Raw genomic sequence first — 60,948 nt, 5'->3', positions numbered from 1 at the left:
TAGGTTTCTTGCCAGGGGGAAGATCAACCATATCCCACGTATGTGTTTTCTCCAAAGCCTGCAACTCCTTAGACATAGCCTGCCGCCACAACGGATCCGCATACGCCTCGCGAAAGGTCCTGGGCTCATGATGGGACAAGGTGGCAGAGAAGCAGTGATAATCAAGTAAGTGAGTAGGAAGGTGACTAACCCGAGTGGAGCGACGAGGGCCAGGATCAGGGGCTGAGATCGAAGTCGTGTCAGGCTCTAGTGGTGGTGATGTATCGGAGTCGAGAGCAAGAGTAGGCTCGGGGATCAGCTGCGGTTCAGGAGGCGCAACCGAGACAGCGTTAGGAGCGGGAGATGGAGACGGAGCCGTGTCACTGGAAGGGAATAGGGGTGGAGAGGACAAGGTAAAGAACGGAGACGAACGATCAAAGGGGACTCGGAAGTGAGACAAGGAAGAGAATTTGGTATCCTCCCAAAATGTGACATGACGAGAAATACGTAGCCTATTGGAAATAGGATCCCAACAACGATAACCCTTATGTTCTAACCCATAGCCCAGGAAGCAACACAGACGAGCGCGAGGTTCTAACTTAGTGCGCTCATGAGGAGGGAGGAGGACAAAACTGACACAACCGAAAGGGCGGAGAAGACTATAATCAGGGGTACGATTAAATAGTCTTTCAAAAGGACTGACATTACCTAGGACAGAGGAAGGGACACGATTTATAGTGTGGACAGCGGTGAGTGCGGCTTCTCCCCAAAAGCGATCTGGACAAGAGGCTGATAAGAGAAGGGTGCGGACTGTATCAAGGATATGACGGTGTTTGCGTTCGGCGCGACCATTTTTTGGAGAGGTGTATGGGCAGGAGCGTTGGACAACAGTACCTTGATCAGATAAGAAACTAAGAAATGATGTATCAGTATACTCAAGAGCATTATCTGTGCGGAGAGTTTTTATAGTAGAGGAAAATTGGGTATGTATCATTTTAGCAAAGGTCATATAAATAGATGGAAGTTCAGAGCGATGCCGCAGAAAGTAAATCCATGTAAAACGAGAATAGTCATCAATAAAAATCACAAAATAACGAGAACCATTCATAGACACAGTGGGCGAAGGTCCCCAAATATCCGAGTGAACTAAAGAGAATGGAGTATCCGCAATGGAAGTACTATGAGGAAACGACAGAGCAGGTTGTTTTCCCAACGAACAATCTACGCAATTAAAAGACTCAAACTTAACAGAACCCAAACTACCCTGACTAATCAAGGACCTGACTTTATTGGAAGACGCATGACTGAGACGACGATGCCACTGAAGGCAGGATGGTGTAGAGGTGGTGGCAGCTGAGATAGAGGGACGAGGGACCTGGAGTGACGTAAGTTCAAATAAGCGGCCCGTCTTCCGGCCCTTCCCAAGAGTCCGCCCGGTTTGCGCGTCCTGAACCTGCACACCAGTAGAAGAAAATAACACGGTGAGACCTTGATCAACTAATTGACCAACGGAAATCAGATTTAAGGTTAATTGAGGGATACAATATGTGTCAGGGAGGGATAAGGATGAGGTGGATGTATGTCCGGTATGGGTGATGCGCATATGGGTACCATCGGCAGTAAGGATAGGGGGTAAGGATGGTGCGGTGGATGTGGAGGTCATAAGGCGTATATCAGAGGTCATATGATTACTGCAAGCAGAATCAAAATACCAAGGAGAGTTACCTGATGTGGTAGACATGGCGGTATTGGAAGATAGAACCTGTTTAAGAAGAGCTTCCAGGTCCTGAATCGTAGGAGGCGCAGGCGCAGGCGCAGCAGAGGCTGTGACAGAGGAGGTACCAGACTGAGGTCCACGAGAATTCCGAGGCTTGTAGTTACTACTTCCAGAGCGAGGTGGTCTAGTGGGGCAATACTGTATAGTATGGCCTAAAACATGACAGTAGTGACACTCCACCTTTGGGCAATGACCGAAGTCATGATCAGAGGACTGACATCTTTTGCAACGATGAGAACGACTCTGAGTAAGAGTTCGGGCAGTGACCGCAAGAGCAGAGTCAAGCTGAGGAGCCTTAGCTAGGTGGAGACGAGTTTCCTCAAACAGAATCTCCTGAATAGCTGCATCCAAGGTAGGAAGTGGATGCCGATGTAACAAAGAGGCACGAACTGCCTCATACTCTGGACGCAAAGCCATTAAGACCTGAATGAGGCGAAGATGATCAGGACTGATCTCTGCTTGATCCAACCGATGCCAAAGGGGTTGCACTTGGGCAAGGAAGTCGTTGATAGATTGTCCTGGTTCCTGTTTTAGATCGTGGAGAGTGCTCCATAACTGATAATAATGTGCCAAACCAGTAGCACGGAAGCGGACTGCCAAGAAATCCCACGCTGCCTTGGCAGTGTCAAATTGGGCAAGCTGAACATGGATCGCCGGAGTGGAAGTATTGCGCAACCAAGTGAGAATTTGATGGTTTTTACTATCCCAATCTTCCAATTTTTCAATATAAGATTCAACAACTGTGGCGGTAGGCGTAACTTCTCCTATAGAGACTGGAGCAATGGGGGCAACTATATCTCCCGTAACAATTCGCCACAATTTCCGACCTATCAAAAAACTTTTCATCGATTGTGCCCACAAACTGTAATTATCTCCAGACAAAACAACATTGATCGGAATATGTACATCCATCTTTTCCATAGAAACTCAAGAGAAAACAGAATCTCAAACCTCAAGCCGAAAGCCGAAACGAAAGAAACCGAATCAAAACCCGAAACACAAAAAGTCAACCGGATACAAAAAACTGCTCAAACCGAGGAAGTGAAGATACCATCGCGGAGGAAATCAAATTCCGAACACGACGGTGCAAAGATCGCCGCCAACGGCCGCCGCACGCGCCCCCACGCGCCGGCGAGGCGTCCGGCCGGAAAAACACGTCGGGCGCGTGTGACTCTCACGCGCCGCCGTTCGCCGAACTGTTCCGGCGTCCGGCCGGTCTCGTGACGGCGAAGACGATGGTGGTGGCGGTGACGGTCGGAAGTGATCGGAAATATGCTATCTGGAATTCGTGGGTTGTTTCGATTTAGTCGGGAAAAAGGATGGCTCTGATACCATGTTACGATTTATGGAATAAACTCTATTTTCATTAAACACAATTAGAATACAATATTATATTTATACAAGAGATATATTAGGTAGAATATATATATCAATATATAAAATATATATATACTATATATATATCAACAATATCTATTGTGAAAGGTGAACCAGACAACGTTGTTAAGTTAGATATTCTATAATATAAATACAAAAATAAAATAATAATGAGTTTTTGTGAAGGGGTGACAAAAGTAGGATGGAAAGGCCAATGAAATATTAATTGGCCGAGCAAGGCACGTGAGGGACGGGACGCAGTTGTCGTCAACTTGGGATTGGATCTACAAACTCACAACTGTGTTTGATATTTTAATTAATAAATTTGTTTATTTTTTCATATATAAAAATATTAGTGGGTGGGTGGAGTTCAATCATAAATTTACCTTTATGAATTTATTTCTATAATTAAAAGAATATTTGAAGTAAATAGTGGAGTAAGAAAATATAACTCAACAACCAAAAATAAAAAATGTATTTTAATGCAATATTGTATAAATAAAAAAAAATTTATTTTATATATAAAATATCAAAATTTGTTATACTATTTCATATGTCATTCAAATATATTCTCATTTTGTATTTTCTAAAATTATTCAGATTTCTGTTTTTTTTAGTAAAAAATACTACTTTTTCAACATTTTTTTACGCAAAAAAGTAAAAATTTCTATTTTTTAGCTATGTTTCTTAAAATTTATGTTGGGTTAAACGAGGACACAATTAGACGAGTGGGGAAGTATTGTTTTTGAAGTGGTTGTTGATTGACAACATTGGAGATGCCCTTCACCCTTGTTTTTCTATTTTGATATATGGGCATGACATGGAATATCATCAAATCAAAGCATGCATGAGCATGAGCATGAGGCCACATTTCTTGATTCCTTTCTACACAAAAAAGTGTCGTTTCATTTATTTATATGTTCTTTTCAATCTCCAAGAATGTCTGTCCACTTTCTTCTCTCTCTGAATATTCGGATTCGGATTCCTCCATCACTCTTAAGACTAGATCAATCTCTAAATTATAGATTTTTTTTTTTGGGAGCTTTGGATAATAAACAAATGATAACAAGTTAATTTTCTGTTCCTCCGTTTTTAAAAAGATTATATTTATTTGTTGTATTAGTATTATAAGATACTAATAATAAAAATATTTTTTTTTTGTCATTTTCTCTTTATTTGTATTACGATACAATAATTAATATTTAAAAATCAATACTCATAAATTAAATATGACCCCTAATTTGATATTTTATAAAAAAAAATATATGTTTAATAATATTAAATAAAAGAAAAAATCAAGATGATTAGAACAAAAGCAGCATCGACGAACACAATGCAAAGCCGTTTTGGTTTAGATAAACAAGGGGAAAATCTTGTCTTGATTCAATTTACTAGTTTAAGTTGATTGAGATCAGAAGAATAATTAATAAGTTGTTTATTTTAATTACATTAGTAATACAATTAAATTATACTTCTTCAATCTCGTTTCAATTTGTTTTTGTCCACTTCAATTGACATTTTTATTTTATTTTATTTTTAAAGTTTACTAAATATAAATTAATTTAATAATATTTAGTATTTATTTATATTATTTAAAATTTTATTACTTATAAAATAATACTCCCTCTGTCCCGCGCGAGAGATGAGTCATTTGGTTAGTAACACTATCTTTTAAGTAGTTATTAATAATAAATTATGACATTAGTTTATTATTTTTTTATCATATAATATGAATATCATTTATGTAATACAAGAAAATATATTTATTTATAATTAATTTAAAATTAATTTTATAAAAAATGAAAAGTATTAAATAAAGATATCTGATGAGAGAAATGAAAATAGAAAAGGAGTTTGAGTGGATGTAAAAAATTAAAAATATAATTAAATTGATTTATATTTGTTAAATATGTTTAAGAGAAATAAATTTACTATAAAAATAAAAAAAATTATCTTTTATTGAAAGGTGAGACGGAAAAAGTATCCTGTCACATAAACTATATAATAATATTTTAATATAAATATTTTAAATTTATTTTAATTATATACTTTCTTTGTCCCACGTAATATATCTGCTACTTTGTAGATAAAGAATAAAATTAAAAGATTTAAAATAAGATTAAAATGTATAATTATTTTAAAAAAAAAAAAGTAATATGGGACGGACAAAAACCAAACCGCAACGAAGACTGATGAAGTACTATACAATTTTTTTTAATAAATGTATTTTCCATGGGGCACCCCTGCAAATCAGTAATAAGTTTCAATTCCTAAGATAAAGTCGATTCCTTTCTACGAAAAGCTGAATACATTTTTCTCTCAAATCAACCAGCCAGCCCCCCCCACAAAACTCCAAAATTTCTCGAATCCCACCCGCACCCCCACCCCCACCCCCACCCACATAAAGTAAACTGTATTGTTTGCTGCCTCTCCTCTTCCTCCCTGTACTCCATCGTAACAGAGAACTTGACGATCGTAGGACGGCAGAAGTAATGGCGAGACACGAGGATTTGCCGGTGCCCATTTTCAACTCTCTCGAGCCCGTTTATGGAACCGGGTCGCAGCTTGAGGAAGCGGAGCTTCGGTTCGGCAAATTGAAGTCAAAATTCATTGAATCATTTGGCCAATCCCCGGATATTTACGCCCGATCTCCAGGTAAAAACATAGCTAGCTCTTCGTATCGTTGGCTTGACTTGAGGATGATTAGAGTGTCATAGCGGCTATGACTGTGTTTTGACTAAGATCCCTTTGGTATGGCGTTTGTGCTCGCCGCTTAGGTTGCCTGCTGTATGAGCTCTTCAAAACACTGAATTGAAGTTTCGGGTTTTTCTTTTCTGTTGTGTGTGTGCTCCGCAGGGAGGGTGAATTTGATCGGAGAGCATATAGACTATGAAGGTTATTCTGTGTTGCCGATGGCGATCAGGCAAGACACGATTGTGGCCATACGAAAAGTCGAAAGGGAGAAGGGTCTTCGGATTTCGAATGTGAATGCTGAGAAGTATCCTATGTGTACTTATCCTGCTGATCCTGATCAGGTAGCATGTTCCTGATTCTATCAATTGAACGACGGATCAATATGTGCAATCACATGCCTATATACATTGATTTCTCGGGCACTTGTATTTTTTCAGGAAATTGATTTGAAGAATCACAGATGGGGTCACTATTTCATTTGTGGGTACGATACTGTTGATTTTCTTGGAATTTTCTTACAGCAGATTCTTAAGAGTCTGATCTTGCTGGTTAGTTTTTTGGAGAGTGTTGGGCAGTCTTAGGAGTTCATTTTGGAGCTATTCTGTTGAGCTTTCAGGTACAAAGGTTTCTATGAGTATGCCAAATCGAAGGGATTAGATGTTGGCGACACTGTTGGACTTGAGGTGATGGTGGATGGCATTGTTCCAACTGGTATTTTGCCCGAGCTATGAGTGCTGACCAGGCTATTGATTAAATCAATGCTTGTACTTGATGTTTGAGTCATGTTTCTTTCTTCTCGTATGTATAGGATCGGGTCTATCGAGCTCTGCTGCATTTGTTTGCTCTTCGACTATTGCTATAATGGCAGTATTGGGCTCGAGCTTTGCCAAGGTATTTCAGTGTTTTGTATATCTTGTATTAATCGTTGTATATACAAAAAATGCACGGTTGTTTCTTTGTGCTTGTAACATTCCTTTTGTTTTTCACAATTCACTTCTAGAAAGAACTTGCTCAACTCACTTGTGAATGTGAGAGGCATATCGGAACTCAATCTGGGGGAATGGATCAGGTAATTTACATGCTTCGAAAGTATTCATGTATGTATTTTGTTCTGTTTCTTACAAGGTTGCTAACACTGCAAAATAATGGAGCCTTAGCACTCTATATGTGTGGATTCTTGCATTTGGAAATGTGATTACTGCTGCTTGGCACAGGCAATATCTGTGATGGCTCAATCCGGCTTTGCAGCACTGATTGATTTCAATCCCATTCGCGCTACGGAGGTGCAGCTTCCTGCTGGTGGAACATTCGTCATTGCTCATTCACTGGCTGAATCTCAGAAAGCGGTTACAGCAGCAACTAATTATAACAACAGGGTTGTTGAATGCCGTTTAGCTTCAGTGAGTCTGTTATAGCATTTTAGAAAATCTTCAGAGAGCATTTACTTTAGTACTGCTTTACTATAATCCAGTGATTTATTTCCAGTGTAACTTTGGTTTTGATGTTGCTTATAGGTTTCAATGTAATAGCTGCCTTATATTTCTTTTCCACTTTGAGTCAGCTAATATTTAGTGATTGGGTTGGGCAGATTGTATTAGGCATAAAGCTTGGGATGAATGCTGAGGAGGCAATAACCAAGGTGAAGACACTTTCGGACGTCGAAGAGTTGTGCATTTCTTTTGCTAGCACACGTGGCTCATCTGATCCAGTTCTCGCGGTCAAGGTATGTGATTTTGAAAGAGGCAATATTTCTACAAAGAGTATTACCCTGCAAGTGCTTGTTCTTGACAGCAGTTGGCCATCATATTTTTAGTGACATTCAATTGCCTAAGCATGTCAACTAGGGTTTGTTCTGCTGTCTACCTTTCCCTTATTTTTTAACCTTCAATCTTTTATTTTTATTTCTATAAAAACATCACATCCGACGAGTATTTTCACATAAAAAACATTAGAACTAAGAATACAAAAAGAAAACACAAAACAACACCCTAATCTTCTGGTTTGTGTAAATGATGCTGAACTTTGTTAGGAATCAGATTGTAATTGCTGTACACATACATCCACAGGAATTCTTAAAAGAAGAACCCTACAGCGCTGAGGATATTGAGCAAATCATCAATGAAAAGCTGGAAGTTGTTTTTGCCAATTCTCCTTCTTCACTGGATGTCTTGAGAGCTGCCGAGTATTTTAAGTTACACAAGGTATGTTTGTAATTCTATTCTCTGTGCTTTACAATGTCAATGTGGTTGTTGACTTTGGAAATTTCCATTTGGTTCTATATATATTCCAACCAGTTATGTATGCTATTTTTATCCTCAGACCCCGTATTCATAGACTTTAGCCTTACTATGTGTTGTTGTGTATGTTCTAGTTCAATTAAACTCCCTAATGGCTGCCCTCAACCATCTTTTATATTTACTGGACAAACTGTTCCAGAAGGGAAGGGGGTGGAAAATTCATACTTGGGTGTATCTTTTATTTATTTATTTATTTCTTGTGATTATCCTATGTTCCCATAATTTTACCTTAGTATCTTCTTGAATGACTTCCAGAGAGCTGCTCATGTGTACTCGGAAGCAAAACGAGTCTATGCTTTTAAAGATGCTGTATCGTCCGAATCAAGGCAAGTGGAGGAGTTTCAATCACTCCATTTACTTTTTTCTCACTGTTCTGATATCTCTATGGTTTGCTGTTCTTCCTCTTTTGCCAGGATTTTGATATTTGCTGAAGCAAACTTTCTGTTTTTTTCTTTTTTTTTGGGTGTTCATCTGTTCCTTCCTCAGATCAACATTCTCATAAATTCTAATAGTATCTTCTCACTTTATGCAGTGAAGAAGAGAAGCTGAAAAAGATAGGGGACCTGATGAACGACAGCCACTACAGCTGCAGTGTCTTGTACGAGTGCAGGTACACTTTTGATGATTTCACAGGGTAGAAGTGTTAAAATAACTTTTACATATACCTGGGCTTATTAATCTGACCCTAGTGCGATCTGCCATTATAATCAGCTGTCCTGAATTGGAAGAGCTTGTGAAGGTCTGCCATGACAATGGTGCTCTGGGAGCAAGGCTTACAGGAGCTGGATGGGGTGGCTGTGCTGTTGCTCTGGTCAAGGAGAGTATCGTTCCACAGTTTATCCTTAACTTGAAGGTTAGTGTTGCCGGCGTTCCAGTTTCAATTGGAGATATATATGTATGTCATATGAACATCAGCATGAACATGCATGGTGGCCATTGAATTGGTGGTTTCAGGAGCAATATTTCCAGTCACGAATCGACAAGGGGGTTATCCGGAAGGATGATCTTGGCCTATACGTCTTCGCTTCGAAGCCATCGAGTGGAGCTGCCATCATCCAGCAGCAAGGTTGAAATAGAGAAAGTAAAGCTAAGCTTTCTTTCTTGTTAGGCAATTCGATCGGATATGATGATATTTCAGGAGGTGCTGAGAATAAATTGTTGGTTTTTTTGTTTCATGGGTTTGGCTTGTCTTGGCTTGTCTGTCTGTGCATGGGATTTCGATCCTTTTTTTTTTTTTTGTTTTGTTTTTTTTCAATTAACATGACATTTTGGCCATATCAGTGATCAAGAAAGCTACCTACAGGCTACATACTTACATACATACACGTGGTGGCGCAATAGATAGTAGTATTTATTCTTTAACACGAATTGAACTAAAGCAGTCCGATCTCTACATTTAATAATTTAAATCAAAGCAAATTTCTGATAATGGCTCTAGCAACCTCGGCGAGTTCCCTCACTGCTTTATTCATCCTTCTCATTGCAATTGGCGATGGGTTTCTCGCCCCTGCTCCGACGGCGGCAGCGATAGCATCTTCACAGACATCGGCCTCCACGGCGGCGTCCGCCATCCCATTTTCTGCGAACTTGGGGTCTCCTTTCGTGAGTGCCTCCACTGCCTCTGGCACGTCGGCCACCATGACGGCGTTGTATGCCCGGGCGCAGTCCTGCAGCGCCCGCACCAGCCTGGGGTCGGCTCCCCTCTCGATTGTCGTCGGATAAGTTTTGAGGGTGGAGATGGCTGCTCTGGTCTTGTCCCTCACAGCCCGGACCATTATGAGGGCCAGGCCGGCAACGTCGGCGGTGGTGCCGTGCCCTCCCTGCAGCAGCGTGGTCATGCAGAGTTGGAAGTGTGGGGTGTTCTTGCAGGTGGATTCGATGAGGTGGGAATATTGAGAACTGCTGATGGCGGCGGCGGTGGTGGTGGTGGTGGTGCTAAGAAGAAGCAGCAGCAGCACAAAAACAAGAGAGATCAGCTGGAATTGAGTCCTCATCGCCATAATAATAAATTATTTAGTTGTTACATGTCTCTGCATAGGGGAAGGGACAAGGGAGGGGGATGGAGTATTTAAACGGCACACACACACACACACACAAAGAAAGCAGAGATAAATAGACAAGAAGATAAAAAAGAAATAAATTACTACAATAATAAGAGAAGATGACATGACATGTGGACATATTTATATACATTTCTTGATCTAATCGGAACCGTTGCTTTTCCAGCTTTTGCCTTTTTTGCACTAGGAGATTAGGATTAAGTCTATTGATTGAATCCACTTTTATATATATATATATAAAGTGGGATTAGATGTGATAATGGATATTGATCACTCGTAAATGGGATACAAGTATATTATTTATAACACAAAAATATGCGATACAATCATCTGCATGTGCAAGTGAATTAAAAGAGCAAAAGAAGAAAATAATGCCATTTGTCCTATTACGGGTTAGTTTGTGCAAAACTTGTTTTTATGTTAATTTTCCATATAAAATTGATCACATCTCTATCGAAAATATACAATTTCCGTAATTCCGTTATGATTTTAACGGATTCTATCGACATATGACATCAAGGCAACCGCATTTGATTGACTAGCTATACCAAGTTGAACACCAAATGTGTCTGTAGGTATTATTTATACAAAGCGGCGTTTTGTGATACACGACGCTGCTTCATCTAGACACACTTATTTACGTATATACAGCCGTGTATAAGGAACACAATCATATTTTGTAAAATCTCCGTGTTTACAAAGCTGTATGATTCTGATGCACAATTATTTTATGTATTCTTTGCAACAATACGATCATGTTTGTTGTATACACACGATTGCTCCCGTTGTTCGGTTGACTACTGTTCATTTTCTCCTGGCCGTTGTGGCTGTCCATCAATAGTCCATATTACAGTTGGATGTGAAGAATGTATTTTTGAATGAGAATTTGTTGTTGCATATACATTTTTGCTCCCATTGCTCGGTTGACCACTGTCCACTTTTTTTGCCATTGTGGTTGTTTGTCATTGGTCCCTATTACGTTTGAATGTAAATAATTATTTTGCATGGGAATCTGTCCAAGGAAATCTACATGAGTCACTGTTACGGAAATTTCCAGGAAATCAAGATGAGATAACAAGGACAAAAGAACACAAGAATTTGGTAACCCAGTTCGATCACAATGATCTACGTCTGGGGGCCCTGCCAAGCCAAGAATTTTACTATAAAGTACGCAGGCACATGTTAAAGTGAGAATACATGGATATTTATAGCCTAAGACTTTGACAATAATATCAAAATTATATCTCTAAAATCTAAAATATAATATCCAAATCATATCCTAGATTTTAGGATATAATCAGGCTTCATATCCCAACAGTCACCCATCTAGTTTATATTTTTTCAGAAAAATAGGTAGGTTGCACCATGCCCTTTATGGTCTGAAACATACGCTCCAAGCTTGGTTCAATTCACCGAATTCATCGTTGTACTTCTTCAATATAGGTTTTTTTCTTTTCATTACGACTCTCCCATTTTGAATTGAGATTTGAATAGTAAAAATTTTGAATTGTAATAGTTGTATGATGTGATATAAATAGGTATTGATATGATGTTTTGAATGTAAAATTAATTTTTAATATAATATAAAAATAAAAAATAGTTGTTTGATTTGATATTTTGGAGGAAGGGGGATGAAATTGGATGAATTGTTGGATTTGGGACAAATTCTTTAAACAAACACACTAATGTATTTGGTATATATAATTTACAGATCAACTCTGTTATTTTTTGAACTTTGAGAAGAAACAGACAGTTGTATCTTGCACTTGCTGATTCCACTTCTGAGTTACTTTGGATTTATTGACTTCTTTCCGATCTTGAGGCTCCTCATTCATTTTTCACTTCTCTCTATCATGACAGTGCGAGTGCTATCCAAATCTCACATAATTATGTTTTCCATGAGTGCACCAAGGATATAGAAATTGATTGTTATTTTGTCCGATAGTATGTTTGTACAGACACTTTTCAATGTTCGCTTGTACCCTATTTTTTTCGAAGATCATATTGTGGACATCTTTACCAAATCCCTCTTGTCAGATCATTTTTCTAGAATTTTGAACAAATTCAAATTAATTTTTACTTTACCATCTTGAGTTTGAGGAGTGTTAGTAATAATCCATTGTATTAGTCCGTCTAGTTAGTAGCTGATGGGGGCTGTGTACACTCTTTATATAGACATGTTGTAATCCAATTCTTATATATACAATTCATATTTAGTAGATATACTGAAAGCATGAAATCAAAATTGAGTATTTATATTATTCCAATATAAATTTCGTATAATCCAAAACAATACAATGATTTGAAAATTGAACTTTCACAATACAATGATCTGTCAGGCCATTTTTGTTGAGACTTTGTTACTGATACCCAGCACAAACAAGATTCATGTAGACATATGCTTGAGAGTAGTGAGACCATTGCATTTCATCACCTTTCGATCCAGGTTGATTATATGCAACGAACAATGTTTAGTTTGCAAATATTTTTGCAGTGATTGATGGAGGGGCATGCATGTTCCATTAATACATTAGTAAAGCATAATACTATAATTTGCAATACATACCTTATGCAATTGATTATTTCAAGTCTAAACTTATTGAATAGGAATGGGATTTCAAATCTACTAATAAGTGAACTAATTTAAACCAAATTAAATAAAACATTTTCCCAACAACAGCAAATAAAATAAAAACTCCGATCCGGTCTTACTCTAGCTAGTCTAGAGACGATTTATTATGAATTCGAACATGTTTATTGCCCCACTACATACACATATATATAGATCCATGCATGTTATATAACTAATTCATAAACTGATCAATCGAATTGATCACATGGATCCCTAGAGTGAGTAGCAGTAGTAGTATGTATGTATTAATCATGAGAAGATTAATTAATAATTAGTCTAGAGGACGCTGGTGATGATGGACCTGGCGATCTGGGCGACGGCACGCACCACCTGGCTCACCACGCTCAGCACCGACTGCTTATTGCCTGAGGCCGAGACGAGCGAGTGCTGACAGGCCGCAGCAGCTGCGGCCGCGTCGGCCATCCCCTCACCGGCCAATTGCGGGTTCCCAGTCTGCAGGCCCTGCTGGGCCTTGGGCACATCTTCGTCCAGGATGCTCCTGTAGGCTGCCGAGCACTGCTGCACCGACGGCTGCTGCCGGAGGCTGTAGAGGGCCTGCTCCGCCTTGGCTCTGACGGCGTCCACCAGAATCTGGGCCAGCTGCCTGGCGTCGGAGGCGTTGGCGCTCCTGCCGTCGGCCTCCAGAGTGGAGACGCAGAGCGAGTAGCTGTCGGAGCTCTTGCACGTAGACTCGATCAGCCCGGCATTATGATTGTTATTCTGGGATTGGGATTGGGATTGGGATGATAGTATTGCATTCGCATGGGCAGATGATGATGAAGAGTGGATTGGGTTCCAAGTCAGAATCAGAGAGCTAATTAGCAATATAATCAAGTTCTTCATGCACTTGGTCATGTTGGTCGTTCTAATTAGAGATGGATGGATGGATGGATACTTAATTAATTGGGGATGCATATGATGATGCACTGCGCGCTGCTCTATAATATATATATACACACTAGTTATTGTTTGTTTGCCTCCCTCCTCATAGATACTCCATAATTAATTAATTATGCATCGATCTAGCTTTATTAAATTTTAAGCAGCTAGCTAGCTAGTTAGCTGCATAGTATTTTTAAAATGAATCAAACATATATAAATAAATATTAAATGAATGACTTAATTAATGCAGGATAGGATCGAGGAGGCAGCACCACTACATAAACTACTACTCATTATGATCAAGGCAGGCAGGCAGGCAGGGAGCGAGCGTGGTCCTTCTACCATACTATTACTATAGCCTGAATGAAGTGACTCGCGCCCATGCCCACTTTAGCCCGCCCTGCCTGCTTAGAGGCTATATCCTGAGTTTCAACACCTAGACTCTGATGCTATATTACTATATTCATGTATAAAATGATCATCTCCAAGGTTAAAAATACCGTCACTAATTTATATATTTGCAAACGGGAATCCTACAAATTTACTAATTTTAAATAAAGTATATATATATAACATAAAAATACATAAAAACACTCATATATCTATATATGCACGTAATATTTTAATATTAATAAAGCACATTAGGCCCTTTAATCTTATTCTGAGCAGAAAAGCCCGACGATTATGTCTCATCTCAAAGAAACAGTCTAGTCTAGCACATCCCACCTCCCATGAACGATTAAATGCTCCAATGGCCGACTAACTGAAATAATATTTCGTTGGGCTTTTATGCGTGGAATAAAACATTAAAGGGCCTAATGTGTTTTATTAGTATTAAAGTATATGGGTTGGTGGCCATTACTATTTTCTCTTCTCTACCACCCGACCCTACATACATATAATTAATATTCTATTTGTCTTGGCTAAATTCTCTACATTATTGTAAATATTGAAATTTATATAAAATATAATTAAGAATTAATTAAAAAAATGTATCTTGTAAAAATAATTATAAATTAAAATTAAAATAATTAAATAATTTAATTAAAAATTTATAAATTATAAAATTTAAAATGAAATTAAAATATATAATCATTACTTTTTTTTAAAAAAAAAAGTAAACAAATTATACGAAAAAAACCAAAATAAAAAAAAGTAAATATTTTATTTGAAAATGAGGGAGTAGTACATACTAATTTGGAAAATAAAGTTCCTATGCCACAAAAAATTTGCAAAATGCAGCAGTTCGGTAAGTAGGATCGTCTCCGCAGGGAACAACAACAATATTGACTATTCGGTTATTTATGATTATACTATAATAGGGGGTCTGATTTATCACACTAAATTTGAGAAAATAAATTCACTCAATAAAATAAAATAAAATAAAATAAATGCAAGATGGTTTATCAAATATAATCAAACTCGAGCATACGCATAAATTTTTCTGTTTGGGATATAAAATTTGTCCATCAACTAAAAATCAAGTTTATTGACTAGTTGGATAAATAGGTTATAGTTAATCTACACGCGTTCACAACCAACTTTTCCTTACTTTGTCGATAGCTAAGATACGACCGTTAGCTATTTCCCTAATCGAATGAGAATCCTAGGTACGACCGTAGTTTTATTGACTCGACGTCTTTAAAATTGATTCCAATTCTTCTGTAGAGTCTTCCTCTAGGTATTACACAATTACGGGTGACAATATCCAATTTAGCTATGAAATCTCAAATAAATACGTGCGCAATAATCAATTTAAGATTTCTAAACTCGTAAATTAGAAGAATTAAAAATACCCAACATCACACCAAATTAAACAAAACCAATCTCACAAATTCAATCCCAAACATCAATTCATACCTACGCTAGAAATGAAATTACTCAAAATTCATAGAAATTGAAAACAAAAAACAATTGAAAAAGTTTATCATGCTTTCAATTCTTTTCAAATAAATAAGGAAGAACAATACTATAATAGAAGAAGAATGCTTCGAAAAGTCGTGTGCAATCCTCCTCCAAGTTCTCTGCATTTTGCCGTGTTCTCGTTTCTCCTTTCTCTCATTCAAGAAATAATGTCGTGGCGAAGAACATGGTAGTCTCTTTCTCCTCCATCTTTATTTGCAAAACTGAGTCTTTTAATTCTCCATCCCGTGATCAATTTTTAATTAGATCCCCTGAGCAATTAAATCCCTCGTAATCTTTATAATGCCAATTTATCTCGAAGGGTTTTTTTGTGAATTTTCACATTTTTCACATTGTACTCTCGTGATCACGCCTAAGACCTTTGCGTGTTCTGCTCATTTTCTCCCAAATACGCCCCAAAATTTGCCAATTCCATGAAACTTATTACACAATAAAAAACACACTATGAGGAGTATATATACAAAATTTTGTATAAAAAGATTGCCCAAAATATTGCAAAATAAATCATATATAACACAAATCATCATTAATGAAAATCACCAGTAAGCTAGCAATTAAGCTACAATCAAATATTTCAATTTATCACCGTAGCTAGCTAATTTGATTGATAGTAGTATATATATAGGGATGGATCACCAGCCTCGAAATCCGGTCTTTCATGCCATCTATAATATACCTTATATATGATATATATGTAATTATTTATACATATATATTTATTTATATACCACGTATAGGTGGCCTCTAGATCTCAGCTCTTTCACGCCCCCTCTAATTGTATGTGTATATATATAATTAGAAATCGTATGCATTTTATATTCATATCATATGCGATATTTGATTAATTTTGATTGGATTCTACTTAATTTATATGCATATTGTTTATTTGCTATGCGCTAATTGACATAAAAAGTAAAGAAAAATCCAAATTTGTATCACCTAGTTAGTCCCAAAAGCCCAACTACAAAATAATTAGGGCAAAAATTAAATAAATATAGAGGATCACAGGCAGAGAAAAAAAATAAAGAGAAGCAAATACGCACAAGAGGACGAGACTGAATCATAGATCGCGCAGAAGCAAATCGACAGAGAAGATTTTCCTTCCCACTATTACTTTATCTTTCTCTATTATTCTTTGTTATTGATTATGGAGTATATACTTTTCTTGTGTGAGTGATGATAATGTTTTGGTTCTTGTGTTTTGGAGATTCTTAATTTTCTTTATAAAAGTTCTTTTGAATATCAATATTTGTCTAATTATGATAATAACGTTTGTGATTGTTAGATTGATTGAATATTTTCGTACCGATATTTGAATTATTTTGATAATCTAAAATCAATTCAGATAGAATATCCGTAATTGTATTCACACTTGAATATGTGACAACCGGATTGAATAGTTCCTTCACGGGGTTAGACAATCAAATCTATTTGCTCCTCTTAGGTATAAATTGTTTTGAATTGAGTTTTTCTAGATTAGAATGCGATTAGACAGTATTCTTATGGGCGCACCTAGGTTTATTTGCTTAATTAGAGGTAGTTAACGGTTGTACTTAATTACCTAAATTGTAAAGAAAAATTAGTTGTCAGAACTTGTTGATAACTATAACCAATTTATTGATACTTTAATAAAAACTAACTTTATTGAATTAATGATAAAACACTAAGTGTCATAAGTGCATCATGTCTTGAGCCAGACATCCCTTAGTAAATTACTGATGATTACGTAGGAATAGATTTGTGATCGTCAAGTTATCGGTTCAAACTTACGATGCTTTCAAACTATATCGGCAGCTATATCTGCAGCTAGCTTAGTTTGCAGCTTAAAAAAAAAAAAAAAAAAACATATATTACTTCTTCATATATACGTACGTATGTACATACGCCTACCTGCTTTCAATTTATGACTGGCTAGCTTGTCCCACATCGACTTAATTGGTCGGTCATTAATGATCTGATCTGTTAATTAGTAGTGATAAATAGAATTACTTCATGCATGCGCTTTCTTTCTTTCTTTCTTTCCTTCTTGCTCCTCAAAGTCAAGGCGGTCATCGTCTTCCTCCTCATCATCATCTAAAATTAAACAACTTCACTCCTCCTCCTCATCAATTAATTAATTAATGCGCTATACAAAATGGAATGGAATTGGATTGGATCGGCAGGCATGCAGGTAGCGCCACGCAAGATATATATACATGTGGGGCTTCTTGCTGCCTTTCTTCATCACTTCATTCCCGCTCCGCTCGACACGTGCCCACTACCCCTTCTCCTTCCTTGTACTTCTCATCCTATAAATTAATAATAGTATCAATTAATTACTACAAGTACTAAGTACCAAAGACGGAAGGTACCGTTTAAAGGGAGGAAGATTATCAAGAAAAGAAGCCCGCCCAAGTCAACAGACCCTACTCTACTACCATACGTACATTCACATTCACATTCAATGATGATGCCTTCTCCTTCTCCCTCTCCCTTTACAACAACAATTATCGCCGCCGCCGCCGTGCTTGTTATTCTGGCGTGCTCCGCCGCCGCCTCGCACGATGATACTGGTGGTCCTCTCCCAAAATCCGATGTGGACCTCCTGGAGTTCCCGCTGAACCTGGAGTACCTGGAAGCCGAGTTCTTCGCGTGGGGCGCCCTGGGCCGCGGCCTCGACCAGCTCGCCCCGGATCTCGCAAAGGGCGGGCCGCCCCCCGCCGGCGTGAAGCAGGCCAGCCTCAGCCCGCTCATCAAGGACATCATCACGCAGTTTGCCTACCAGGAGTTCGGCCACCTCAGGGCCATACAGCACGCGGTGAAGGGGTTCCCGAGGCCGGCGCTGAACCTGAGCGCGGAGTCGTTCGCGCGCGTGATGGACGATGCGTTCCAGAGGCAGCTGGAGCCGGCGTTCGACCCCTACGCGACCGACCTCAACTACCTCATCGCATCCTACGTCGTCCCCTACGTCGGCCTCACCGGATACGTCGGGGCCAACCCCAAGCTCCAGAGCCCCGCCTCCAGAGAGGTCCACTGTGATCCTAGTATTTATTTGTTATTAATAAAAAGATACTGTATAATAATAATAATAATCATAATCATAATTACTAATTGATCGATGTCATCATCAGCTGGTGGCCGGATTGCTGGGAGTGGAGTCCGGGCAGGACGCCGTTCTCCGCGCACTGCTGTACGAGCGCGCCAACGAGAAGGTGGCGCCGTACAACTACACGGTGGCGGAGTTCACCAACCGGATCTCCGGGCTGAGGAACAAGCTGGGGAAGAAGGGCGTGAAGGACGAGGGCCTGGTGGTGGAGGCGGCGCAGGGCGCGGAGGGTAAGGTGGAGGGCAACGTGCTGGCCGGAGACCGCTACTCGCTGGCCTTCGGCCGTAGCCCGCTGGAGATCCTCAGAATTGTGTACGCCAGCGGGAGCGAGGCGGTCCCCGGCGGCTTCTACCCCAAGGGCGCCGATGGCCGAATCGCAAAGTCGCATTTAGACTCTCCACCAAAAATCATAAAACGTTTTCAGCAGTAGGTAAGGTAGCAGTAGGCTGTAGGCTTAATAAATTAGCCTGATAATAAATAAATAAATAAATGGATGCTCAATTTTAGCATGGCGTGGCGTGTGATGCACCTGCTGCACAGCACAGCACAGTACAGTACAGTACCGTACCATACACACTCATATACATTACATGTCGTTCTAATTCTGAATCAGCAAAAGCAATATATAATATAATAAATGAGTACTTACTTGTGTAATGAGATGATGATGACGATGATCCATATTTTAGTTAAACTAGTTTATTTCTCTCTCATACTCGGTGGTGATGCAGTGCCTCGTTGTTTTATTTATTTATTTATTGTTTTTTAATCGTTACAAAAGAATTAATATTGTGACGAAACGGAAAAGGATCGATGAATTGTACGTCTAATTAGAGGACCCTAGCTAGTAGTTTAGAAGTTGTACAACAATGATGATAAATATCAGTTTGCTGTCAAATTGTTTTACATCAAAATTATTATTATATATAATAATACTTGATGCAACTATACTATACTATACTACACTCCACGAAAACAAAAATGAAAAAATGTTTCACTTTGTAATTCATAATTACTTCACTCCTTGTCCAGGAGACACTGCACTGGATCACTTTGGTTGCTTCAGCTTCCTAAATCATACATGCAGCAATACCAATCTTGCTTAGACTTGCTTTAAACTAGATTCAATTTTTGTTGCTTAGATTAATCAATTCAATGCAATGCTTCATTTTCATTGGTGATTTACTCATTACAAGATTGTGAAGAGGCAGGGAGCTGTGCATGCGCAACCAAATTATAAAAGCAATTCCATGCATTTTCTATAAATAATTTCTATATATATATACACGAGTGATGATGATGATATAAAGCCAACGTAATTAAGTGGCCCTTGAATCAATTGCACACGAGCATAGATCAGATCGATATATATATATATATATAATATGATCAAATAGAAAGAAGAATATTACGATGCAGAGCAGCAAGCTAATTAATTAGTAATATATATTAAATAATTACAGGAGACCACATAACATCGATCGATCGTGTGTAGGATTTAAGGATCGGAGGTGAGCTAGTGTAATTAGAAGATCAATGATCGTCATCCTCCTTCTCCGTCCCCGTCCCCGTCCCCGTCCCCATCTCCATCTCCATCTCCATCTCCATCTCATCTCATCTCATCTCCATATATATATATATATATATATATATAAATAATATCATGCAACTCATATATATAATTAATTAATTAATTAATCCATAGAAAGCAGCCAAATTGAGATACACTCATACATAAATTTCAATACACTCGTACATAAATTTCATTGCATTGCAGCAAGAGGTGATACTGATAAATACCAAGGCACAGCAGTGTGAATGGAGGAGGAGAAGGGGATGAGAGATGGATGGATGGAGGATGGATTTAATTAAGTAATGAGCGATATCAATGAATCAGTTGCTGGTCAAGAGGGAAGTGATGGCGAGGCAGTTGCTGGTCATGTTGGTGAGCTTCTCGGCGTAGGCGGACATGGGGGATTGCACGGACAGCTGCTTGAGGCTGTCCTCGCAGTCCCCGACGAAGGTGATGACGGCGCTGAGCATGCTCCGCATGGTGCCCACGTCGTGCGTGGCGAAGGCCTCCAGCGTCTCCTCGAAGTTGTCGACGACGGTGTCGTAGCCGTCCTGGCAGTCCTTGAGGGCCGACTTCAGCTCCGGCGGGCTGCCGGGCTTGTTGGCGTAGTCCTGCGCCAGCTCCTGGCAGTGCTTGGCGAACATGTTGGTCCCCTTGACCGCCGCCTGGAGGACGGCGTCGGTGTCGATGCGGCGCCCGCTGCCTCGGAGGTTGATCAGGTTGGGGATGACCTCCGCCAGGCAGAGGTGGGGGTAGTCGGTGCTCTGGCAGATCTTCTCGACCTCGGGGTCCGCCTGAAATTGGAGCGACAGGATACCGGAGGATAGGTCGTTGTTGCTGCTGCTGCTGTCCATGCTAAGGGAGGACTCCAGCTGCTGCTGCTGCTCTGACTGATCTGACGAGACATCTTTGGAGGTGGAGGAGGAGGAGGGGAGGAACTGGGCGTAGCTGAGAACGGTGGGTTCCTCTGCGGCGGCGGTGGGAGAGGGGAGCGGCGGGGCGGGATCGGCGGACATGGGGGATCTTGCTGCCGCCGCATGAAGACGGGGGTGGATTAGGAGCAGCATGAGAAGAAGAAGAATCATAACATTAATACTGCTGCTACTGGTAGTGGTAGGTGGAGTTGTGGGGGGGGATTGGTTCACCAATGCCATCTCGATCTGATATGATGTTATGAATTGGAGGATTGAATGAAGTAAAGAATTTGATGATAGAAATGGGATATTGAAGAGAGATGGTTGGGAACGGAGGGGAGGGAATGGAAGGAGGAGTCGGTTATGGCGCAATAAATTGGAGGCGCGAGTGAAAGCAGGTCAACCATACGTACGTACATACCCAACAATTTGGAGGAGGAGGAATAGGAATTGTTACTATTCAGATATGATAGTACGCTCCGACTAATTTATTTTTTATTTGAATATTCAGATACTAAATATAGACATTCTACATTGTTACTCATAATTAAAAGTCTTGTTGAATATTGTTAATTCAAATCTTAGATCCAACAATAATGTGTATTCAAAGATGAGATCCTCACTCGAAATGGTCGGACACAAAATCATCTATTATCAAAAAAATTTATTTCTTATATTCCAACTAATAGAATAGACATATGAAAGAAAGAAGAAAGAGAAGATATAAATAAATTTTTAATATTTATGTATATTCTAAATTTCTATTACTTATATTTTTTTCTTAAAATGAAAATAAAATTTATTAAAATTAATTTTCATTCAACTATTTTTATACATTTTAATTTTCATTTTTATTTTTTGTTTCGGGGTGAAAAGTCATCTCTGTCCGGCTCCGATGGAGAGTCAACTATTATTTTTATTTGTGTTTTTGTTTTGCGTCTATATTCAACTTTCTTATAAACTCAAATTGATTTCTGTTTTACCACTTGAGTTTGAGGGGATGTTTAGATATTTTAGATATTCGGTTTTAGATTTTACATACTTTGAACAAATTAATTTTACAAGTTTCGATAGTTATTAAAAACTGCAGGCGGAGAATTCTAATGATAAATCATTAAACTTAAGTTTGGAGATTATATATAGCCTATAGGGTAGTATTAGAGCGAGCTGAAAGGTAGGTAGGTAGGTTAAATCAATAACGAAGACAAGCGAAAGTTAATTACTAGAGCTATGGACTATGGACTATGGACTAGGGACTATGGTGGTGACTTGATGATGATTTGAAATATATATATAGAACAAAGACAATATCAATATTTCCGAGTAGGTTCCAAATTATGTTAAACTAATTAATTAATAGTCAGTCATATATGATGCAAGCAAGCCCTAGCCCTTCCTTGATTCAAACCTCAATTGGTCTAACTTTTGCGGAAATAAAATAATACTTAATTATTATTATTATCAAAGAAGACACGGCGCATGACTATTTGGATCCGTTTGTTAGTACATTACATTTTCTATTATTTTATTTTCTTTATAAATATCAATTTCATATGACTGAAATTAAATATTCATCCATGTCGTTTGAATTTTTATTTTGAGTCCAATCGAATGACAAGTGATAGGAATAGGAAAGTCGTTTCATCTGGCTTAACGCTAGACTTAAATTTATAGAAATAAATGAGTCCAACTTAAGTTAAAATTTTAATATTTTGTAAAAACCAGCTTAGATCGCGGATAATTCAGTTAAACTTGTTACGATAATATATATTAAATTTTCTGTATCAAAATTTATGTTTATAAATAAAATTAAATATATTTCATTTATATATTAAACAAACAAATATATAAAATTCAAGTTCTCGGGTTTTATGAAGCGAGCTTGAGGTTGAATTTGAAACTAAATAGATAAACTCGAATCGCTATTTTGGCAGTGGGTTGTGCAAAATTTGTGGTGAGGGGAGGGCTTCAATCCACCTCAAATCATTCCCTAATTTTGCACTTCTATTTTTGGAGTCTTTCGTTTCGTTTTTTAGTGAAGTTTTTGCGGTGTTTTGTGATTTTGTGTGTATTTATTTATTTATTTATTTTTTAGGTATATTGTGCAATTTTTATTTTTTAAAAAATAATTTATAATTTTATTTTTTAAAATAAATATAGATTATAATGTAAAAATAAATTAAAATTGGAGCGTAATTTATAAATATAAAAAATTATATAAAATAAATTGAAATTTGTGGTTAGAGTAAAATTAGTGTAGATTAAGTATATTTTTTACTGTAGCTACTGCAAAAATGGAATAAATGGTTGAAGATGGCCTAAATGCACAAAACATTCTATTCTTTCCGTCATAAAAGAATAGTCAAATTGAAATTAGATACATGATTTTAAAACAATTACATTAAAAATGGATATAAAAAAGACGATTAAAAGAAACAAAATGTCATTGTGAGTGTGTTGGTGTAAAAAATTATAATATTTTTGTAATAATAATAAACAAATAAGAATAATTTTATGGTTATGCAATTATTTATGAAAATATGATTATTGTTTTAACACAGATGAAAAAAAAAATGGGACTATTATTTTGAGAGGGAGTACATAAATTTTACTCCCTTTGTCCCAGATCATTTGGATTTTGTAGTTGATTATATTTTATTTATTACTGGAAAGTGTGCAAAAGGTTTTGATATTTTTGTCCTTTGATTTTTTATCTTGTACGTGTAATGATATGTTTGTAATTGAAATAAAAATCAATAATATTTTAGTATTAATATATAACAAAAATAGTAAAATGATACTTGGAACAGAGTATTACATTGATATTTTTTATTAATGAAAAATATATTTCTCTAGTATTTTAATTTCAAAGTATTTTTTTTTTTATGTAAAATATACTATTTGTTTTTTCAATAATTTTTATTTCACAAAATTTTCAATACATATAATATTTTTATATATTATTACTAAAAATTTAATATTTCATATAAAATATTATTTTTATATTAGTTATACAATTTTCTGTACTTTAAATAAAAAACAAACAAATTCTAAATAATTGTATTGCTAATATACAAAATAATAATTTGAATTTAATGTTGATTTTTTATTAGAAAAAAGTGAAAAATATATTATTATACTCTCTCGATCCCATCAAGAATGAGTCATTTTGTTAGGGACACCATATTATAGGTAGTGTAAATTAATAAGTTATTAAGTTATGATATTATTTTTATATGATTAGATTTCTTAGTATTTTAAATATTTTTAGCATTATCTCTCAATAATATATACAATATAAATATCATTTTGTAAAAAATAAAATTTTATAGAATACAAATAAATAATATATTTATTTATTTATTTATTTATCATTATCATAAATTAGTTTTATAAAAAATAAAAAATTTTAAAGATAGATAAAATATTTGTTGATTGAAGAAAAAAATAGAAATAAAAAGAATTTGAGTAAATTCTTGTAAGAGTTAAAATTTTAATTTAATTAATTTATATTTATTACATATATTTAAAATTTATAAAATTATTAAAAATAAAAAGTAATCATCGTTTGTAGAATTGACAAAAGAAAATTATTAAAAATTATTAATTATGAGACTAAGAAAATATATAATCCCTTTGTTTAAAAAAAAGTGTCTTATTGAGTTGGCACGAAAATTAAGGAATAATAGTATTTAATTGAGAGTAGATATAAAGTAGAATGTAAATGACTAGAATGCCTTTGCGTTTTGAAGAATTTCAAAAGTATGTTAGAGTAATAATTATGGATAATATGAAAAAATATAAATAATTTTGTTATAAAGTGGAGACCACGACTACTAAATAAATAAACAAGACAATTGTTTTAGAACAGATTAAAATAGAAAAATAAGACAAATATTTTGGGACGGAGGGAGAGAGCATTAAGAATGGCGTCAAATTTGAGGTTAAGAAAACCCTTCCTTTATTCTCGGCACAGAATTTAAAAAGTAATAAAACGGTGAATTACGTTCATTAGATATGATTTTGGATGATAGTATGTTGTATACACATAAAGAATTAGGTAAAAACACATGCACACAGTCAGCACAGCACAGCACTACCAGTCTACCACTGGTACCTCCTGTTTTTACATTAAAAAAATGAAATCCTGATTGGCGTCTGGTGTGCTGTGGAAGACCAACTACGGAATGGGAGCTTGACCCGACGGCAGCCTTTTCGTCGCTTTCGATGCTCCTCCCTCCCTCCAATTATGACTCAAATTCAACTGCCCCACCAAACAACAATATTTTTAATGTGCACCCCACTCGACCCGACCCGAATTTCTGTTCTATTGCATATGCTTGAGAATTTCAAATGCACACGTAAAAGGAAAAAATATATATATTACCTTGTATTACTTTTATTTGATAAATAAAAAAAAAGGTTTGTTTGCTTTTTATTTTAGATATACGTGATTTTGTTAATAAAAAATATTATTTTATTGCAAAAAAAATTAAATTAAATTAAATTTTACATTAATATCAAATAAATTCATAATTTTTTCTTTTTACTTTTTATGACGTATAAATTCGTAAATTAGAATGAACGAACCATGTGTGAATTTATCTCACACCACCGACTCATCTTCGCTTCGCATGACAATAATATCTAATATAGTAGTCCATCCGTCCCAAGCACCCTATAATATTTTTTTTTGTTCCAAACGCTCTGTAATATTTTTAAAAATAATTAATTATTAAATCTCTATCTCACACTTTATTCTTTCATGTCGTCTAAATAAAAAAATAAAATATATATTTCTCTCTATTTCTCATAAATATTGCAACTTGTTTGAAACGGAGGGAGAGTAATAAATAAATATAGGGATATCGATAATTGTTTTGTTGATGTATATTTCCAGCCTAATTGTTTCCCTTCCACACTACTACTACTACTATTCATTCCCTTGTGAGCCAACCGCCACCACTACACGTCCTTCACCTACACCCACACCCAGAGAGAGAGAGACACACACACACACACAGTGATAGAATAGTGGTCATCGGTCTATCCCCCCCCCCCCCCCCCCCCCCCATATATAAATAAATCTCCACTCCACTCCCCCTTCCCTTCACCGCAACCAATCCTCCAGCTGCTCCTCCTCCTCATTTCTCTCCATCTGTCGTGATTAGGGTGGGTGGATTGGTAGGTGCATTTTTTTTGTGTTGATTCTTTATTTTGCTCAATTCCTTTTCCTTTTCCGTATTTCCGCTTCCACCTCTTTGGCTCTGTCCTGCATTGATCCGGTGTGGATTCAGGTGTAATTCTTAGTCACTGGATCTGATTTACTGTTTTGCGATTCCCGTTTGTCTGTGTCCGTCCGTTACGGGTGGATTGGATCTTGGGATCTTTCTTTGATTTTATGTCTTCTTCGATATTCACGAGGAGATGTGCTATGTTTTGCTTTTCTTATGCTGGGGACTTGGCTCAAATGCTCGATGAGACGAGCAGATTACTTCCTTTGATTTGGGATTTATAGATGTTTATCCTGTCAGTGTACGTGTGATCTACTGACGATTGCTTAAATGTGTCGCCCGGTTGTGTCATCATATGAAGCGATTCCGATTAGCTTTTCTTTTTAGAATGAATTAATATGGATTCTTGCTGTACCTTCTGCTGTTGTATTGCGAACTTGTGACTTGGATCTTTTGGGAACAATGATGAAATAGTGTCATGCTTAGCTTCTTTAAGGGAACGGGAATCACATAGGAAGGGTGAGAGTAATAACCATACAACAAGAGCAATCTAAAATTCCTAGGCAATATTGGTGTAGATCAGTACATTACTCTGATCTTGGGGATTACCTTTCGGATCTTGCTCCTTCTTCTTGCTTATAGAACCTTTTTAATGATTTTTTATTGCTGGCATCTGTAAGAGTGCATGTTAGTCTTGTGATATATCAACTTTGGACTGTATATAGTGATGTATATTGATACTTTCTGTAGATGAGAGGTCATTGTAGTTCTTGCTCCATCTTCTTGTTTATAGATGTTAGTATTGAGGTGTTCCAGTTGTCATTTTTTAACAGAATGTTACACACGTGAACTTTTGTTGGAAAGTGATATGTCAACAATTCTATTGTAAACTTTGTCTCTTTAAGGATCATGCAGATCTTATATGGAAGGTTAATTTTATAAAATAACATATTTTGTCAAAGCTAGGAGCCTAGGAGTATGTGTCCTTTGTTGAAGATCTTGAAATGGTTATAATATTAATATTTCTGGCGATCTTGTGTTAGATATTCAATGTGATCTTAATCGTAGCGGTGATTCAGGTCAAACCATGGCAACTGGGCAACTCTTCTCAAAAGATAGTCAAGCACTGTTCTACAACTACAAGCAACTGCCCATTCAGCGTATGCTTGATTTTGATTTCCTCTGTGGTAAGCTTACTTGAAGCATTTTTTTTCCACGTGATTTTGTCAAGTTGATGTGCGTTTCACAGTTGATTGATAAAAGGATTTGCAAGTTTGAATGTTGTGTCTTGTGCTCTCTAACTCAGGGAGAGAGACACCTTCTGTTGCTGGAATTATTAACCCTGGTTCTGAAGGATTCCAGAAACTATTTTTCGGCCAGGAGGAAATTGCCATTCCTGTGCACTCAGCGTGAGTTACATTCCTATATTATATATTTCACGTGGATCGTAACTTTTTCTTTAAGAATATAAAGATATTCTATAAGTGACATATCTTTTATATATACATATATATTGGTGGAGAACTTCGTAAGTTACAGTGCGTAAAATTTGTTTTTTCTGCTGAATTACAATGATGAATATAGATTTTCAATTGATGGCATAGGTCATATTGATAATGTATTTCTTTATATTTACACTTGCTGAGTTTCAATAATTACTATTTCCTTATGAAAAAACTATGGTGTTCTTCTTTGGTGAGGTTATTCCCATTTCAATACTGTTTGAAGTTCTTATTCTATATGTGAAGGCTTTCATTGAAACAATGTGTTGAAAGACATTGCAGAACTAAGATGCTCTGCTTTTCTGTAACTGGAGAAACTATCTGTGATTTCGTAAATGATATGAATGCATATTTGCAGAACTAGATTGGGAGCTGGGTAATACAAGTACAGCAGCCCCAATCAAATCAATAGTTGGAGTATCTCCTCTAGTCTAGTCCTTAGTGTATATAGATTCTGTTCCATGTGTTGCATAAGAAGCTCACAATGGTTGATCAAACCAATTATCATCATGGGAGTGTAATAAATTGACATCCTTCCCATCCAATGTTTTTATAGATCTTCCCTAAGGTACTTGTCTCGTTTAGTGATTATCTTTCAAGGTACTCCACAGGTATAGGTTACAGTCCTTACTCCTTACATTATGTACATTATGTATAATTGGAACCATTTAGTTGGTGTTTAGTGATTTTAGCATCACCAGAATAACACCTCAACTGATAGTATATTGTTCAGTCTCATGAATCCCAAACCAGCTGGAACAAGAAATCTAAGAGACCAGAAGTAAAACACAGTGGAGAATGTATAGGAGGCAAAACCTTCAAAGGGCTCATGAGTCCCCCGGTCCCATGACCCATACACAAATTGGACTTTGGTTGACGAGTGATGTTTGTGAGGCACCAGCAGTGTCCTTCACTACAAAGAACCAAATGCGAAATACCCATTATTGAGCTTTAGTTGGTTGTCATATCACGTATACAAAGAAACTCGCCCATGATATCTTAATTGATAGAGATTTATCTTTATATTTATTTATAGGAGTCAATATCCAGTTAATAGTTTCCCACACCTCTGGATTTACTCCCTGTTCTATTTGTATTGCTGTAGGTTGTGTATGTATCTCCGTACACTCACACATGCGCACACATATATAAACATATATAGCACTCATCACTATCAATCCTTGCATAGCACTTTAAGCTTCTAAGGGAAAACCTTTAAAAGTATCCTTGTATGTATCTATGTGAGTACATAAGAACGATATTTGTCTTGGTTAATTTTGATGACCTCCAATGTTTGGCATCTGTGTGACACTCATATTTTATTCTCATTGTTATGGATTTTTATTTAATATTAATTGTTTCTTATATGATGCCACAGCATTGAAGCTGCTTGCAATGCACATCCTACAGCAGATGTTTTTATCAACTTTGCATCGTTTAGAAGGTTGGTTTAGTTCTTTAAGAAATTTCTGAGTTACATCCTACTTCTATGATTGATCAGCTAAATTCAATTTTCCCAGTGCTGCTGCTTCGTCTATGGCTGCTCTCAAGCAGCCAACAATTAGAGTTGTGGCCATTATAGCTGAAGGAGTCCCTGAGTTAGATACCAAGCAGTTGATTGCTTATGCAAGGGCAAACAATAAGGTATCAGTTGTAACTCTTTATCTTGATTTTCGTACATATCCCATTATTTATGTTCAGTATGCATTTGTTTTATGCCTATTTCCTTGTGTAAGAAATAGAGGTTGTTAGCAAGTTATTCCTTTCTAACAAAAATGAGTGCATTTCAGGTTATAATTGGCCCTGCTACTGTTGGAGGTATTCAAGCTGGAGCCTTTAAGATTGGGGACACGGCAGGAACACTTGACAACATAATTCAATGCAAGTTGTACAGGCCCGGATCTGTAGGCTTTGTATCCAAATCTGTAAGTGATTTTTTCTTAAATAGGCAGGTAAATAGAGAAGATTACCCATACTCATAGAGTGATAGTATCGCATTGCTTGACAGGGTGGTATGTCTAATGAGCTGTACAACACAATTGCTCGGGTCACAGATGGAATCTATGAAGGTCAGATTTAAATCTTGAAAAGTCTTTCATTATTCTTATTATTATTTTCTTAAATATTTAATGTAATGTCATTTTGATGTGTTCTGGATAGGCATTGCCATTGGAGGGGATGTTTTCCCTGGGTCGACACTTTCTGATCATGTCCTGCGGTTTAACAATATACCTCAGGTTCTAACCATGTTTGAACTTTTACAACCTTGTAAAGATTTTAGAGTTGGATTTAACTTCACATACACAAGTTTCCTAATATACTCCAAACTGCACGCTACATTTAGAGGATGTTTTGATGTAGACGCTGCTAGTGTTGTTTTCTTTACAATAGCATAGTTTATTGAAGTCTTTTCTTGGGTCAAGAACTCACAGCACCATCCACCCTGTAATATTTAACTTCAGGAAATGTATGAATGATTAGCTACCAGGCTCCTGCTCTAGATAATATTGGCTAATTGTGCCTGACTGACCTTAACTTTTATATCCTGATTGAAACAGGTTAAAATGGTGGTTGTTCTTGGAGAACTTGGCGGGCGTGATGAGTATTCCCTTGTCGAGGCTCTTAAACAGGGTAAAATTAACAAGCCTGTGGTTGCATGGGTCAGTGGAACTTGTGCAAGGCTTTTCAAATCAGAAGTCCAATTCGGTCATGCGGTTAGAAATCATGACTTGCATACAGTTACCATGATTTATTGATACCCATGATATGTGGTATACTTAAATTTTTTATTTGATCACATAGGGAGCTAAGAGTGGTGGTGAGATGGAGTCTGCACAGGCTAAGAATCAAGCGCTCAAAGAAGCTGGTGCAGTTGTTCCCACTTCTTATGAAGCATTTGAAGGTGCAATCAAGGAAACATTTGAAAAGTTGGTGAGGCTTGAGCATTTTAGATACTTTGTAACCATAACATGATAATAATTCCCTTACTCTGCTTTCTTTCATAAAGTTGCTCAAGTGATCATTCCTTTCTGTTAGGCCGAGGCAGGGAAAATTGCACCAGTGAAGGAGGTGACACCCCCTCAGATACCCGAAGATCTTAACATAGCAATCAAGAGTGGAAAAGTTCGGGCTCCAACACATATTATTTCCACAATCTCTGATGATAGGGGTATGTGTATTCATTTGCATATTAATCTTTTTTTTTTTTTATTTATTGTCGAACTGTCTCTAAAATTTGAAATGCTTGTCTTACGTATTGAAGGTGAAGAGCCAACCTATGCTGGCGTCCCGATGTCCTCCATTGTCGAAAAGGGATTAGGTGTGGGTGATGTTATCTCTTTATTGTGGTTCAAACGAAGCCTCCCTCAATACTGCACACGATTTATTGAGGTGATTATGTAGTCTTTTTTATTCCTCCCCCCTTCCCTATGCTCTTCGTTAACCTCAAGAGAAGGCCCTGTTCCCTCTCATCTTTTCTTTTTTCTTAATGCTGCTATTGATTTGCTAGATTTGTGTCATGTTGTGTGCCGACCACGGCCCATGTGTCTCTGGTGCTCACAACACCATTGTCACAGCTAGGGCTGGAAAAGATTTGGTGTCCAGTCTTGTGTCAGGTATGCAGCAAATTTTGTGACTTTTTTTTAATATTTATATGATTAAATAATAAATTGTGTTTGACTTTAAAATTAATTTTAAAAAATGAGCTTGAGGATTTGTTTGTGATCACCGAGTAGTACATTGCAACTTGCGAAACAGGTTTATTGACAATTGGCCCCCGGTTTGGTGGAGCTATTGATGACGCTGCACGGTACTTCAAGGATGCTTATGACAAAGTGAGTTACTTAATGGGTTTCCTAATAATTTCTTCAGTTATGAAAATAGTTTTCATATGCATTCTGTGTCCCCTAGGATAGTAGTTGTTGGTGAGTTAAGGTTTGATCCCCATTGTATGCATGAGTTTTATTGTTCTAAAAAATAGAAAGATCTAATGTGTGTCTAAGTAGCTTCACTTGATTTGTGGTGTTGTTTCAGGGTCTCACCCCTTATGAGTTTGTAGAAAGCATGAAGAAGAAAGGGATTCGTGTTCCCGGGATCGGTCACAGGTATCACAACTATAACATCAATTGTATTTTTGCTGACATTCATGTTGTATTTTACTTGCTTGTTTCTGAAATCCTATGGCTTATCAATGAAAACATCTTTCCTGCCTTTTTCTATTTCTGTAAAGAATCAAGAGAGGCGATAACAGAGACCAGAGAGTGTTACTACTGCAGCGTTTTGCGCGTTCCAATTTCCCATCTGTCAAGTACATGGAATATGCAGTTGAGGTCGAAACCTACACACTTTCAAAGGCAAACAACCTTGTCCTCAATGTTGATGGCGCCATCGGGTCCTTGTTTCTGGATCTTCTTGCGGGCAGCGGTATGTTTACCAAGCAAGAAATCGACGAGATTGTTGGAATTGGTTACCTCAACGGTCTCTTTGTCCTGGCTCGCTCCATTGGTCTTATCGGGTGAGTTTTTCTTTTTCAATGATATACCCCCCATATCAAGCAAGCAATCAATCAATCATGAATTCAAATAATTTGTTGTGTATGGTTGGTTGGTTGGCTCAGGCACACATTTGACCAGAAGAGACTGAAGCAGCCCCTGTATCGTCACCCATGGGAAGACGTCCTCTACACCAAGTGATTGATTGCTTCTGCTTATGCTTCTATTTTTATTGTTACGACTATGTAATACTAGTGCTGCTTATTTGTTGTTGGGGGTGCATGTATTGTTATTAGTACGTACTGTTGAATGGATGGCTCACTTGTGCCTTTTTGTTGGGTAAGTTAGAGAATAATAAACAGACGAAGATGTAGTTGGAGAATTGAATTCAATTCACTCCTGTTAATTCCAAACGAGGAAGGAAGGAGTGTTTTCTGCATAATGTGTTGTGCTGTGTAGAGACGGTGGGTTGTGACATTCAGCTCAGCAGCTGCCCTGTTGGTGTGGCTTACAGGGCATGCTACTAGTGAATCATAGTATTGGATAAGAAGATAGGCGTGCTGTTATGTTATGTTGTGGAATCTGTGGGTTGATGCTTTTTTGTGTCGTCTGGAATACTGATTAATAATTCATATTATTTGGGTGGTTGTTTGTTTTTGATGAGAAGAGGTTGGGGATCTTATTACGGCTTGTTGTGCGGCAGCCGTGAGTATCAGCAATGCAATGTACATGGCCCGACCACAAATGGAGGATTGTAGATTGCAGAGGAGATGATGGGATTGCTACATACAGACACTAGTATTTGGAAGAGAAAACAAAAGTCTCTAGTAATAAAAATGAGTGAATATTATCATATCTATCAATAGCGATGGGATGGAGTTTGGTGTCAATTATTGTACAAAACTTCACGTGGGCAGAATGTGATCCGAAAGGGAAATTCAAGACATGATGTGACCCACCACTTGTTGCGCTTGTTGTCCTCCTCTCCTCTCCTCTGCTCTGCTCTGCTCCTCCCTCCTACTGTCTGGCTGTCTGTCTGTCTCTCTCTCTCTCTCTCTCTCTCTCCCTCTCCCTCTCCCTCTCCCTCCCTCAAAGTAAGTATTATGAGATTGATTTTTATCCAAACAGGAAGATGATGACGGTGATGATGGGTTTGGGATCACTAGAGAGAGCAAATGCAAATGCAAATGCAACCATCTAAGACTTGGTCACACGCTAATGACTAATGCTGCTTTCATCCGTAGGTTTGTTTGTTTGGTTGGTTAGTAGTGTTGATGCAAACAATTATAAATAAATCAAATATACAAAGAAAAAAAAAAGATGTGAATCTAAGCATCCAAACGTGGCCCTATTGCTCAGACACAAATATTGGGCCAATCAAATCCTTTTGTTATGTCAAACAGTTGACCTCTGCCAAACTACACAGTGCTCATCCCATTTTTTTCTTAATTATTTTTTTTATGATTTCCTTCGTTCAGAAAGGAAGTTGATCTTAGTTTATTAAAATAAAGAACTAAAAAGGAAAAAGGAGTAGAAGAGTATTTTGTCGTGTTTTTGTTTTTCTTCCCAATCGTTTTTTTTTTTTTTAATACATATGTGTATATAATTTCTTATTTTATTAATTTTAAATCGTCTTTTATACATCTCAAAATGGGTAAAAACACACGCTTAGAATTGGGATACGACAGCGAATCCCCAAATATCAAAATTAAATTGAATCAATACAAACACTCGACTAAGGTAACTATTGTCTGTTGGTTTGCTTAGTAAAACTAATCCATCCGAAACCGAAACACAGACACTACAATAATACAATACAAGTACACAACACCCGAATATACTACAATACAAAACAATAGACAGTCCAAGAATCAATACCCACCCATCCAAAGTCGGGAGCGCTGCAGTGCAGACTGTAATAAGATCAAAGAAAAAGAGAGGGCTGGCTTGTCATGGCTTGGGTGGCTCTCTAATCCTTCTCAAATCCCAAATTCCTCACAAACTCTCCGTGAGACTGATTTGATTTTTATTTGATTTGCTCCCTCCCCGGAATTCTCTTCCCCTTCCATCCATCCTTCCTTCCTTCCTTTTGGTGATAATCAATCCCACTGCTTGGAATTCCTTCCAGTTCCAGTTCCAGTTGATGAAGGAAGGAAGCAGGTTGGTCCCGTCCGGTCCGGTGATGGAATGATTGCCTCGGAAAGCCGCAGCAAAGCCGCACATTCAGATTCAGGTGGCTCTCGGTTCCCGAATCCCCACCCTTCCTGGACATTGGGATCTCTGCCCAACTTCCGCTGAAACTCGTGGGTTAGGAGGTTAGGCAGGTGTTCGACGATATGACTGCTTCGGGGAGGAGAGAGGCGCATGGGAATAGTCGCCACAATTCTCAAGCTTTAGTTCAAGCACAGTCTTCGGGTGCGTCCCATCACCGTTACCACGATGTCAGCACCAATTCAGGCTTAAACAGGGGTGGGGAATCCGTGAACAAGGCTGTGGCACAGTTCACTGTCGACGCGAGACTCCACGCCGTGTTTGAGAAATCGGGTGAGTCTGGGAAATCCTTTGATTACTCGCAGAGTGTTAGGACCACTCATGAATCCGTTCCCGAGCAGCAGATTACTGCCTACTTGTCGAGAATGCAGCGCGGCGGCCACATTCAGCCATTCGGTTGCATGATTGCCGTGAACGAGTCGAATTTCCGCGTGATCGCGTATTCGGAGAACGCCCGCGAAATGCTGGGCTTAACGCCTCAGTCAGTCCCAAGTCTCGAACGGCCCGAGATCTTGGCAATCGGGACTGATGTGAGAGCCCTTTTCACGCCGTCAAGCTCCGTGTTGCTGGAGAGGGCTTTTGGGGCGAGAGAGATTACGCTGATGAATCCTGTTTGGATTCATTCCAAGAATTCCGGGAAGCCCTTCTATGCAATCTTGCACAGGATAGACGTGGGGATTGTGATCGATCTGGAGCCTGCAAGGACCGAGGATCCCGCCCTCTCTATTGCCGGTGCCGTCCAGTCGCAGAAACTAGCAGTGAGAGCCATATCCCATTTGCAGTCCCTTCCTGGGGGTGATATTAAGCTTTTGTGTGACACCGTGGTTGAGAGCGTGAGGGAGCTCACCGGCTATGATCGAGTTATGGTTTATAAGTTTCATGAAGATGAGCATGGTGAGGTTGTGGCAGAGAGTAAGAGACCCGATCTAGAGCCATATATTGGTTTGCACTACCCGGCCACAGATATCCCTCAGGCTTCAAGGTTTTTGTTCAAGCAGAATAGAGTGAGGATGATTGTGGATTGTAATGCCACTCCCATTAGGGTCATCCAGGATGAAGTTTTGGCTCAGCCGCTATGTTTGGTCGGTTCGACTCTTAGGGCTCCTCATGGCTGCCACGCCCAATACATGGCAAATATGGGATCCATTGCCTCATTGACACTGGCAGTCATCATCAATGGAAGTGATGAAGATGGCGCTAAGGGACGGCACTCGATGAGGCTATGGGGCTTGGTTGTTGGTCATCACACATCTGCACGCTGCATTCCTTTCCCTCTTCGCTATGCTTGTGAATTCCTGATGCAGGCATTTGGGCTTCAACTGAACATGGAGTTACAGTTGGCTTCGCAACTATCGGAAAAGCATGTTCTAAGAACACAGACACTTTTGTGTGATATGTTGCTTCGAGACTCACCGACTGGAATTGTTACGCAGAGCCCAAGTATCATGGATCTGGTAAAATGTGATGGTGCTGCTCTGTACTACCATGGAAAGTATTACCCTCTTGGTGTCACACCTACAGGAGCTCAGATAAAGGATATAGTGGACTGGCTGTTGGCATATCATGGGGACTCGACAGGTTTGAGCACCGATAGTCTCGCTGATGCTGGGTACCCTGGGGCAGCCTCTCTCGGGGATGCAGTCTGTGGAATGGCCGTGGCCTATATTACTAGTAGAGATTTCTTGTTTTGGTTCCGATCTCACACTGCGAAAGAGGTCAAGTGGGGTGGTGCAAAGCATCATCCAGAGGACAAAGATGATGGGCAGCGGATGCATCCCCGTTCTTCCTTTAAGGCTTTTTTAGAAGTGGTCAAGAGCCGAAGCTTGCCATGGGAAAATGCTGAAATGGATGCTATTCACTCTTTGCAGCTAATTTTAAGAGATTCGTTCCGTGATGCTGATGCAGGCAACTCGAAAGCAGTGGTGCATTCTCCTGTTGCGGACTTGGAGTTACAAGGGATGGATGAACTGAGTTCTGTGGCTAGAGAAATGGTTAGGTTGATAGAGACTGCAACGGCTCCTATATTTGCTGTTGATGTTGAAGGCCGCGTAAACGGTTGGAATGCAAAAGTTGCAGAGTTGACCGGACTGTCTGTTGAGGAAGCAATGGGGAAGTCTTTGGTTCATGATCTTGTTCACAAAGAATCGGAAGAAATTGCTCGCAAGCTTCTGCTTCATGCTCTAAGAGGTGCTCCTCCTATTTCATTGATGTTCGCCATGTTTCTTTAGCAATATTTAATTCGAAATCTGTTAAGGGTAGTAGTATGTTTTATTGCTAACGGCAGGCGAGTGATGTATGCTGTCCCGATCATTGCTAGTAACTAGTATGCAAGCAGCAGCGTATGCTCTCGTTCACCTTCAATAACCTTTTGGACAATGAATAATTGATGCAGGCGTGGAAGATAAGAATGTGGAGTTAAGTTTGAGGACATTTGGCAGCGAACAACCAAAGAAAGCTGTATTCGTGGTGGTGAATGCATGCTCTAGCAAAGACTATACGAACAATATAGTTGGCGTATGCTTTATAGGCCAGGACGTTACGGGCCAGAAAGTGGTGATGGACAAATTCATCCACATCCAAGGCGACTACAAGGCGATCATACACAGCCCCAACCCGCTGATCCCGCCCATATTTGCTTCAGACGAGAATACTTGTTGCTCCGAGTGGAACACTGCTATGGAAAACCTTACAGGGTGGAACAGAGGAGAAGCCGTGGGGAAGATGTTGGTTGGGGAGATATTTGGCGGCTGCTGCCGGCTGAAGGGCCCGGACGCTATGACAAAATTCATGATCGTCTTGCACAACGCAATCGGAGGCCAGGACACCGACAAGTTCCCTTTTTCCTTCTTTGACAGAAATGGAAAGTACGTCCAAGCTCTCTTGACAGCAAACAAGAGGGTGAACATGGACGGCCAGATTGTGGGTGCCTTCTGCTTCTTGCAGACAGCGAGCCCGGAACTGCAGCAGGCTCTGAGAGTCCAAAGGCAACAAGAGAAGACATACGTTTCGAAGATGAAGGAGCTGGCTTACATTTGTCAGGAGATAAAGAATCCGTTGAGCGGAATACGATTCACCAACTCTCTGCTGGAAGCCACAAGTTTGACGGAGGACCAAAAGCAGTGTCTTGAAACCAGTGCTGCCTGCGAGAGGCAGATGCTAAAGATTATGAAGGACGTTGATCTGGAGAACATTGAGGATGGGTATAATCCGTTCTAACCCTACCTAAGCTAAGATAGATGTCATCTGTTAGAATCATAGCGATGATCTTGGTTAAGTCGGGTAAAGTACAACACCATTACATTCATCCATCCATCCATCTGCAGGGGCGTTGATTCAAAAATCAGTTACAGTTACAGATATAGTATAGTATGGTATAGATGAGAAGAGGCATTCAATCATAAGACTAGAATAGAATCTTATATATGTAGGTTGTTTTTGTTTTTCTAACATACAGAGTCAGTGAGTGAGTGAGTGAGTGATGTGCTCTAATTAATCAAGGTGGTCTGTGTGTGTATATATATATGTATATGTATCCAGGTTGGTGGAGCTTGAGAGAGCAGAGTTTGTTCTGGGAGGTGTGATCGATGCGGTTGTGAGCCAAGTGATGCTGTCGCTGAGGGAAAGAGGTCTGCAGTTGATCCGGGACATACCGGAGGAGGTGAAGACGCTGGCGATGTATGGGGACCAGGTCCGGATTCAACAGGTGCTGGCGGATTTCCTCATGAGCATGGTGCGGAGTGCGCCGTCGGCCCCGGATGGTTGGGTGGAGTTACGGCTGCAACCGAGCTTGAAGCAGGACTGTGGTGCTTCGGGGCCAGGCACGGCGCACATCGAGTTCCGGTGAGGAGTGTATTTGTGTTTGTGTGTTTCTTGGTGATGACAGACGGCATGAATGGAATGGAATTTGGTTGAAACAGGATCGCGTGCCCCGGGGAGGGGCTGGCGGCGGAAGTGGTGCAGGAGATGTTCCAGAGCCAGAGGGGGGCGGGGGGGCGGTGGGGGAGCCCGGAAGGGCTGGGGCTGAGCATGTGCAGGAAGATCGTGAGGAGCATGAGGGGGGAGGTTCAGTACATCCGGGAGTCGGAGCGCTGCTACTTCCTCATCCTGCTGGACCTTCCACTCCCATCCCCCGCCCCCGCTCCCGCTCCCCGCGGATCATCATCGTCATCGTAGCAGATGATGGGTGACAGTTGGTTGAGTTGAGGAGAGGAGAGACATCACGTCCGGTCCGGTCCGGTCCGGTCAGTCGCCACGCTTGGCTCCTTTAGCTAGCTTAATTTATTTCTTTTTAATTAGGAGGCGGTATAATTGATAATTAATGATGATGAGGATGAGGATGATGATATAATAATAATAATAATAATAATAATAATAATAATATGTGCATGTATGTATGAATGTATATATGAATTTACTCCACTCCACTCCACTCCACTTTTCTGTGAGTGTGAGTGTGAGTGTGAGTGGTTGCTGCTGTTGCTTCCAATCCAATCCAATCCTCTCCTCTCCTCTCCTCTCCTCTCCTCTCCTCTCCACTATAGTTATAACTTCCGACCAGCCTACCTAGTTTAGTAAGTTGGCTGGTTATACATGGTCTGGCCTGGGCGGCTAAGGTAGCCTCCTAGCCTGCTAGGCGTAGCCAAAGCCAACCTCTGCTGTCTGTCTGTCTGCCCGAATAGAAAGACTACTTACTTAGTATGTGTTGGTTTGTTTGGGAGTTTTGATTATGATTTAGAATGTGAAGAGTAAATTTTTTAATTTAAATCGGATCGGATCGGATGGATATGATATAAATAGGTATTATGCAGACGCAGCATGAATGAATGTGGTGCTGAATTGTGTGTGTACGTGACATTACAATATACATTTATCCTAATTACGACTCAACACTACTGGTAAATCAATATCAATATCAATATCAGTATCAATATATAGATAGATATCTAGAGGGAAATCCGTGTTGGGTTTGGGTTCCTCCTATGTGTTGGAGGTCCAACAATTCAAGTTAGCCCAGGAAGAATTAAAAGCCCACTTTTGTCAATTGTTGCCCTAGCCGCCTTAGTTGGGAGAGGGGTCAATTGGGTGCAGAGATTGAGAGAGACAATTGTTATCCACGCACGCGAGAGAATCGGCAAGTAAGAGATAATTTCAACTCGGTTCCGATCAACAGTCTCGTCATCTTCGGATGTTCTTTTTGGTATCGTTGATTTCTCCTTATTTGTTTGGATTCGATTTTGAATCTTATTGGTTGGGGATTGGAATGGGTTGTTTGTAGTTGGGAGATCTCTTGTGATTGGGGTTCGATTCTTGTATTTGGGTGTGGAGCTTGATAGCCCTTTTGATTGTGGTTATCTTTTTTATTGTACGAACCTTTTTGAGATAGTGGATTTTTGCCTTGGGTCGGGTGATAGGCCTCGTGGTTTTTATCCTTCACTTTGAAGGAGTTTTCCACGTTAAAAGTTTCGGTGTCTCGTATTGTTATTTCCGTTTTTATTGGTGGTTTTCATTCATCTTCTTTTGGTAGAAAAATAATTGATTGAAGGCAAAGGTTTTGGTGGAACATTTTGAACACACTGCTTGGGCGTGACCACGCTTAAGGAGTACGTCAAATCTAATTTTGGTTTGCATTTTGGCCTTCTTCCGGTATTCTTCCAACATAAAGTGGTATCAGAGTAAGGTTGTTTGGGAGTATATCAGAGTAAGGTTGTTTGGGAGTGTTATTTACCATTGAAAGATGGATGTGAATTTGGGAAGAATGATTTGCTTAGATGGAACAAATTATCATGTTTGGAAAGGAAAGATAACTGATCTTCTATATGTGAAGAAGTTACACGGGCCAGTGTTTTCCGCGGCAAAGCCTGAAGTTGAAACTAGTGATGCGGATTGGGAATTGGAGCATCGACAAGTATGTGGTTTCATAAGGCAATAGGTAGAAGACAATGTTTTGAATCACATTGTGAATGAGACCAATGCCAAAACATTGTGGGACAAGCTGGAAAGCTTATATGCTTCGAAGACTGGCAACAATAAGTTGTTTCTACTCAAGCAGGATATGCGTTTGAGTTATCATGAGAGCAAGTCTATTTCCGATCACATAAATGAGTTTCAAGGATGTTTCGATCAGCTGTCAGGCATGGGAGTGAAGTCTGATGATGAGGTACTTGGTTTGTGGCTACTTAATACTCTTCCAGATTCATGGGAAGGTTTCAGAGTCTCTTTGCCTAATTCTGCGCTCGATGGGATAGTCACTTTGGAGTTTATCAAAAGTGCTATTTTGAATGAAGAGGTGAGGATGAAGACTCTTGACACTTCATCTTCTCATTCGGAGATCCTTGTTACGAATAATAGGGGGAGAAGTTGGAACATAGGCCGAGATCATGGGAATCGAGAAAAGAGTCGAGGAAGAAGTAAGTCAAAGCCAAAATACAAAGACCTTGAGTGTCATTATTGTGGCAAACGGGGACACATCAAAAGATATTGTTTCAAGTTGAAAAAGGAGCAGAAAGGCAAAGACAACAAGTATGAGCATAAAGATGATGATAGGAGCAATGATCGTGTGAATACGACAATGCCGGAGGATCTCGTCATTGTGTATAAGGAAGAGGGAGTTCATCTTACCCAAAATGAGACTAGTTGGGTTGTGGATAGTGGAGCTGCATTCCATGTGACTGCTAATAGGGATTTTTTCACATCATATACTCCGGGAGACTTTGGAGTCTTGAAGATGGGAAATGATGGCTTGGCGAAAGTAGTAGGCACATGAACAGTGTGTTTGGATACCAGTAGTGGATACACACTAGTGCTGAAGGATGTGAGGCATGCTCCCGATGTTCGACTGAATCTAGTCTCCACTGGCAGGTTGGATGATGATGGATATTCTTGCTATTTCGGTGATGGAAAATGGAAGATTACCAAAGGTTCTATGGTAATTGCTCAGGGTAAGAAAAAGTCCAGTTTATATTGGTTTCATGCTATTATTTCTGCGAATGGTGCTAATGCAGTTCAGAATGGGAGTTCTTCGAGCTTATGGCATAGGAGATTGAGTCACATTAGTGAAAAAGGACTCGATACTTTGGCGAAAAAGAATCTACTCCCTGGTATTACACGTGTTCAACTTGATAAGTGTTCACATTGCCTTGTGGGAAAGCAAAGACGGGTTTCTTTTGTTCATCACCCTCCTACGAGAAAAAGAGATATTCTTGAATTGATCCATTCGGATGTGTGCGATCCTTTGAAGGTAAAGTCTTTTGGAGGTGCAGTTTATTTTGTTACCTTCATTGATGATCACTCAAGAAAATTATGGGTTCGAGTGTTAAAATCGAAAGATCAGGTTCTTGATGTTTTTGTTGAGTTTCATGTTTCTGTGGAGAGAGAAACAGGTAAGAAATTGAAGTGCATCAGGACCGATAATGGAGGTGAATATCGTGGACCGTTTGATGCTTATTGTCGAAAGCATGGCATTCGACATCAGAAGACACCTCCTAAAACTCCGCAACTAAATGGCTTGGCAGAAAGGATGAATAGAACGTTGATGGAGAGAGTCAGATGCGTGCTTTCGGATGCTAAATTGCCTCAACATTTCTGGGGTGAGGCTTTATATGCAGTTGCTCGCATTATCAACCTGACTCCTACAGTGGCTTTGCAGACAGATGTTTCTGACAGAGTTTGGTACGGAAAAATAGTATCTTATGATCACCTCAAAGTTTTCGGATACAAGTGTTTTGTTCATGTGCCTAAGGATGAACGATCCAAGTTGGATGCTAAGACTCGACAGTGCATCTTTATTGGCTATGGTGATGATGAATTTGGCTATAGGTGTTACGATCCTATTGAGAAAAAGCTTGTCAGAAGCCGTGATGTTGTATTCATGAAGGATCAAACGATTGAGGACATTGAGACGAATCATAAGTCAAATGTTCAAAATAAAGACTTGATTTATCTGGATCAAGTTTTTACACCAAAATTGGGTGGTGATGAAAATCGGTCTGTCGGCGATGATGCTGTTGATGATGTTGATGTTGGTCCGGATTCGGTGGATATGGCAGAATCTTCATTGAGAAGGTCTACCCGGAATAGACAACCCTCCACTAGGTATTCATCTACGGAGTATGTGCTCTTAACCGAGAATGAAGAGCCTGAGGATTATGAAGAAGCAGTCCAAAGTCCTGAAAAAGAAAAGTGAATTGTTGCTATGAAAGATGAAATGCAATCCCTACATGCTAATGACAAGTATGAGTTAGTTGAGCTTCCAAGTGATAGAAGAGCATTGAAAAATAGGTGGATCTATATGGTGAAGCATGAAGAACACTCATCATCTCGTCGATACAAAGCCAGACTTGTTGTGAAGGGCTTTAGTCAAAAACATGGTGTTGATTTTGAGGAGATTTTTTCACCGGTTGTCAAGATGACTTATATTCGAGTTATCTTGGGTTTGGCTGCTTGTCTTGATTTAGAAGTGGAGCAAATGGATGTCAAGACGGCATTTCTTCACGGTGATCTTGAAGAAGAAATTTATATGGAGCAGCCTAGAGGTTTTGTGGTGAAAGGGAAGGAGAACCATGTATGTCGATTGAAAAAGAGCTTGTATGGGCTTAAACAGGCTCCACGGCAGTGGTACAAGAAATTTGAATTTGTTATGATTCAACAAGGGTACAAGAAGACTGATGCCGACCCTTGTGTTTTCGTGCAGTGGTTCTCAGGTATTGATGTTATCATCTTACTTCTTTATGTAGATGATATGCTCATTGTAGGCTCTTCAGCCTCAAAAATAAATAATTTGAAGAAAGAGTTGAGCAAACATTTTGCGATGAAGGATTTGGGGCCAACTAGAAGTATTCTTGGGATGTATATTTCTCGGAATAGGAAAGATAAAAAGTTATGGTTATCTCAAGAAAAATATATCGAAAAAGTGTTGCAGCGGTTCAACATGGACAAGGCCAAAGCTACTTCTACTCCGCTTGCTGCTTCGTTTAAATTGAGTATGAAGCAGTGTCCTTCTACTGAGAAAGAAAAGGAAGATATGCAGCGGATTCCTTATGCCTCAGCGGTTGGAAGTTTGATGTACTCTATGGTGTGTACTCGGCCGGACATAGCTCACGCAGTTGGTGTTGTCAGCAGATTCATGTCGAATCCTGGCAAAGAGCATTGGAGTGCAGTGAAATGGATTCTGAAATATCTTTCGGGAACTTCGAATATGAGGTTGTGCTTTGGTACTGATAAGCCGGAGCTTGTTGGTTATACAGATTCTAATATGGCTGGAGATATTGATAATAGGAAGTCTACTTCTGGATACTTGATAACTAATGCAGGGGGAGCTATTTCATGGCAATCCCGGTTGCAGAAATGTGTTGCACTCTCTTCCACCGAGGCGGAGTTTATTGCTGCTACCGAAGCTTGCAAGGAGTTATTATGGTTGAAAACTTTTGTGAGTGAAATCGGTTTCGCTCAACAAAAGTATATTTTGTATTGCGACAATCAAAGTGCGATCCATCTTAGCAAGAATCCGACATTTCATGGGAGATCGAAACATATTGATACAAGATATCATTGGATTCGAGAGGTTTTGGATTCTAAGTTGATTGAAGTTGATAAAATCCACACAGATGAAAATGGTGCAGATATGTGCACTAAAAGTCTTCCAAGAGACAAGTTCGAGTTCTGCAGGATGGCTGCAGGGTTGGTTGCATCCTCCACATAGTCGGAATGGGGAGAATTGTTGGGTTTGGGTTTCTCATATGTGTTGGAGGCCCAACAATTCAAGTTAGCCCAGGAAGAATTAAAAGCCCACTTTTGTCAATTGTTGCCCTAGCCGCCTTAGTTGGGAGAGGGGTCAATTGGGTGCAGATATTGAGAGAGACAATTGTTATCCACACACGCGAGAGAATCGGCAAGTAAGAGATAATTTCAACTCGGTTCCGATCAACGGTCTCATCATCTTCGGATGTTCTTTTTGGTATCGTTGATTTCTCCTTATTTGTTTGGATTCGATTTTGAATCTTATTGGTTGGGGATTGGAATGGGTTGTTTGTAGTTGGGAGATCTCTTGTGATTGGGGTTCGATTCTTGTATTTGGGTGTGGAGCTTGATAGCCCTTTTGATTGTGGTTATCTTTTTTATTGTACGAACCTTTTTGAGATAGTGGATTTTTGCCTTGGGTCGGGTGATAGGCCTCGTGGTTTTTATCCTTCACTTTGAAGGAGTTTTCCACGTTAAAAGTTTTGGTGTCTCGTATTGTTATTTCCGTTTTTATTGGTGGTTGTCATTCATCTTCTTTTGGTAGAAAAAATAATTGATTGAAGGCAAAGGTTTTGGTGGAATACTTTGAACACACTGCTTGGGCGTGACCACGCTAAAGGACTACGTCAAATCTAATTTTGGTTTGCATTTTGGCTTCTTCCGGTATTCTTCCAACAATCCGTTCCATCTTTTTTTCCAAATCCTACCCTACCCTATTGCTCCTTCGGTCTCATAATATAATTATATTTTAAATTTTACAATTTATTTAATTATTTTAACTTTAATATTTTATTATACAGTATTCACTTTTATTAATATATTTTTTAATTATTTACTAATCATATCATATAATATATATATATAAAACAGTTCAAAACTGGACCCCGACAAGTTCATTTTTAAGTACATTAGTTTTTCAAGGAAGTTTTTATAGTGAACTATAAAACTTTATTTCTTTTATTGGAGAAGATTGACATCCGGGAAGAAATTTCTTTAGGCAAGTTTTACAGGGTGTTCACATTTTATTTCTTCAGGCAAGTCTTACAGCGTGGTCTTCTGCAGTGCAAGGGTGTTGTTCTTCAGGCAACAAAAACTTTATTTCTTTTATTGGAGAAGATTACCGTCCTGAGAAAAAGTTTCTTCAGACAAGTTTTACAAGGTGTTCACATTTTATTTCTTCAGGCAAGTCTTACAGCGTGGTCTTCTGCAGTGCAAGGGTGTTGTTCTTCAGGCAACAAAAACTTTATTTCTTTTATTGGAGAAGATTACCGTCCTGAGAAAAAGTTTCTTCAGACAAGTTTTACAAGGTGTTCTTCGTTTTTTTTTTTTCTTCAGGCAAGTTTTACAGGGTGTTCTCCTTTTATTTCTTGAGGCAAGTTTTACAGCATGTTCTCCTTTTATTTCTTCAGACAAGTTTTACAATGTGTTCTCTTTTTATTTGTTCAGGCAACTCCTTTTATTTTTTCAGGCAAGTTTTACAGCGTGTTCTTTCTGGCAAAGCAAGGGTGTTGTTCTTCAGGCAACAAAAATTTTATTTCTTTTATTTTAGAAGATTGCCAAGTTTTACCCGGTGTTCTTCTTTTTCTTCAGGCAAGTTTTACAACGTGTTCTCCTTTTATTTCTTCAGGCAAGTTTTACAGTATGTTCTCTTTTATTTCTTCAGGCAAGTTTTACAGCGTGTTCTTTCTGGCAAGGCAAGGGTATTGTTCTTCAGACAACAAAAACTTTATTTCTTTTATTTGAGAATATTGTCATCCGGAGAAGAAAATTTCTTCAGGCAAATTTTACAGGGTGTTCTCCTTTTATTTCTTCACGCAGAAATTCTTGAAGCAAGTTTTGCAAGGTATTCTCCTTTTATTTATTCAGGCAAGTTTCACAAGGTGTTCCTTTTTTTTTTTTTTTTCTTATATTCATTTTTATTAATTATATTTTTCGAATTTTTGTATATATTTTTAGTCCTACTTTATTTTTAGAAAAGATTCTCACCAGGAGAAGAAGATTCTTCGGGCAAGTGTTTTTTTCTAAAATTTAATTTATGGCAGAAATCCGAAACTTTTACTTCTTTCTCAAGTTCTTATATCTTCCTGTTATTTCATTATATTCATTTATATTAATTATATTTTTTTTTGAATTTTTTATAATTTTTTAGCCTTGTTTTTTTAATTGGAGAAGATAAAATTTTTCTACGGAAAAGATTGCCACCGGAGCAGGAGCAGAAGTCCGTCTTCTTGAAATTTAGTTTTTAGAGTAAATTTTTGAATGAATTTGAGTTAGCAGAAGTCCGTCTTTCTTGAAGTAAGTTTTTAAAGTAAATTTTTGAATGAATTTGAGTTTTTGAATAAATTATCATTGATAAATTATCCATGAATAATTTAAGTTTTTCAATAAAATTAGACTTATCTTCATATTTAATCAAAAATAATTTGTAGTCCGATAAGTTATTGAATAAATTTAAATTTTTCAATAAATTAATTTTACACGGTGTTTTTTTTTTAAATTTAATTTTTACTTCTTTCTAAAATTCTTATATTTTCCTATTATTTGATTCATATTTATTTTTATTAATTATATTTTTTTTGAATTATTGTATAATTTTTTAGCCCTTTTTTTATGGTAGAAAACAAAATTTTTTTGCCGAAAAAACTTGCCACTGTGTGTTCCTTTTTTTAAAAAAAAAAATTAATTTTTATTTTTTTCTCAAGTTCTTATATTTTCCTGTTATTTGATTAGACAATTTTTCTACTGGAAAAGCTTGCCAATCTTTTTGAAGTAAGTTAAGACAATTTTTATTAATTATATATATTTTTTAAATTTTTGTATAAAGTTGTTTTCTAAATTGTTTGTTGGATGATTCGCTCGCTTTTATTTCTAAATTTTGTTCAGGTTTGTTGATTTATTTTCATTGCCTAATGTTTTCTTTTCATTAGGTTATTTTTTGGACGTTGAAATTGAAAATGTGAATTTAAGGTATTCTTTTTCATTTTTTATTTAATTTTGATTATTCTTTTTCATTTTGTGTTTAATTTGTTCACATAATGATTTGTTTTTAGTTGTAGCATCCAGAGTACAGAAAGAGAGGAATGTTAAAGAAAAAAAGAAAACCAGAAAAAAAAAAAAAAAGAAACGAGAACAAAGAAGAAAAGAAAAAAGATAAATGCAGGTGTTTAGCTATTTTATTAAGAATTTAAATGTAATTTAAATTCTTATTAGCAGTTTATCATAATTTATATTAAATTATATGTTATTTTTATTATTTTTTTATACAATATTAAATTCTTATTATACAATATTGTAATTAAGTTATGGGAGACTGATTTTATTCTTTAAGTTGTAAAAAGCAGATATTGTTATATGTATATGAATAATAATTTTATTTTCATAACTAAACACATCCAAATATATGTATAACTTTTATATATATTTTAATTGATTTTGTTCATAATAAATTAAAATATTATTTTAACATTAAATTATTTTAGTTGTATTGCATATTTTATTTCAAGTATATAATGTAAATCTTTGTGTTCGAACAGTCGTGGCTCTGGGTGTCTGCAGAGGTGGACTGATGCCAACTCTATTTGGTGTGTGTTTGGCCGTGAATTAGTGGATGATGGTAGATGATAATAATGTTTTTAGTTCGAACTTGCAGAAGATGTTCCTTTATTTATTAAGTAATAGAATGAGAAATTTATTTTGTAGAATATTGTTGGATTATATATTTTTATTTTTTAATTTATTATATGATATTTAGTAGAAAGATGGCCGTTGTGTAAATTCTGGATATATTGATAAATAATTTTTATTTGTAATTACGATTATAAAGATATAAAAAAACTTATGTTAAATTTTTAAAATGTAATTTATTTTGCATTCAAAAATATTTTTAAATAATACTATTATATTATAATCTTATATTCAATTAAGAAATAAAAGTAAAATTAAATATTTACTTTATAATTGGATGGAGATAGTATAATTTATTGATATTATTTTATTTTTTATATTGATTAAAAATATATATAATATATAAAGAAATTACTATTAAAAATAATATGATTATAATTTTTTTCGTTAGATTTCACCGTGCATCCAGCTACTATATATATAAAACAGCTCAAAAAGTGGATCCCACCTTTTGTAAATTTATGCAATCCTGCAATCTTTTTATATAAAGGGTGAAAATTTATTATCATTATACACTTACAATAAAGAGTTGTTTTGCTATTCTTCTTGATAATATTTTTATATATTTTTTTTTATAATTTTTAGATTTTTTTGGTTTTTTCTAATGTATTTTATCTGCGCAGGCAATAAAGTTGGAATCTCAAATACATTTTTGATAATTTTTTTATTGATAATATTTTTTTATTGATAATATTGAGTTGTTTTGTGCTTCTTGATAATATTTGTTTATATATATTTTTGTATAATTTTTAGATATTTTTGGTTTTTTCGAATGTATTTGTTCTGTGCAGCTATAAAGTTGGAGTCTCAAATTTTTTTTTGATAATTTTTTTATTGATAATATTGATTTGTTTTGCTATTCTTTTTTATTAATAATATTTTTATATATATTTTTGTTTTATAATTTTTAGATTTTTTTCATTTTTTCAAAATTGTTTATTTTGTTGTATATTTTCTGCGCAGTCATAAATTTGGAATCTTAAATACTTTTTTGATAATTTTTTTTATTGATAATATTGTGTTGTTTTTCTATTCTTCTTTATTAATAATATTTTTATATATATATATTTTATAATTTTAGATTTTTTTTAGTTTTTTTAAATGGTTTATTTTGTTATTTTTTTTTTGCGCAGCCATAAAATTGGAATCTCAAATACTTTTTTATAAATTTTTTTTATTGATAATATTTTTTTACTGATAATATTGAATTATTTTGCTATTCTTCTTTATTGATAATATTTTTATATATATTTTTTTATAATTTTTAGATTTTTTTGATTTTTTCTAAATTGTTTATTTTGTTGTATTTTTTCTGCAAATACTTTTTTGATAATTTTTTTTTATTGTTAATATTTTTTTTTATCAATAATATTGAGTGGTTTTGCTATTATTCTTTATTAATCATATTTTTTTTATTTTTTCTAAATTGTTTATTTTATTGTGTTTTTTCTGAGCATCGAATCCCAAATACTTTTTTGATAAATTTTTCTATTGATAATATTGAATTGTTTAGCTATTCCTCTTTATTAATAATATTTATATATATATATATTTATAATTTTAGATTTTTTTTTGTTTTTTCTAAATTGTTTTTTTTTGTTTTTTTTTTTTTTCTGTGCAACCATAAAGTTGGAATACCAAATACTTTTTTGATAAATTTTTTTTACTGATAATATTTTTTTATTGATAATATTGAGTTATTTTGCTATTCTTCTTTATTGATAATATTTTTATATATATATTTATAATTTTTAAATTTTTTTTATATTTTCTAAATTGTTTATTTTGTTGTATTTTTTCTGCAAATATTTTTTTGATATTTTTTTTATTGGTAATTATTTTTTATCAATAATACTGAGTTGTTTTGTTATTCTTCTTTATTAATAATATTTTTTATATATATATTTATAATTTTTAGATTTTTTTATTTTTTTCTAAATTATTTATTTTGTTGTATTTTTTCTACGCATCCATAAAGTTAGAATCCCAAATATTTTTTTGATAAATTTTTTTATTGATAATATTTTTTTTATTGATAATATTGAGTTGTTTTGCTATTCTTCTTTATTGATAATATTTTTATATATATATATATATATTTTTTTTTTTATAATTTTTTAATTACAATTTTTTAATTTTTATTTTTAGATTTAGAGTTTATTGTTTTTTTTAATTATCAAAATAAACGATAGATAGTGTAAATGGCAATTTTGAAATAGTGGGATGGCGGTGGTTTCAATGTTAGTGGAGAAAAACAGATTTTATATATATATATATATATATATAGACATGTGAGAATAAGAATATTGAAATTTATTATCATTGATGCTGTTACTTTTTTGATAATTTTTTTTTTTTTTTGATAATACTGGGTTGTTTTTCTATTCTTCTTTATTAATAATATTTTTATATATATTTTTTTTTATAGTTTTAGAGGTTTTTTGTTCTTTCTAAATTTGTTTATTTTGTTGTGTTTTTTTCTGTTCAACCATAATATTGGAATCCTAAATACTTTTTTGATAAATTTTTTTTATTGATAATATTTTTTTTATTAATAATATTGAGTTGTTTTGTTATTCTTCTTTATTAATAATATTTTTTTAGATTTTTTTTTGTTCTTTCTAAATTGTTTATTTTGTTGTAATTTTTTGTACAGCCATAAAGTTGGAATCTCAAATACTTTTATGATAATTTTTTTTTACTATTGATAATATTTTTTTTTATTGATAATATTGAATTGTTTTGCTATTCTTCTTTATTAATAATTTATATATATTTTTTTTTATACTTTTTAGATGTTTTTTGTTTTTTCTAAATTGTTTATTTTGTTGTTTTTTGTCTGCGCAATCATAAAGTTGGAATCTCAATTACTTTTTTCATAAATTTTTTTTATTTTTCATAAGTTTTTTTTATTGATAATATTTAGTTGTTTTGCTGTTCTTCTTTATTGATAATATTTTTATATATATATTTTTATAATTTTTAGATTTTTTTGGTTTTTTCTAAATTGTTTATTTTGTTGTGTTTTTTCTGCGCAATCATAAAGTTGGAATACAAATACTTTTTTGATAATTTTTTTTATTGATAATACTTTTTTTATTGATAATATTGAATTGTTTTGCTATTCTTCTTTATTGATTTATATATATATTTTTATAATTTTTAGATTTTTTTGGTTTTTTTCTAAATTGTTTATTTTGTAGTATTTTTTCTGTCGTAGCCATAAAATTGGAATCTCAAATAATTTTTTGATAATTTTTTTTATTGATAATATTATATATATATATTTTTATAATTTTTAGATTTTTTTGGTTTTTTCTAAATTGTTTATATCGGAAGCTGTTAGCGATTTTCTAATTTGTAATCATATCATATATATATATATATATATAAAACAGCTCAAAATTGGACCCCACATTTTGTAAAATTCTCTAATCCTGCAATCTCAAATTTTGAGAGTCTTCGGGTTTTTTTAAATTTTTTTTTCTTTTACAGTTTTTCTTTCTTGGACATAGAAAGTTAAGTTTTAAGTGGATTAGTTTTTCACGAAAATTTTTATAGTGAAATATGAAACTTTATTTCTTTTATTGAAGAAGATTGACATCCGGAGAAATTTCTTCAGGGGAGTTTTACATGCAAGTTTTACAGGGTGTTCTCCTTATATTTTTTCGCGTTTTTTTTTTTTTTTTTTTTTTTCCAGGCAAGACAAGGATGTTGTTCTTCAGGCAACAGAAACTTTATTTCTTTTATTGGAGAAGATTGCCATCCGGAGAAAAAATTTCTTCAGGCAAGTTTTACAAAGTGTTTTTTTTTTTTTCGTACAAGTTATAAGCGTCTTCTCCTTTTATTTCTTCAGTCAAGTTTTACAGCGTGTTCTCCTTTTATTTTTTCAGTCAAGTTTTACAGCGTGTTCTCCTTTTATTTCTTCAGTCAAGTTTTACAGCGTGTTCTCTTTTATTTCTTCAGTCAAGTTTTTACAGCGTGTTCTCTTTTATTTCTTCAGTCAAGTTTTTACAGCGTGTTCTTTTTTTTTTTTTTTTTTTTTTTTTTTTTTCAGGCAAGGCAAGGGTGTTGTTCTTCAGGCAACAAGTTTTACAGTGTGTTCTCCTTTTATTTCTTCAGGCAACTCCTGTTATTTATTCAGGCTTTTACAGGTGTTTTTCTTTTTTTTTTTCTTTTTAAGGCAAATTTTATGGGTCTTCTCCTTTTATTTCTTCACAGGTGTTCACATTTCTTAGGTAGCGTGTTCTCCTTTTATTTCTTCAAGCCATTTTTACAGGTTTTCTCATTTCTTCAGGCAAAATTTATAGAGTGTTTTTTATTTTTATTTTTTTTCAGGCAAGGGTTTTTTTTCTTCAAACAAGGGTGTTGTTCTTCGAAATTTTTATTTCTTCTTCAAGTTGTTATATTTTCGTATTATTTGATTCATATTATTTTTATTAATTAAATTTTTTAGAATTTTTATATAATTTTTGAGCCATTTTTTTTATGGTATAAGACAAATTTTATATTATTAGATTTTTTTGGTTTTTTTTAAAATTATTTATTTTGTTTTACTTTTTCCGCAGCCATAAGGTTGGAATCTTAAATACTTTTTTTTATAATTTTTTTTATTGATAATATTGAATTGTTTTGCTATTCTTCTTTATTTATAATATTTTTTATAATTTTTTATTTTTTTTATTGATAATATTCAGTTATTTTGCTATTCTTCTTTAGTAATAATATTATATATATTTTTATAATTTTTAGATTTTTTTTGTTTTTTTTATATTGTTTATTTTGTTGTATTTTTATTGATAATATTTTTTTTTTATATAATATTGAGTTATTGTGCTATTCTTCTGATAATATATTTTTATATATATATATTTTTTATAGTTTTTAGATCTTTTTGATTTTTTCTAAATTGTTGATTTTGTTGTATTTTTTCTGCGGAGCCAAAAAGTTGGAAATTCAAATATTTTTTTGATAAATTTTTTTTATTGATAATATTGAGTTATTTTGCTATTTTTATTTATTAATAATATTATATATATTTATAATTTTTAGATTTTTTTTTTGTTTTTTCTAAATTGTTTATTTTGTTGTGTTTTTTCTGCGGCGGCCATAAAGTTGGAATTCTAAATATTATTTTGATAATTTTTTTATTGATAATAATTTTTTATTGATAATATTGAGTTGTTTTGCTCTTCTTCTTTATTGATAATATTTATATATATATATTTTTATAATTTTTAGATTTTTTGATTTTTTTATAAATTGTTTATTTTGTTGTATTTTTTATGCTGATAATATTGAGTTATTTTGCTATTCTTCTTTATTAATAATATTTTTTTATATATAGTTTTTTTTTTTATAATTTTTAGATTTTTTTGTTTTTTCTAAATTGTTTATTTTGTTGTGTTTTTTTTGTGCGCAGTTGGAATCTTAAATATTTTTTTGATAAAAATTCTTTAATTGATAATATTTTTTTTATTGATAATATTTTTTATATATATTTATAATTTTTAGATCTTTTTAGTTTTTTTCTAAATTGTTTATATAAGTTGTTAGCGATAGGTTTGGTGATTTTTTAATTTGTAATATATAAAAATTATTTTATTATACATTTAAGTGTAATTTAAATTTTTATTAGCAATTGATCATGTTATTTTTATTATTTTTTTTCGTTATAGAGAGTTACAGTACTGTAATTAAAATATCTGGGGAAGTGATTTTATTTTTTAAGTTGTATAAAACAGAAATTGTAATATGTATATGAATAATAATTTTATTTTCATAATCAATCAAGTTATAAATACATCCAAATATATTTATAGTTTTTATATATTTTTTAATTGATTTTGTTCATAATAAATTAAATTGTTATTTTAACATTAAATTATTTTAGTTATATTGCATATTCTATTCCAAATTTTAACATTAAATTATTTTAGTTATACTGCATATTTTATTCCAAATATATAATGTAAATCATAATTTGTATTACATATTTCTTTTCGAAAAAGTTTCTGCAGAGGTGGACTAATGTCGGCTCTATTTGGTGCGTGTGTTTGGCCGAGAATTAGTGGATGATGGTAGATGCTGATGATGTTTTTAGTTCAAGTTTGCAGAAAATCCGGCTGCTCAAATCAGATTTTGTATTTAAAATAAATGAATAGTACTATCCAAAGTTAAATGCATATATTTTACTAATTTTTAAAATAATTATATAAACACATATATATGTTTAAAAAAAAGCATAGACTTATGTTTTAAATTTATTCTAGAATTACAACGTATATATTGATAAATAATTTTTATTTGTAATTAATAAAGAAGATATAAAAAAATATATTAAATTTTTAAAATATAATTTATTTTGCATTCAAATTTGTTTTAAATAATACTATTATATCTTATATTTAATTAAGAAATAAAAATAAAATGCTACAAAATTTAATATTTACGAAGAAGATAGTATAATTCATTGATTTTATTTTATTTTATTTTTATATTGATTAAAAAATATATATAATATATAAAGAAATTACTATAAAAAAATATATATAATTATAATTTTTTTCGTTAACTTTACCGTGCGTATCACAGATATTCCGCTAATTGTATTTAATCTAAAATCTCATATCTATATTGCAGGTCAAAGGATTATTATTATTATTATTATTATTATTATTATTATTATTATGTGGTCTCCAAAACAAACACATATGGTCACGTCACACACGCCCCTGGTCCGTGTCCATCAGATAAAGGAGGAGCCTAGGAGGAGACTGAATAGTATTAGTATTAGTTTATTATGAAGGATCATCTAAAACAGGCTACAAGTCTTGGATCATCTAAAAGACGTTAAAAAGGACCTTTTGCCTCCATTTAAGTAGAGATTTCCAGACTTTCTTAGTTTTCAATAAATAATTAATAAAAGATTATTAGTATTTTTATTTGATACTCTGTTCAATCAATTCAAACTACTTTTTTTATTATTTTGTTAGTTTTACTCCAAAATATATTTTTTATATTTTTTTAAAAAATAATTATACACTAATATTAAATATTTTCAATTTTTTTTAAATTACTAACATATCATTATATATACAATTATAAAAATGTAAAATTGTTAAACACATTTTCACTAATTAATAAAATATATGTAATTAGAGTTTTTGCTTATTGGGTTTTGAAGTTGGATTTGGAGTTTTGGATTGTAAAATTTTTAATTAATATAGTTGTTTATATGATATAAATAATTGTTGATATAAATTAATTTTTAATATAATAAGAAAATAATAAATTAAGTTTGATTGATATTTTTTAAGAGAAAAAATATACTAAAGTAAATTTTTTGTAAAAAAAATAAATCAATAGCAATTGAAAATGGTAACTCTTATGAAAAATTGTATTGCCTCCGTCTACCGCTTATTTATCCGTTTACTTTTTGCACGTAGATTTTACTATATTAGTATTATATTGATATGTGGTACAATTGATATACATAAAGACTATTATACACCTTAACATTTATGGTATTAAGTGGTGTTATTTGATGATATTTGTATAATATTATATAAAGGGTCGGCTAATTTTATATTTTAGTGGAAGATATATTTACTTAAAAAAAAAATAGATACATTTGCAACTAAAATGACAAAGTTGATAGACTGACGATGGAGTGAGGGAGTAATATATTTTGGTAAAGTAATTTTTGTTCTTTTAAGATGTTTTCTTATTTAGTAATCGTAGTCTTCACTTTATAACATAATTATTCATACTTTTCCAAACCATCCCTAATTATTACTCTAATCTATTTTTAAAAATTTTTAAAAAAGTAAACTTATTTTAGTATTTTACATTTTACTTTATATTCAATTTTAATTAAATACTATTATTTCTTAATTTCGGTGCAGCTTTCAACAAAAACATCTCTTCTGAGATGGAGGGAGTATAAAACTATTAGTTATATTTGTTAAAATTGTTTACTTCCATTTTTTTTAACATATCAAAATTGGATCATTTTTTTTATACTTTATTCGTCTCACAAAAAATGTCTAATTAGTAAATAAATAAGAAATATATTAGTAAAAATAATTATTGTATAATACTAATTATAAATTAAGATTAAAATAGTTAAAAAAAATTAAAATATATAATTATATTTTAAAAAATAAAGAACAAATTATGTGGGGCGAACCAAAATGGAGGATGTATGTTTAATTATTGGCTAGAATTTTCAGTTATGTATGTATATATTTGTTTAGTCTAGATATTTTTTTATCTTTATTATATATATATTATTAAGATTAAAAATAGTATATTTGAATATTATTATTATTATATCAAAATATAAATAAATAAATAGCAATAGAGGAAGGAAGTATATTTATTGAAAAATGAGTGCAATAATTGTGAAAAATAATAAGATTGTGTTGTTATAATGAAAGTAAAAGGTCTATGCAATACAAAACAGATTCAGATTCAAATATAAGTAAATTTAAATATAAATTTACTAAATTTAAAATTGAATATCTAAAATATTATTTCCTTTAAATTCAAGTAGTATAACACAAATCAATAGACACTAAAAATGCAAATAAAAATAACATGACTCTCTATCGGAACCGAAAACAATTGACTCTCCATAACTCTCAACTGGAGCAAAAAAACAACATGACTCTCCACCGAAGCCGAAAACGATAGTACTCTAAATGGAATCAAAGTCAAACGCAGACAGATAACACATAAAACAAATCGCAGCCATTGGACAAATCACGAATTGCAAACAGATCGCAAACATCGGACATATTGCAGAGCAAATCGCAGACAGACCATAGAACAGATCGAATAACCTTACCGGTAACAGTCTCAAAAATGAAATCAACTTCGATAACAAAATCAACCACACCACACCCTAGGGAATTAAAGCAGGAGGCGGCGTCGAGAGATAGCCCCACATATCCACACGCGTGGCGGCAGAAAAGCTCTTCCGCTGATTTGCGTCGGCGGCACGTGGCGACTCCACGTGCGGCAGTTGGTGGCGAATCTTCAGTGGTTGATCGGCGACGACGAGGCGCTTCCAATGGCGGCGGCAATGTCGGCCGACGAGTAGTGTGTGGCGACGGATAGGGTTTCTGTCTTAGAAAATCGGACTAGCACACAAATCTCAGATAAATTTCAAAAACAGATTTCAGGCAAACAGACAAGCGATCGCAGACAAATTTCAGGGAACATACAAGCAACAGATAGATGACACAAATTTCAGATCCAGGCAACAGACACACCACTAACACTATAAATTTCAGATCACAACGCAAGTAGCAGACAGATGACAGATAGCGGATAGATTTGCAATAAGATAAATTTGTAAATGTATGATATCCAAATCACAAGACCTCAAGGGTTGAATGGACCTGAAGAAACACTAGTTGGTAGCTACGATTTGAAAAAAAATAGGTTTTGATACCATATTAGAATTTTTTTGGAGAAGATAATGAAATTGTATAAAAAAGCCTATGCGAGACAGACTCGATAATATATAGAAAAAATCAAATTTAAATATAAATTTACTAAATCTAAATATAAAAAATATCTCAACAATGTGTAATATGTAATAGTAATTTATATTGCAAACACAAATCAAACATGCTAATGCATAATTTGATATTTTGTTGTAAGAAAGTAACGAGAGCAAGTGGCATGGAATAGAACTGGCAATGGGTCGGTTCGTGTTGGGTTAAATACTTTAAATAGGTTAATTTACTCAATTCTAACTCAACCTGTTTACTATCGTGTCGGGTTTGAGTTGATTCGTGTTGACCCGTATACATAATTAAGTCGAATTTCTTGATTCAAATTAAATAATTTTCGTTTTGTTGTCGTGTTATTTTGTTTTTATTGGTTTGAAGTAATTACAGTAGTATATTACTCCATGTAGAGAGGGAGCAAGTAAATAAATAAAGTAAATACATTTATGAATGATTGATTGATGTGATTGAGAGCCCAATCATAATTCGATTAGTTTATTATCGTGTCGGATTCGTATCAATCCATATATATAATTGAGTTGAAATATTTGATCCAAACCTAATTATTTCGTATCGGTCGTGTCGGATTAATATTTTTGGGCAGTAGCGTGGATGAATGTGTCACCTCGTGTCATGGCTCGGATAACATTATAATTAATTAATTTTATATGAATGAGAATAAAATTGTTTAAGGCGATTTATGATGAGATCCAAAAATAAATTTTGTTTTTTTTCTCACTTAGATTATATGTGTAAGATAAAAGATAGAAAAGAAAAAAGAAAAAAGAAAATATAATATGACGATTATTTAGAAAAAAATGGAAAAGTGGGAAATTGGAGTTTGTTGTAATTTGCTTATTATTAATGTCTGGAAAGAATAATAAAAAAGGCTGCAGCTGAAGAGGAGAGAGCGACGCCCCACGCTGAATACAGTTTTGGTAGTGCCAATCGCAAATCCTACATGGTATTCGTGTGGGACACGCGCTGGGTTGGGAGGTGGAGTTCGTAACGAGAATAAGAATGAGTTATAGTGCAAACAAAGCAGAGAACCGCCCTCGACCCTCACAGAAAGCAAGATAGGTTGAGAGAGAGAGCGAAAAGCGAGGAAAAAGCCAAAATTTGCACTAGTTGTCAGAAATCTCAAATCAAGGCTTCATAAATCATAGTAGTATATATTAAAATATTAAAATATATTTATCGGGTGTGCATTTTGTATTGTTAATACACTGAATCATCGCGTATGAAACGGCAGAGCAGGAGAAATCTTCGTGGAAGAGGAGAGGGTCGTACCATAGCATAGCATAGCATAAGCACACAGCATTGGGTTGGCAATACCGATACGGATACCGCCAGTAGCTCGATCCAATCTCGAGAAATCCATCCATCTATCTATCAATCAATCAGGAAAGGGCGGGCTGGGGGTGTGACAGCAAGATCAATTGCAGAGATTTTCCCATCTTCGGTTTCTGGGTCGTACTGTCTTCGGGGAATGGAAGTCAGCTCGATTGAGTAATTTGTTTCCCAAGATTTAGAAATTGTTTTCCTAATCTACTCTACTCTACTTTACTTATGGAGAGTAGAGCAGCTGCACGAGCAGCTCCGGTTCCGTCGCCTGGGTTGCCGCCCCGAGACCAGCTGCTGAAAAAGATTGATGAATTGGAGCAAGGTCATGCGCACTTGAAGCAAGAGATGTCGAAGCTCCTCTCCTCTGAAACTAACCGCACCAAGTGGATGACGAGCAGGGGAGACGCCGTGGCCCCATGGAGGAGGGATCCGGCGACGTCGTCTACCAGATACTCCTGGGGCAACGGCTCCAATGTCGAAGAAGACGACGAGCAAGAGGAGGAGGAGGAGGAGGAGGTATTCATTAGTGTTGCGGACAGGCAGTATTTGGATATACTGGAGGCGATGGGGCAGGCAGTGCATGTAATGGACACGGAGAATCGCTTGGTTTACTGGTCAGTTGAGCTTTTCTTGTTGTTGTTGTTGCTCTTGCTGGAGTCAATTTAATGCCGCTACTGCTGAGAAATCGATTTGATGTGATTTGATTTGATTTGATCTGATCTGATTGGATGGATGGGTGCAGGAATCCAAGCTGTGAGACTCTCTATGGGTATACAGAAGCAGAAGCTCTGGGTCGGGATGTGTTCGAGCTGCTGGTGGATCCTCTCTTCATCTCTGCGGGCAATGACATACTGAGCCGCGTGTCCAGAGGGGAAAGCTGGACGGGGCAGTTCCCCGTCAGGAACAAATGGGGGGACAGGTTCTCCATCATCGCCACCGACACCGCGCTCTACGACGACGCTGGCACTTTTCTTGGAGTCATATGCGTCGCGGCTGATTCCAAACCTTTCAGGGGCCCTAAGCTCATTGCATCCTCTCGGAAGCCAGAGCCTCCTCTTCCCGCTCCTGCTAATGCTGTTGCTGCTGTTGCCGATCTCAGAACTGCTGCTAGTGCACCTGCTCCGGCCAGGAGACGTGCTGCGAGCAAACTCGGAAATGATCATCATCATCACCACCACCACCACCATCAGCAGCAGCAGCAGCAGCAGCAGCAACAGCAGCCGCCTCTGCAAGTGGCATTAGCCTCCAAAATATCAATCTTGGTCGGTATTCATCTGATTTGATTTGATGGTGTTGTATTCTTTCCTTTCAATGACCATAACTAACTGAATTAGGTCCATTAAATAGGCCTCTAAAGTGAGCAACAAGGTGAAATCGAAAATGAGGCCCGCAGAGAGCTTAGATCGTGATGATTTTGCTTGGGACGCCCATGCCCACGCCCAACGCTCAAATCAAGGCTTTCCAGATGCTGTGGAATACCAGCAGGACGATGCAGCCTCAAGCGGAGCCAGTACACCCAGAGGAGATGCTCACCGGCCTACTTTTGGAATACCCATGCCCGTGCCCGTGCCCCCTGGTGTCGGCAACCCGGAGAGATATTCACCAAGTAGGACTACTCAAGATTCTGGCGACGAGAGAGAAGGGAAGCCCGGTATTTCTAAGATTCTTTCCTCCAAGGCCGAGTCTTGGGTTGGTAAAACTGGTTTGACATGGCCATGGAAAGGGAACGAGCGTGAACGTGAGCGTGAACGTGAGCGTGAGCGTGAACAACGCGATGGAGCAGAGCTAAAGCCTTCTCGATTTGCATGGCCATGGTCACAGAATGACCAGGAGATTGAGATTGAGATCGAGAACGAGAACGAGCAGGGGCGGAAGAGTGATTCTGAAACATTAAGATCAGAGATTCATGCCATGTCAGAAGCCAATAGTGCAGCTCATATTGAGGCTTCAGGTTCTTGGTCCTCTTCAGCTAAT

General features: G+C 35.8%; 8 protein-coding genes across 11 annotated transcripts in view; 5 read left to right on the top strand and 3 right to left on the bottom strand.

Moving 5' to 3' along the window:
- The first annotated feature begins 5,519 nt into the window (after positions 1–5,519).
- LOC127266427 (galactokinase-like) lies at positions 5,520–9,299 on the top strand. Its single transcript, XM_051296672.1, has 13 exons — positions 5,520–5,788; positions 5,990–6,168; positions 6,265–6,311; positions 6,444–6,538; positions 6,636–6,718; positions 6,828–6,896; positions 7,042–7,227; positions 7,416–7,550; positions 7,894–8,028; positions 8,380–8,450; positions 8,657–8,734; positions 8,836–8,977; positions 9,079–9,299. Exons 1-13 carry the CDS (start codon positions 5,626–5,628, stop codon positions 9,193–9,195), a joined length of 1,500 nt encoding a protein of 499 aa, XP_051152629.1. The 5' UTR covers positions 5,520–5,625; the 3' UTR covers positions 9,196–9,299.
- Positions 9,300–9,454: 155 nt separating this feature from the next.
- On the bottom strand, positions 9,455–10,252 carry LOC127266429 (cell wall / vacuolar inhibitor of fructosidase 1-like). Its single transcript, XM_051296675.1, has one exon. The coding sequence runs from the start codon at positions 10,122–10,124 to the stop codon at positions 9,534–9,536; it is 591 nt and encodes a 196-aa protein (XP_051152632.1). The 5' UTR covers positions 10,125–10,252; the 3' UTR covers positions 9,455–9,533.
- A 2,840-nt stretch (positions 10,253–13,092) lies between these two features.
- LOC127266473 (cell wall / vacuolar inhibitor of fructosidase 1-like) lies at positions 13,093–13,671 on the bottom strand. The gene has a single exon (XM_051296734.1). It carries the CDS (start codon positions 13,669–13,671, stop codon positions 13,093–13,095), a length of 579 nt encoding a protein of 192 aa, XP_051152691.1.
- Positions 13,672–17,949: 4,278 nt separating this feature from the next.
- Positions 17,950–19,363, top strand: LOC127266428 (desiccation-related protein PCC13-62-like). Its single transcript, XM_051296673.1, has 2 exons — positions 17,950–18,628; positions 18,732–19,363. The coding sequence occupies exons 1-2, from the start codon at positions 18,065–18,067 to the stop codon at positions 19,134–19,136; spliced, it is 969 nt and encodes a 322-aa protein (XP_051152630.1). The 5' UTR covers positions 17,950–18,064; the 3' UTR covers positions 19,137–19,363.
- A 1,236-nt stretch (positions 19,364–20,599) lies between these two features.
- On the bottom strand, positions 20,600–21,433 carry LOC127266472 (uncharacterized). The gene has a single exon (XM_051296733.1). The coding sequence runs from the start codon at positions 21,431–21,433 to the stop codon at positions 20,600–20,602; it is 834 nt and encodes a 277-aa protein (XP_051152690.1).
- Positions 21,434–26,225: 4,792 nt separating this feature from the next.
- On the top strand, positions 26,226–33,079 carry LOC127266447 (ATP-citrate synthase beta chain protein 2). 3 transcript variants are annotated; one of them, XM_051296701.1, is made up of 17 exons: positions 26,226–26,377; positions 27,507–27,614; positions 27,734–27,836; positions 29,308–29,373; positions 29,450–29,573; positions 29,720–29,854; positions 29,938–29,998; positions 30,090–30,166; positions 30,488–30,643; positions 30,732–30,860; positions 30,966–31,098; positions 31,192–31,319; positions 31,438–31,543; positions 31,686–31,762; positions 31,962–32,032; positions 32,158–32,442; positions 32,545–33,079. In XM_051296701.1, exons 2-17 carry the CDS (start codon positions 27,515–27,517, stop codon positions 32,618–32,620), a joined length of 1,827 nt encoding a protein of 608 aa, XP_051152658.1. In that variant the 5' UTR covers positions 26,226–26,377; positions 27,507–27,514; the 3' UTR covers positions 32,621–33,079. The 3 variants fall into 3 exon arrangements, with proteins under 3 accessions (XP_051152658.1, XP_051152660.1, XP_051152659.1); XM_051296703.1 differs by having other exon boundaries at positions 26,236–26,365; XM_051296702.1 differs by having other exon boundaries at positions 26,332–26,490.
- Positions 33,080–34,234: 1,155 nt separating this feature from the next.
- LOC127266445 (phytochrome B-like) lies at positions 34,235–39,068 on the top strand. 2 transcript variants are annotated; one of them, XM_051296699.1, is made up of 5 exons: positions 34,235–34,427; positions 34,548–36,877; positions 37,083–37,890; positions 38,228–38,530; positions 38,608–39,068. In XM_051296699.1, the coding sequence occupies exons 2-5, from the start codon at positions 34,756–34,758 to the stop codon at positions 38,861–38,863; spliced, it is 3,489 nt and encodes a 1,162-aa protein (XP_051152656.1). In that variant the 5' UTR covers positions 34,235–34,427; positions 34,548–34,755; the 3' UTR covers positions 38,864–39,068. The 2 variants fall into 2 exon arrangements, with proteins under 2 accessions (XP_051152656.1, XP_051152655.1); XM_051296698.1 differs by having other exon boundaries at positions 34,235–36,877.
- Positions 39,069–58,708: 19,640 nt separating this feature from the next.
- Positions 58,709–60,948, top strand: part of LOC127266446 (uncharacterized) — a 5,931-nt gene continuing 3,691 nt past the window's right edge. Inside the window, exons 1-3 of the mRNA XM_051296700.1 lie at positions 58,709–59,588; positions 59,717–60,236; positions 60,322–60,948. The exon at positions 60,322–60,948 is cut by the window's right edge and continues 136 nt beyond it. Coding sequence (XP_051152657.1) covers positions 59,200–59,588; positions 59,717–60,236; positions 60,322–60,948 — 1,536 coding nt within the window. The 5' untranslated portion in view covers positions 58,709–59,199. The remainder of the gene's footprint in view (positions 59,589–59,716; positions 60,237–60,321) is intronic.

The sequence above is a fragment of the Andrographis paniculata genome, unplaced genomic scaffold, assembly GCF_009805555.1.
Source record: "Andrographis paniculata isolate CXL003 unplaced genomic scaffold, ASM980555v1 Contig76END, whole genome shotgun sequence".
Classification (NCBI taxonomy): domain Eukaryota; kingdom Viridiplantae; phylum Streptophyta; class Magnoliopsida; order Lamiales; family Acanthaceae; genus Andrographis; species Andrographis paniculata.
Note: the sequence above shows the minus strand (reverse complement) of the source record. Positions and strands in the feature narration are given on the sequence as shown.

Bases quoted from the DNA above. Each gene is read 5' to 3' on its own strand.
- LOC127266427 (XM_051296672.1), top strand. From the start codon at position 5,626: ATGGCGAGACACGAGGATTTGCCGGTGCCCATTTTCAACTCTCTCGAG. The intron at 6,539-6,635 runs GTATTTTGCCCG...TCGTATGTATAG, and splicing joins GGATGGCATTGTTCCAACTG to GATCGGGTCTATCGAGCTCT. The intron at 6,897-7,041 runs GTAATTTACATG...TGCTTGGCACAG, and splicing joins AATCTGGGGGAATGGATCAG to GCAATATCTGTGATGGCTCA.
- LOC127266429 (XM_051296675.1), bottom strand. From the start codon at position 10,124: ATGGCGATGAGGACTCAATTCCAGCTGATCTCTCTTGTTTTTGTGCTG.
- LOC127266473 (XM_051296734.1), bottom strand. From the start codon at position 13,671: ATGACCAAGTGCATGAAGAACTTGATTATATTGCTAATTAGCTCTCTG.
- LOC127266428 (XM_051296673.1), top strand. From the start codon at position 18,065: ATGATGATGCCTTCTCCTTCTCCCTCTCCCTTTACAACAACAATTATC. The intron at 18,629-18,731 runs GTCCACTGTGAT...TGTCATCATCAG, and splicing joins AGAGCCCCGCCTCCAGAGAG to CTGGTGGCCGGATTGCTGGG.
- LOC127266472 (XM_051296733.1), bottom strand. From the start codon at position 21,433: ATGGCATTGGTGAACCAATCCCCCCCCACAACTCCACCTACCACTACC.
- LOC127266447 (XM_051296701.1), top strand. From the start codon at position 27,515: ATGGCAACTGGGCAACTCTTCTCAAAAGATAGTCAAGCACTGTTCTAC. The intron at 29,999-30,089 runs GTCAGATTTAAA...TGTTCTGGATAG, and splicing joins CACAGATGGAATCTATGAAG to GCATTGCCATTGGAGGGGAT. The intron at 32,443-32,544 runs GTGAGTTTTTCT...TGGTTGGCTCAG, and splicing joins CGCTCCATTGGTCTTATCGG to GCACACATTTGACCAGAAGA.
- LOC127266445 (XM_051296699.1), top strand. From the start codon at position 34,756: ATGACTGCTTCGGGGAGGAGAGAGGCGCATGGGAATAGTCGCCACAAT. The intron at 36,878-37,082 runs GTGCTCCTCCTA...TAATTGATGCAG, and splicing joins TCTGCTTCATGCTCTAAGAG to GCGTGGAAGATAAGAATGTG. The intron at 38,531-38,607 runs GTGAGGAGTGTA...TGGTTGAAACAG, and splicing joins ACGGCGCACATCGAGTTCCG to GATCGCGTGCCCCGGGGAGG.